Source organism: Malus sylvestris, chromosome 15 (genome assembly GCF_916048215.2).
Source record: "Malus sylvestris chromosome 15, drMalSylv7.2, whole genome shotgun sequence".
NCBI lineage: Eukaryota > Viridiplantae > Streptophyta > Magnoliopsida > Rosales > Rosaceae > Malus > Malus sylvestris.
This window is the reverse complement of record NC_062274.1, coordinates 40,645,989-40,718,077: the sequence shown is the minus strand read 5'-3', so window position 1 is coordinate 40,718,077 and position 72,089 is coordinate 40,645,989. Positions and strand designations below refer to the sequence as shown.

General features: G+C 37.5%; 1 protein-coding gene across 1 annotated transcript; it reads left to right on the top strand.

Moving 5' to 3' along the window:
- Positions 1-46,393: 46,393 nt before the first annotated feature.
- LOC126602971 (uncharacterized) lies at positions 46,394-48,650 on the top strand. Its single transcript, XM_050269762.1, has 3 exons — positions 46,394-48,157; positions 48,240-48,416; positions 48,495-48,650. The coding sequence occupies exons 1-3, from the start codon at positions 46,394-46,396 to the stop codon at positions 48,549-48,551; spliced, it is 1,998 nt and encodes a 665-aa protein (XP_050125719.1). The 3' UTR covers positions 48,552-48,650.
- The last annotated feature ends 23,439 nt before the right edge of the window (positions 48,651-72,089 follow it).

Sequence of the window (72,089 nt, the reverse complement as noted above, 5' to 3'; positions counted from 1 at the left end):
ACATGACATGTATGTTCGAACTCTCTTTTGATCGTAGTTCAGTGTACTCGATTACTCTTTCGAGCACCTATGTGTTTGTCTTAGTGTCCAACACCAAATGACTTGAGACTAGTCATACTCACGCTTGAGTCAACACAACACATACTAACCTTAGCGGATTGTCAATGCCCAATTGGCAATCCTATGGCTAGGAACGTTTTAGGAATGAACATAAGAGAAAGGTCTCGATAATCTAACTCACTTAGATCACTTATCTCTTAGAACAAATACATTCCTTGGATTCTCTTATTGCTTAAACACATGATACAATAAATAGTGATTAACAATAAGATTTGCCCTTCATTAAACATATAAAAGTTTAATACATTAAGTATTCCAAAAAGCTATTACATCAAATGAGTGGCTTTGTGGGCATACTTCCAACAATCTCCCACTTGCACTCAAAGCCATCCTCCCATGTATCTAATACCCATCTTATCCATATGACGGTCAAGCTGGATTTGAGACATTGGCTTTGTCAGTGGATCTGCTACGTTATCGGCTGAAGCAACTTTGAGAATGTTGACTTTCCCCTCGGCAGCATATCTTCTAATGATATTAAAGCGTCTGTCAAAATGCTTGTTCTTTTGATGTGCCCTGGGTTCCTTGGCTTGAGCTATCGCCCCACTATTATCACAGTACAAAGTTACTGGTGATGTAATGGTTGGAACCACCCCAAGTTCAGTGATGAACTTCTTCATCCAGAACGCTTCTTTGCCGGCTTCAGCTGCAGCGACATATTCAGCCTCTGTTGTGGAATCAGCAATTACACTTTGTTTCTTGCTCTTCCAACTGATAGCCCCACCATTCAGAGTGAATACATATCCGGAGTTGGAACTTCTATCATCGACGTCAGATTGGAAATCTGCGTCCGTATAGCCTTCCACTCGCAACTCTGCCGCTCCTCCATATACGAGGAACATGTCCTTAGTTCTTCTTAAGTACTTAAGGACCGTCTTGACAGCTGCCCAGTGTTCTGATGCTGGGTTAGATTGATATCGACTAGTAATGCTCACATCATATGCGATATCTGGCCTTATGCATATCATGGCATACATGAGACTTCCTATGGCAGAAGCATAAGGAATACAACTCATTTGCCGTATCTCTTCAGGAGTCTTAGGTTCCATGGCCTTAGAAAGGTGAATTCCATGTCTCACAGGAAGAAAACCTTTCTTAGAATGTTCCATTTCGAACCTACTTAGCACCTTATCAATGTACATAGATTGGGATAATCCAATTAATCTTCTGGATCTATCACGATAGAGCTTTATCCCAAGTACATAAGATGCATCTCCTAAATCTTTCATGTGGAAGGTTTTGGACAACCACACTTTTACAGAAGAAAGTATTGCAGTGTCATTCCCGAATAGTAATATGTCATCTACATATAACACTAGGAATACTACTGCTTCCCCAACGACCTTTTGATAAACACAATTGTCATCTTCGTTTTGAGTAAAACCAAACGTTTTGATTTCAGTGTCGAAACGAATGTTCCAGCTCCTTGAGGCTTACTTAAGTCCATAAATGGACCTTTGAAGCTTGCATACCTTAGTCTTTTCAGACTTGGACATGAAACCTTCGGGTTGAGTCATATAGAGCTCTTCCTCTAGGTAGCCGTTCAGAAAGGCCGTCTTCACGTCCATTTGCCATATCTCATAATCATGGTATGCAGCTATAGCAAGCAAAATCCGAATGGACTTAATCATGGCTACAGGAGAGAAAGTTTCTTCATAGTCAATCCCTTCTCTTTGCCTGTAACCCTTGGCTACTAGTCTAGCCTTATAAGTCTCCACGTTCCCATCAACGCCTATCTTCCTCTTGAAGACCCATTTGTTTCCAACAGGTACAATACCTTCTAGAGGGTCTACAAGAGTCCAGACCTGATTTTGATACATGGAATCCATCTCGGATTTCATGGCCTCTTGCCATCTCTTTGAATCAATGTCGAACATTGCTTCAGTGTAGTCTCTAGGGTCCTCATTTGTTTCATTGTCACCTAGAAGGTACAATTCATCAAAGTCATTGTCTAAGCCATACCTCTTAGGTGGCTTACTAACCCGTTCAGATCTACGTGGAGCTAGGGGTTCAGGAACAGGGTTGTCATCTTGTTGAGTGCTGGTTTGTGGTTCATCATTAATCTCATTAATTTCTTTCAATTCTATCGTTTTCTCACTACTTCCATTGAGAACGAATTCATCTTCAAGGAATATAGCAGTTCTGGCGACAAAGACTTTCTTGTCGTCAGGGTTATAGAATTCGTATCCCAAAGTCTGTTTGGAATACCCCACAAAATAGCACTTAACAGATCTTGCTTCAAGCTTGTCAGCTTCAAGCCTTTTAACGTAAGCCGGACAACCCCAAATCCTAATATGATTAAGATTTGTGCTTTTGCCATGCCATATCTCATATGGCGTTTGTGAAACTGACTTGGAAGGTACTCTATTAAGCAAGTAAGCTGCTGTATATAGAGCGTATCCCCAGAATGATACTGGTAGATTAGCAGAACTCATCATAGAACGAACCATGTTCATCAAGGTTCGATTTCTCCGTTCAGAAACTCCGTTATGCTGAGGAGTTCCTGGTGGAGTCCACTGTGATACTATTCCACACTCTTTGAGATAATCTAGGAACTCGTTACTCAGATATTCACCCCCTCGATCTGATCTTAGGGTCTTTATCTGTTTCCCAGTTTGCTTCTCAACTTCATTCTTGAATTCTTTGAACCTTTCAAAGGATTCTGACTTGTACTTCATAAGATACACATAGCCAAACCGAGAGTGATCGTCGGTGAATGTGATATAGTAGGAGAAGCCTCCTCTCGACGTAGTAGACATAGGTCCACAAACGTCAGTGTGGATTAACCCTAGAATTTCTGTGGCACGCTCTCCTTTTCCAGTAAATGGAGATTTGGTCATCTTCCCTTTTAAGCAACATTCACAAGTACCCATCCGGTCATTACCTAATGGGCGGATATATCCGTCTTTCGACATCTTGCGAATCTTATCAAGGTTCACATGTCCAAGTTTAAGATGCCACATCTTTTCTTGGTTAACTTCTTCTCTAGCCCTTTTGGGTTTTGAGGTATTCCCGCTTTCAATATAGTGCGTCCCACTATTCGTCTCTAGGTGAAAAAGTCCCTCTATCATATTACCATGAGAGATAATACGACCGTTCAAGTATAAAGTGCAACTCATTTTGTCAAACAATACTGAGTGCCCATCTCGTAAAAGCTTAGAGATAGAAATCAAATTCTTTATACATGAAGGAAAATATAAACAATTTTTAAGTTCCAGGACTTCCCCAGAGGGTAGGTTAAGCATGTAGGTGCCTATTGCTTTTGCAGAGATTTTAGTGCCGTTCCCAACTCGCACAACCATCTCCGCATTGCGCAGTGACCTGCTCCCAGCTAGTCCCTGCAACGTATTGCAAATATGTTGACTAGCGCCTGAATCAAATATCCAGGAATTGGAGCTCACTGTAAAAGCACTCTCTATGACAGAAATAGTCTCTTCAAAAGTTCGTGTCATAAGGCTCGCAATGCGCACCCTGTATTTCTTCTTCCAACGTTCATCCTTTCCACAATGAAAGCATGTTCCTTTGGATTTCTTTGCCTTCTTCTTATGCAACCTTTTCCTTATGTTTGCAATCTCACTCCCACTGTCCATTTTGAAACCTTTTTCAAATCTACAGCACATGTCAATCATCTCTTTCAAAGAATGATCGAATCTATTCACTTTATAGTTTACAATAAACTTAGTGAAATCATCCGAGAGAGATGCAAGGAAAAAGTCTTGGGCCATTTTCCCATCGATGGAAGTTCCTAAACTTTTAAGATCTTTAAATATCTTTTCCATCTTTTGTCCATGTTTATGGACCGATGTCCCCATTGCCATTTTGGCATTCATTAGACTACAAACATTTGAGAATCGTACATTACTAGTCTCAATGTCATGCATCTTATGCAAACTTTCAACCATGGCACAAGAAGTGTCCATGTGCTTATGTAGCTTCATAAGCTCCTCACTAAGTGAAGTAAGGATCAAGCATTTGGCTTGTAAGTCATCCTCATAGTGTCAAACATAGTTTTGACACTCCTCCTTTGAAGCTAATTTCGTAGGAGGTACATGAGGAGGGGATTGCTTAAGCACATACAATATGTCTTTCACCTTTGAGACATTCTCAATGTGGCGATACCAAGCAAGGAAACGTTGGCCCTTAAGGCCCCTTTTGTCAAGTATAATGGTGGGTATAATTTTAGGCATGTCGTTCACTACATAACATAACAGAAATCGTATTAGATTGTTTGTTTAAAACTATTTGATTGGGTCTTTGAATCAAATAGTACCACCCACTATTTTTGGCAAATTCCACATCCCTCAATAGAATTCGAGAGTTATATTGAACTCTTAGCGGGTTATGGGAGACTCACCATTACCAAGCCCACCTCAGAAGAACTCCATATTGGCTAGCAACAATAATGATGAGAGAGTACGCTTACTCATTTGCAACAACCTCTTGCAATTACCCATCTAGTTTGGCCTCTAGAGAATGATGCCTCAGAAGAACTCCATATTGGCACCATTGCACTTAGTTAAGTCATTCCCACCATGCTAGTTCAAGTAGGGGTTCAAGAATGGCCTCAGAAGAACTCCATATTGGCCACACTCGTTGCCTACTTTCACTTCATCATATGTTTATGGGCTTCTCCTGAATGTAAGCACATACTTTGCATACCCCAGAACTGGACGAATACGGTGTATGAGTCACAAACGATTGAAGCCCACCACGGTGGAAGGCCTACGAAGAGATGTTCAAAGCATATCTCGCTTATCAACTTAATATTCGGTTTTGAGGGAGTAGTTTTGGGCTACATCAAAACATTTTAATCATATTAAAAGAACTTGGGCCTATCACAACTATTGGTCCAAGTCAATATGAATTAGTAGCATATAATACTCCCACTGTTTCGTTGAAACAAGCGAGACTATATGGAACTACTAACGAATGCATTGCATCCTCATATGGACTATGTAGTCATATTAGGTCTTAGGATGATTATGAACCGATTGATTTGATCCAACACGAGCCTTGTGTTGGACCTTGGGTTTAAGGTAGATAGTTGTTGATTTTAGTTACGCGTTTAATCTAATTAAACCGTTATTTCCTATTGGGCGTTGGACCCAACTATTCCATTTTGCATACATATAAACAAAAAGGAATACATGAAATAATAATAAGGGCTTATGCCCTTTTACAACATAAATCAAATGATGGACTTATGTCCATTTACAACAAATTGAATTAATCAAATTACATTCAAATCTACACTACCAAACCCAAACATTCATAATGTAAAGCGGCCAATCACATAGCTCAATTATCGTGGCCTTTGGTTCATAATCACCCTTTTCTTAATCAATCACATTAACTAAGAAAGCATCTTTAAACAATTGGTTTTTGGATCCATAGAATTGATTTAAATGGAACTAAATAGAATGAAAATCCAATTCTCATTAAAGAGACAAAACAATTTTGTTCTCATTTTATTTGGGCCAAAAGGAAACTATGACCACAACAATTGGGCCATAATGCAAATACAAAAACTTTTGGGGTCACTTTGTATAAACACAATAGTCCACAACTTCATGTAAATACAACTAGATCCCAAACTTTTAATAATGTAAAAACATCATTAAAGGATCAAAACAATTTGTCCTTTAGAGTTTTTTAAGCCTAAACGTAAAAACGTAAACTTTTGGGCCAAAATGCAAAAACACAAAAGTATCAAAACTTTATGTTAATTGCACAAAAGGCCCCAAAAGGACCCCCACTAGGGGTGGCCGGCCATTTAATGAAAAATTGAAAAAATTTCTAAAAAGTTTGTGCAAGTTGATTTTATTAGGTGAGGTTAAAGGTGAAGGTGATGGTTTGTAAGAAAGACTTAAAGTTTATGACAAAACATTAAAACATTTCATCACATCTCACCAATAACATCACTCATCAAATAATAAATCAATTATATACCAAAACTTTATGATAAACATAAAACTTTTGAATCAAAACTTCAAAACTTTATATTCTTGGCAAGAACACCAAGAACAATGAAGAACACCATGAAAACTCATAATAGTTCCATGGATGTTTTCATTCACCAAAACTCAATTTTTTACCTCTCAAAAGAGGGCTAATATCCTAGGGTACTTAGGGGTTCCAAAAGTCACCTTAAAACCATTTTAACAAGACAAACATGAACCCAAAAAATCACCCTAAGGATTTGGCCGAATTTCCCAAAACTCATGGCACCAAATTTTAGTTCCAATGTTCATGCTTAAATGAAATGCATCTACAACATTTGAGATGCTAAATTTTCTAGCAAAATTTATATATTCAAAAGCAAGAACAAAGCTTGTAACATTTACAACAATTAAATCACAAAATATGAACATCACAAAACCCAAAAGGATTCACCATAAACTAGGCCTAGGCTCTGATACCACTTGAAGGAAAAATTTTGTCCTAGCTAAGAACAAGTATGAACATTTGAATACACATGCAAGCTATTAACACTTTAAAGTAGGCATGCATCCAAAAACAATTCATAAAACCCATGACTTTCAAAGCCAAGTATATGGTGAACCAAAGTTAACTCATTAACAACATTAAAGAGAAGTAAAGATTTAGTGATTCTTTACCCTTGAAGCTCATCCTTGTTTACACAAGGGATTCACCCAAGTGGAGGGCCTTCAAGTCACCTCCAAGCTCCTTGAATCCTCCTTGTGTTTTCTTCCCCTTAGTGCTCCTTTGATGATTTGAGGAAAAAGGATTTGTTCTCCAAAAACATCAAAAGCTTGATGTCTCTAAGTCTCTTCACCAAGGTTGTATCTTGTGAAGATGAAATGGATGACTAAAGGAAGAAGAGATTGCTAGATGTCCCCTCCTTTAGTGGCCGGCCTCCTTAGAAGAAAATGGAGAAAATGTTTCACCCAATTTCAACAAGAAAAACCCTAATTTGAAAATAGCTATAAAGTTGCTTTTATAACCTTTTCTTTGGTGAGTGGCAAACTTGCAATTAAGCAAACTTTGCCCATTCACCTTAATGGCCGGCCCTCCTTGGTGTTATTGGGCTATTTGCCCATTTTTTTTTAGTTGTCATACAACTTGAACATAATGGGCCTTTTGGACCAAAACGCTTTTGGGCCCCGAAACCCAAAACCAACAAATATGCCCAATACGAACCTTTCGTAAAATTAATTAACTAATTAACTAATCTTGACCATTCTTCAATTAAACCATTTAATTGCTTATCCATTTCATATAATTTCTTCACATACATCCTTACTCGGTGTACGATCCATTAGGTTCCAATTAGCGAGGCAGTGGGCGATGTTACTCTTAACTATCGATTTGTGAATTGAAACTTCATTTCAATTCTCCCTTTAATGATTAGTGTTACCTAATCATTTGGGCTTCCACAAACCATGAGTGACACCTAGCAGTATGTCATGGTTACCCAAGCTAAGTAGAATTGGTTGGAGAACCTATCCAGTTACAACTACAATGCAATACGGTCATTCTCTAATACAATACTCTTAATCACATTGTTTAAGTGATAGTTTGTTTCATGTCTTCTATCCAATGTGATACTTTCCTATATGATTCCCTTGAATATGATTTGGAACAAACTTCCTAAGTCATATTCATTTGCTTTGGCCAAAGACTTTAGAATCATATCTTAGAGTATTCTCCCTCCACCATGGAAGGTTAGAGATCCCTTGTTGTGCATTCATATGCCTACATGACTAGATAGCTTGACCCCAACAATGTCGTGGACACTCCTATGGAATGTCGTTTGACATGATCAAAGATCAAGGACCTAACCATTAGACATCTATGATGCCTCAGGTCAAAGGACTACTTTGCATATTGTAACTTTAGAGTTCATACATGACATGTATGTTCGAACTCTCTTTTGATCGTAGTTCAGTGTACTCGATTACTCTTTCGAGCACCTATGTGTTTGTCTTAGTGTCCAACACCAAATGACTTGAGACTAGTCATACTCACGCTTGAGTCAACACAACACATACTAACCTTAGCGGATTGTCAATGCCCAATTGGCAATCCTATGGCTAGGAACGTTTTAGGAATGAACATAAGAGAAAGGTCTCGATAATCTAACTCACTTAGATCACTTATCTCTTAGAACAAATACATTCCTTGGATTCTCTTATTGCTTAAACACATGATACAATAAATAGTGATTAACAATAAGATTTGCCCTTCATTAAACATATAAAAGTTTAATACATTAAGTATTCCAAAAAGCTATTACATCAAATGAGTGGCTTTGTGGGCATACTTCCAACAGTTTACACATAAGAGATTAATACAACAACATTTAGGGAAAAGGTAGCAGAGCTTTTACATAAACAAAAGATGTCTTTCTAAAGAAGTCTAAGGCTAAATGGGTGCAGAGTCCGGCTTTCTGGGTATTTGCTTGGCTGAGAGATAAGTTGTATGTTTGTTTTTTTGATTGGTTGAGTGTCATTGTCTTTGGGCTCTCTTCCTCCTTTTATAGACGAATTAACCTAGCTATGTCGTTTCTATTCTTGCCCGAAAGCAACTGAAGGGTAGTGAGTTACCAGCCTTTTTATGTGTTTGCCATCTAAAAAATACTTTTGGGCCGAGAGTTGGTGATCTTCCATCGGTTGTCACTTCTTGTAAGCAACTGGCCTTTGCATTAATGGGGAGCTGCCATAATATCTTGAAATGGATGAACTAGGCTTAATTCTAAGCTTCGGTCAAAACCTTCTTTATTGAACTCTCTTGGGCTTTCCTTCCTGAAAACCCAAACAGTGCGCCATTCAATCGTTGTTAAGCCTGCAGATTGATGCGTAAATAATGATTAAATAGTCGTTGCATGCGCACGCCTTCTCTCGGAACTTGTGTTTATTAAAATAGCCGTTTCACTTTAAATTCTTGCGCTAACCCACGAATCCAACCTCCAAGTGACTCTTTACTATAAATTCCCCCTTTGACTACTTAGTTAAACATTCCAATGCCTCCGAGCCTTCAATTTTTTCTGAACTTCTCAGAATTTTTCAGAAAATCCCTCTTGGCTTTGATATCAGCTAGATTTTTGAACTCAGCCTTCTTGTGAGATTAGTGAGGAGATTTCCACCATGCGCCACTTGCTTTATAGCCCTCATCGCCTTCGGGATGGTTCGCGTACTGAGTTTTCCTTTGATGAGGACAAAGTGCTTTTCTTGGGACCTGCACGGATATCTCAGGCTTCAATGGCCGCAAAAAGCAACATGTTGAAGGCAAATCTTAGCCTTTACATTCTTGGTCACTTTATCATCATAGGTGTATGCTTTGGAATCAACATCAAAATTCCATCATCAGCCCGAGCCTTCTTCCTTTCAAGAGTCAAAGTATCCATTAGCTTCTCATTGATTTGAATGAGGGGTTCAACCATGCGATTGGTAATGGATCTTGGCCTCAGTCTCTACTCCAATTTTTCCATTCCACAGAGAGACTTTAGGGCACCCAACTAACTCCATGGCTCCCTCAAGCGTAGATGTAGAGAGATTTTATTGCTTCAGAGGAGTTGAGTAGAATCTTTATGTAACTTTATCATTTAATGAAATGAAAATGTTCTTCTTTACTTTATTTCATTTTGCTCTTTCATTTTACAACTCAACCGTGATGAAGATGCCAATTATCTTTAGATCTCTTAAATCAATTGAACCTCTTCAATGTAACAATCCCTAATATCCCATAGAGTTGGACGGTACTTCTTTAGAAATTTAGCATTAATCAGATGTTTCTGTGGATCTCTCTCTAAATCGGCCAAATAATATCCCCCATATCCAATGCTTGATGAATAATGAAAGGTCCTTCCCAAGTAGGGCTCTATTTCCTAAAACCCCTTACTTGGGCTCCCAAGGGCAAGATTGCCTTCCATACTAAGTCTCCCTGCTCGAAGGTCTTTAATTTTACCCTCTTGTTCTAAGCTCGGGCAACAACTCTCTTTCCTTCTTAAATTGTATTTAGAGCTTCAATACGTGCTACATCAAGGTCTTCCACTTCCTAACACATAGCCTGAATGTATTCTTCACTGTGTAGCCCGAACTGGTTCTGAATTATGACCAAACTCACATTACTTTATATGGGAATTACGACATCTTGCCCGAAGGTTAGAGCATAAGGCGTAGTTCCAGTTGTTGCCCTCTTGGAAGTTTTATAGGCCAACTCCTAACTTTTCGTGCCATTTCTCTAGATCCCTGACTATCATTCTTTTAATAATGTTTACCAGGATCTTGTTGCTGGCCTCCGCCTGACCATTCGACTGGGGGTAGTAAGGACTTGATTGAATCATCTTTATCTTGAACCTGTCATCGAATTCTTCTATTTCCTTTGAAATGAAAGATGGTCTGCGGTCTATGACAATTATCTCGGGCACTCCAAATCTGTGTAAGATCTTGGTTTCGATGAACTTTTTAATAGTAGCTGAAGTTATAGTTTTCACCACTGAAGCTTCTACCTATTTGGTGAAGTACTTCGTTGCCACAATTATGAATGTGTGCCCTTTGCTAGAGGCTGAGTGAATTTTCCTGATGAAGTCCATGGCCCACCCTTTGAAAGGCCAAGGCTTTACCACATAGTTTAAGGGCATAAATGGCACATGTTGGAGGGGTCCATGCCTTTGGCATTCTTTACACCCTCGGGTATAAGTTTTGCAATCTTTCTCCATCTCGGGCCAGAAATAACCATACCTCCTAAGTAGCCACCTCATCTTGGTCCTAGCTTGATGAGCTTCATAGATTCCCTTATGTACTTCAGTCATGACTCTCATTGATTCTTCTTGGCCTAAACACTTCAGCCATGACTCTCACAGATTCCCTCATGTACTTCAGCCATGATTCTAATGTACTTCAACCATGACTCTCATCCGTCCGGGGTTTTCCTTAGCAGATTCTTTTCCCACCATACATATTTAGTTTATTGTTGCCTATTCTTCTTCGTGGGAAAAGAAATGATCTTCCAGGTATTGAATAATGAGGGATTTCCAATCTTCTATATTGGGTTCTTCGGCCATCACATCCAACTTAGATCCTCTATCAAAGATAAAAGGGAGATTCCTCCTTTGTACCTCTACTTCCCCCTCACATCTTCTTTTTCGAATTTGGGCTCCTGAAGCCAATTGGGCCATCTCATTGGCCATTGCATTTGATTCCCTGGGGATATGGCCAATTGATATTTTGGTGCCCAATAACTTAACAGCTGAGTAGCTGCCAGGTAATAACTGGCCATGGTGATGTGTCTGCATTTATATTCCCCACTTAATTGATTAATCACCAATTTTGAGTCGCCAAACAACTCTACTTCGGGTTGGCCCCAATTCCATTAGAATCTCCAAGACAATTATGAGTGCTTCATACTCTACCCGATTGTTGGTAGTCTCTTGATAATCTAAGAAGAATGAATAACAATGATGAGAGCCTTTGGGATCGATGATGACAATCCCAGCTCCCGCAACATTCTAAGTGCAAGATCCATCAAAATATAGTTTCCAATGAGTGATCCAAAGGCTAGTTACTTTCTTTATCTCTTGCTGGATCCACTCTTCTTTACCCATTGAGGCCCTTTCTGGCGAGACCAATATACTAGCTACCTCCAGAGTTCCTGGGATGTTGACAATCTCATTTTAAGAATCTTGATGCTCATCCAAGAAGTCTGCGATTGCTTACCCCTTGATCGCTTTTTGAGGTACATACTGGAAGCTGTATTCTGAAAGTGCTAGGATCCACTTTCTGATCCTCCCAGTTAGCATTGGTTTTGACAGCATATACTTGATTACGTCAGTTTTGGCAATGATGTGGATGTGGCAAGGCAACATGTAATGCCTTAGCTTGCAAGCAGTAAAGTACAAAGCTAAACATAACTTTTCCACCGGAGTATTTCTTGTTTCTACCTCAGTCAAGATTCTACTGAGGTAATACACGGCTTGTTCTTTCCCATCTTCATTATTTTGGGCTAGCAAGCTCCCAATTGATTTCTCTGAGGTAGAAATATAAAGTTTTAATGGCTTTCCTCTTTGAGGTGGCATGAGTACTGGCGGATAAGCTAAGTAAGCTTTTATGCTGTCAAAAGCCTCTTGGTGTGGTATGCCCTATTCAATTTCTTCTTTGTCTTTTAGGCTTAGCAGAGGAGTTAGTTGCTTGCCTACTAAATTAGCAATGAATCTCCTCAAGAAGTTGATTTCCCCAGCAGCCTTTGAAGTTAAAGTTTATTGGTAGGATAAGGTGATTCCATGATTGCCCAAGCTTTGTTCTTATCAACCTTTACACCCCTTTGATGAACAAGGAATCCCAAAAAGTTGCTCGATCTTACCCTAAAAGCACACTTCTTTGGATTCATTTTTAGCTTATGGATCCTCATTCTTGTTAAGGCTCGTCTGAGATCTATTAAATGTTGCTCTTCAGTCTTGGACTTCACCAGGATATCATTGATATATACTTCCATGCTATGGACAATTAAGTCATGAAAAATGGCGTTAATTGCTCTTTGATAAGTTGCACCCGCATTTTTGAGCCCAAATGGCATTACCAAATATTCATATGCACCAACATGACCTAGGCATCTAAAAGTTGTTTTATGTATATCTTCTTTAACCATTTTGATCTGATTGTATCCAGCATTTCCATCCATAAAAGATAGAACTTTGTGCTTGGCAACTGCATTTATGGATAGGTCAACCATAGGCATAGGGTATTCATCTTTAGGTGTGGCTTCATTGATGTTTCTCTAGTCAACACAACATCTGACCGCTTTAGTTATAGCATTTAATGCAGGTACAACGTTAGCCAACCACTCAATATATTTGGTAGGTATAGTAAATACGGCCTTTACCAACCTCTTGATCTCTTCTTTGACCTTTTCCTCGATCTCTTTTGACATCCTTTGTGGTGCTTTCTTGACAGGTTTAAACCCCTCCTTAATAGGTATTTTGTGTTCTACTAAGGTTGGATCTAAACCCGGAATTTTGGTGTAATGCCAGGCAAAACAATCCTTAAACTCATGCAGAAGGTCAACAATCCTTGCCCGATCCTTGGCTTCCAACAAACTGCTAACCTGTATAAGTCTTGGATCCCTCTTAATCCTTAAATCAATGGTCTTCAAGGGGTCTTGTACTTCTAGGGTCGATTTGTCAGGTTCTGCACACAAAAATTCAACTCGTTTTGGATTTTTGGGCAAATCCTCTGGCCCATCCAAGTTATATATACACTCAGCCATTTAGATGGCTGCTTCTACTCCTTCCTAAAAAACTCTTCCTTTTTCCTTTAGCTACCTAAGGCCTCTATACTCCAACCATTTTCTTCTTCGGCCGAACTTCCCCTTTTTTGTTTCTTCTCCCTCCCATACACCATCAACCTTTTTATTAAGGAGCTGATTGCAACCACTTGGTCTTTTCTTTTTTGTTCTGACATTAATGGTGTTGGGGAGTTAGGATGATATGGGGTCTGTCTCATTCTTCCCTTGTAAAAGTTATCCCTTGCTTTAGAAGCTTTTGGGTCGTCACCTTAGTTGGGCGGCCATTTTTATCAGCTCCTGAACATTGAAAAATCCTAACACTGGGATTGTAAAAGTTGGCTTTTGCGACATTGGCTGCAAGGAAGAATGGCTGTGATTCGTCCTCTACCATCTTCCAGAACCCTAGCCTTGTTTCCTCTTCTTCATGGTAGACATCCACTTATTGGTGTAAGGTAGATGGTACAGAGAGACTCTGGTGAATCCAAACCCTACCCAATAAAGCCCCATAAGTGGAAGTACTATCCAGAACAAAAATGGCCAGCATGACTTGTTTCGAACCCAAGTCCACTTCTAATGGCAGTATTCCATGCATTCTGGTGATAGCCCCCAAGAAACTAGACATTGTAAGATCGGTGAGGATAAGATCATTTTCACTCCTGCACATTCTTTTCATCTGTTTGTATGGCAGCACATTGACCGCGGCCCCTTCATCAATCAAGACCCTTTTAAAGGGTACTCCTTCCAGGTGCACAGTTACATATATGGGTTTGAGATAGTTGGCCAGGGTTAAATTCGAGCGAACAAAGACCATTTTGTCTGAGTATACCCTCTCAGGCTTTTTTATTGATTGCTCGATTAATCCTGCATGGCTGGATTCTCTTTGTCCCGTCTCCTCAACACTAACATGCACCATCATTGATTCTTTCGCCAAGTAATCACCTTCCATCATGGAAGGTTGATCATGTTCAACGCGAAACATGGCTGATAAAACATATGTCATGTTTACATGGAAGTTGCTGGGTCCAGGTAAATCTTTCTCCTTGCCTCCTGATGTGGTTCATAAACTCGTCTAACCAAGCATGTGCCTCCTCGGGTAACATTAGCTCAAGCAACCTTTCTTCCTGGGCTAAGCCAAAGTTTAGCAGTTGTTCTAGAATTCTGCAGATAGTATCTATCAATAATGGTGTGGGCAACTCTCTCTCGGGTGAAATGGTTCCAAAGTAGATCGGTTCTGGGCTCCATCTTGGGGTAGGCATCATCATTATATCCTCTTGAGCTCTCCTCAAGATTCTATATTTCCCGGGATGGGGATTTGGTGGTACGTGGTCTTTTTCCCCTTCATTTTTGCTGTTTGCCTTCTTTACCTCCTTCTTACTCCTCCAACGAGGTTGATTTCTTCCTTCATCAAGTGCCTTATCCATCTTTACATTTTCAGAGGTCTCTGAAGTAGTGGGGGCTTTCAATGAGTTCATGCGGGCTTTATGTTGCCTTTGGACTCTCCTAATCATGGAGACTCCCATTTCTTTAACGGGCATTGCATCCCTTCCGACTACTTACCATCTTCCCCCGAGTTGGGCAAGATTCTTTTTAGTGACCGGTTTTACTATTTTTTCCTTCATTCTAACATTTCCACCGTCATAACTTGGTTGGGGTGGCCCTACATCTATCCACCTTGGTACCTTGGCTTCCTTGTCCTCCCCTTCCTCTGAAGCTTCATAGTTTCTGAATACTTCTGACAAGTTTTTAGGCTGAGAGTCTCATCCCAACCTTTGGAAGACGTTTTGAGAGGTCTTCTTCTCAGTTACCTGCATGATGCTTTTGTGGGACTTCTGCTCTTCTCTTTCCCTTCTTTTGATCAACTCCTGATCAAGGATGGCCCATGCCGCTGATACTTCTAGTTCGCACTCACATTAACATTTACTGCACAAAACCACCCCTTTGATTATCACTGCTCTAGGCTTTTCGGACAACTTGATAGCTACTTCAATTGGCCTATCAACCTGTCGCCTTTCAACTTTTACCTCCGAGGTAGCTTTTTCTTTCCCATTCTCTTTCAATGTTAAGTTGATCAAGTTTATTGGGGCTCGTACAAAGGAGTTTGCATTTACTGTTACATTAGTCTGCGATTCTTTCAGTAACCGCTTTATTTCTAACCTGCACTGCCCCTTGTTATTCAATTAAGATAACACGGGGTCGGGCAACTCTGGCTCCTTAATTGTCTTTAATACTGGCCAACTATTTCTGGATTCTTCCTTGTTTTTTCCTTTATCCCTTTTTTCCTCAAGTAAAGGAAACAAAGGAATAATTGGTCCCTCAATCGGGCTGACTTCCCTCATGGTTTCTTTGGCACGATCATTTTTCAGGGTCGGGTACTCCAGATCCAGCCTCCTTTGTAGATATCCTGTTAAGGAACAGAGTATGCTTACTTCTTCTCTTGTTTGTAGAGAGTTCCTCTCCATGCTCCTTATCACATCCATGATACTAGCCTGTAAATCTTCATTTGTGACCTATTTTCCTGATTTCTCATAAGGGGTCGGGCTTTCCGTCAAGATGGATCCTTGCAAGTCTTTGGGGAGATTTGCCATACTAGATCCTGGTGGTTTTTTGTTCTTTTTTCCACCTGAAGGTTTGTTCTTTCCTTCGTATTCTTGGCATACAATATCTTTGAGTCCCACCGGGAGTGCCAAAACTATGTTCGAGCAGGAATTTGACTGGGAAGGGTCCCTAGCTCAAGCACACAGCTCCCCGATGAGTTGGTACTTTGGTTGGTTGTCGGGCTCTTGCTTGCCTATCGGGCTACAAGAAGAGGACAGAGTTAGTTCTGAAAGGTGTCTTTATCGGGCCTCAGGTGTAGGCCGTGAGGCTCGTAATCAAAACTAACTAAGTGCTGCAGCGTGCCACTGCCATATCTATGTGGCAGATGTAGAATGAATGTATTTACGCCGTTTACTTGCGCCCTAAGTTACTCTAACTTCTCATTATCAAAGGATTGTCGTGGATGGGTTAAGTCCACATTAAGTTCTTTTTTATGCCTTAAGATTAAGGACTTTTGTTTATCTTGTATGCTTCAAAGGGTGGAGGTCCTGATCTAATCAAAACATCAGTTTCATTTACTTTCATGATAGTAAAAGTACTAAGTGAACCACATCTGAGAGTTAATGGAACTTCGGATCATTAAGAGACCGAAAATGACTTGCATTATAATACCAGATCTATTAATGGAAAGGCAAAAACAAAAAGAGTCGGGCAAGGTTAAAACGTCTTGTGATCTCTTCCCTTGGCAGTTTACAAAAAGGATTGAGTACTAAAGGGGACGACTGGAAAGGAGTTTACACATGAGAGATCGATACTACCGCATTTAGGGAAAAGGTAGCAGAACTTTTACATAGAAAAAAGATGTCTTTCTAAGAAAGTCTAAGGCTAAAAGGGTGCATAGTCTGGACAAAGCACGGCTTTCTAGATATTTGTTTGGCTGAGAGATAAGTTGTATGTTTGTTTTTTTGATTGGTTGAGTATCCTTGTCTCTGGGCCCTCTTCCTCCTTTTACAGACTAATTATCCCAGCTATGTCGTTTCTATTCTTGCCCAAAAGCAACTGAAGGGTAGTGAGTCACCATCCTTTTTACGTGTTTGCAATCCAAAAAGTACTTTTGGTGATCTTCCATCAGTTATCACTTCTTGTAAGCAACTGGCATTTGCATTAATGGGGAGCTGCTATAATATCTTGAAATGGATGAACTGGGCTTGATTCTAGGCTTCGGGCAAAACCTTCTTTATTGAACTCTCTTGGGCTTTTCTTCCTAAAAGCCCAATGTTTAAATATTAACCCAAACAGTTTGTACTAGGTTTTTTGAAAGAGGAGAGAGTCCCTTCTCAAGGAGATTCGACATTTCAGCCATAGAGGTGCAAGGAATAAGAAGAGTCTTGATTGAGGGAGATGTTGTGGCCTTGATCTAACTAAGGACCAGTTTACTTTCTAGTACATTGGTTCATGGAACCATGGTAGTTTCTTCTCAGGTGGTGTTGTCATTGTAATTGTATCTTCAAGATTGTGCAGTTCAAGGACATCCTCGAATTGTGAGTTCCAAAATTGGATCGGTCCATTATTGTGGTGAAGAGTTGTGAAATATTGAATAAGGTTGGAAGATTTGAGGAGATGATTGCCATGGTTGAAGAGTCCATGCTTGCAGAGGTTGAAGATAGGAAAGACGTAGAGGAAGAGAGAAAAAAGATCGGGTGGTTGACACTGGATCGAGTATGGGGCTTTAGCCTTTCAGACTCGTGATACCATATAAGAAAATAGGAAGCAGAAAGATAGCAAATGTACAAACATAAGATACAAATATGCATAAAAGGTGGAAAACCAATCAGCTCTCCGATGTATTTGGGTGACGAAAGGCATGGAAATTTACGGCCTAATAGTGGGTCGGGTTCTGGAACTCGAGTGGTCTTCTTCTTCAGCGAGCTATAATCCTTCGAACGGGACTTATTCCAGACTTCAGCATGTGGAGATGGTGCTAGCACGTCAAAAGGAAGAAAGTGAGTGCCTACAAGATGAAGCAATGTATTTGACACAAGCTGTTGCGTAAGGCCGAGAATTAGTGCACCTGTACTTTGCTGCTGTATAGCCCAGTCCTTGTCACCTTTTGGCATCAAGATTCCCAAACCCCTAGTCGACTTTTGCAACCATTCCTCCAGCCACCCCAGTAGTATACGTATTTTTGTTAAGTTTTTGTAATATAATTGTATGAACAATTTTATTTTGATTGTAAATATTGTTTTTGAAACATTAGAATTAAATAAATTATACAATATAAATATTTTTGTTAAAATTAAAAAATGTTTGCTCAACGGACCTTTCGTCATGTAAAATTTTCAATATTTTTAAAATTTGGTTTCTTAGAGTTGCCCAACAAGTCAAGTTCATCACATTATTTGATTTTTTGCTAGCCGACGGGATATCCTTGTAGGGCAAGAGGATTTCGTCAAGTCAATTCGGTCAAAGAACATTCGCCCGACAAATATATCCGTCAGGTTAACTGCCATTTGCCCAATGAAATTGTGTTTTCGTCGTTTAAGGTTTCGGGCGACGAGTTTTGCCTGGCTAGTCTTTCCTGACGAACCTCCATTTGCTAAATTATGGGGTGATGAAACCAGCTTTGAGCCGACGAAATATTTCCTTTTGGCCAAGTGGTTTTTTTTTAGTGATTGTCGACAGTATTAGTACTATAAAAGGGGATATCAAATTTGGAATATGTTTTGGTTCCCAAAGCTGTTTTTCCATTTCCAGTACTCGTACTTGGGCTATTTGTTGTTGACTCTAGGTCACCACAATGCATGTTTTGCCTTGAACAATTTCCTACTTTTGTTGGATACGATTAGCATCGTGTGAGTCGAGACATGCCAGTGTTACGTACAATAATCGATCACGATCGAGGACTTGCTGCAAGTTAAATATATACTACTGGGTGTTTATATCATAGGAGTCATGCTTATTCTCAGTTACCCCTATGTGATTGCTTGTTGCCATAGCATCCCCTGTGAAATAGCAATGGAAAGCAAAGCATTTTTCTTGAGTACGGTTGCCTTGTTTGCTCGTATAGTCTCAATATACTTGTAAGCCAGCATAGTATCGATATGCTTGTTTGGAATGATCCAAAGGAGGATTGGTGGATGCCGTTGGACTACGAACGATTATGCATTGGATTGTTTTGGCCTTTTCCTCTCTTATCATACTTAGCCAAAAATGTATATGCTATGCAGTGGGGGTAATGTCGTTGTAAATTCAAAAGTTACTCCACAGCCACCTCACCTTAATGGAGCAGTAGAGCAGTAGAGGGCTTCTTAACGAGCCATTTGGAAGGTTGCATTGAATTATGTTCGGAATATTCATGATCTTTGCTCTATGTCCCTCAATGCTACAAAAGCGATATAGTAGCTTGCCTGAACAATCTCACTGCTATAATGTTCAACCTGGAAGGAATCAGTATTGATGTTGAAGAGAAAAGACTTAAACCAATATCAAACTACAAAAATTGTAATCTGTAATGATCGATCTTTCACTTTTCTTTCAATAAAAAAAAATAAAAATAAATAAAAATAAAAAAAAAGCTCACAAAAAGCAGATCAGATTATATGACCTAGTTGACAATCAGAGTGCGTTGTGAATAAGCGGAATACAATATTACGAATAGTTCTGCTCACCTCAGTTGTAACTTGGTTTTTTTTTTAAGGAAATTTTAACGAAAAGCTTACGTACTGTTTACTTTAATGAAAAATCATATTTTTACACTAAAAAATCAATTCTGGTACTATTCACTTTACTATTTATTTTGTCATTTTCGTTAAAACTCAAAGTTTTCAAAAAAAAATTTCATTAGTTTTCCTTTTTTTTTTAATTGAATGTGATCTATCCACGTCATTTGCCACATAAGTTGGTATAAAATTACGGTATTTAAATAGTAAAAAGGAAAAATTAGTATTCAGTCCCTAGTTTTTAATGTTCATTCATTAAGACCTTATCAGCTTTCAGATTTTGATCAAAGTCCTTAGCATTAGTATATTAATTGTCACAGCCCGTCCTGAATTATTTTATCGTCAATGTGAAATGTCTATTTTGCCCTTGGACGTTGAGGTGTGTTGTGTGTGACATGCTTTTAGAGGTGGACCAATATGTTAAGTTTCTAAGTTTTTGGACCCAATTAGAACTTAAACTTTTGTTTGTTTTGATTGGTGCCCAAACTAGGACCACACACTCACACCCAATCAACCCGTTGACTCTCTCTCTCTCTCCTCCCTCTCTCGGACTTCTTTCCATTTTCGTACAATTGTACGAACAAACTTCAAACCTTCACTTCCAGTCACGGATCAAGGCTGTGAAGGTGGTATTTGTGTTTTTTGTGAGCTCAAGAGCTTATCCATACCCTTAGTTTGACGTGAAACCTTCGAAAACCAGAAAACCAGAGAACCCCAATCGTGAGCACTGTTCATGCAATCGTAAATGTGGACCTTTCAGTGAGTTTTAAAGTCATACGAAGCCTTAAAACATCTTCATAAAGCTCGAGGAGTAACTTTGGAGTAATTTGGACGTCGAGAGGCTCGGGTTTGACGAGTTGTAGAGGTGGCCGGATTATTGTGCCTTTTTCTGGAAATATCCCATGGATTTTAGGGATTAAAATTGGTAAGGTTTTGTTCTACTCGTTGTAAGCTTCATTAGCTTCATGAATTTTGGTTGAGAAATGAAGAAGATATGAAGTTTAAAAATTCTTCCCAGTTTTCGGCGACGGTGACGGAATCCGGTGACTCGCCAGAGAAGAAGATGAATATTCCTTCAACTTTGACGGAATATTCCTAACGGCGATTAACGACGTCAGGTATTATTAATGGTATATGCTTATATTTAATGGAATATTCCCTAACGCCGTTAGGGAATCAGTTTGGTGTGCCAAGACGTGCATGCGCGTGAGCCGCGCGTCTAGCTGTGCCTTGGCAGGCGCGTGAGGGCAATTGGGTGCTCAGAAAAATTTTCTAAAAATATGAGGATGTTCGTGGTGTTGAGTAGATCACGTTGGTATATTCAAACACCCCATTTGAGCATTGTATGAGAAGTTATTTCCTAGTTTTGTATATGTGCTTTACATAACATTTATTCAATTATTTCACATATAGGTGAGACCTATTCTAAGGACGAGCGCCATCAATCGAGGCTCGGGGGCTACGACCCTTCGACATACCAGTGAATGGGCTTTTGGTTTTCCATATATACCTATATACTTGAGATTTTTCCCAAAAAATGAATTTGAATGATTATACGTTTTGAAATACCATGCAAAGTATCTGCCTATTTTATTTATGCATTAGTAGTTACATATAATTATGATTGGTGTTGCGGATGCACAGGTAAGTGCCAAGTAAGTTCATAAATTAAAGATATGAGATTACGTAAGTTATGCGAGATATGATGTGATGTATTGAGAGCTCATAAACCTGCACCCCGGTGTTAGTGCTCCCGCCCAGAGTTAGGGCATAATCCTTCACGTGATGTTCACCTCCCGCACCATATGTTCACCTTGGATCCAAGTTAGGTGCACAGGCTTGTCGTACAGACCACTTTAGGTGGTTTCGACTCGTAGGTGACCCACAATCATTCGCACAACCTTCACGTGATCGTAACACTGGAGCATATTTATTTTACACCTAGTCTTGTCGTATAGACCACTTTAGGTGGTTCCGACTTGTGTGCAGGATTTGATATGATTGAGATTGGTTATGAGCTATATAGTCAGCCACGCAGGTGACGTTAGGCGGATCCAGCTGATATGATGTCTGGCATTGATATATTTTAACTGGATTAATTATGACATTTCATTGAGATATTTTGGCAAGGTATATTTCTATGGGCTTTCATCTTGAGCATGATTTCTGTTATTATATATATTATTTTTTTCCTCGGAAATTATACAGGTTTTACGGCAAAGGGTCAGAACTTTTGAGAAATGAAATGACCTTAAAAAGCTTTGTTTTTGCCCACTCACACTTTCTGTTTTGCGCCCCTCTAGGTTTTAGGTAGAAGTGCTTTGGTGGCTCACTGGGATTTCGACGGTGGTTCTGACAGAACATCATAAATGTAGGATCACTTTTGGGTGTTGTATAATTAGTACTTGTCCTGCCTGACTGCACTTAGGCCATTTATGCTCTAATTGTGTATTTCACACTTAATCTCGCACTTGCACCTTATCTTATCTAATACTCTAGTTGATTTGGTTTTTGTTTATTCGTAATTCCTTATATCTCTACTGCTTCCGCACTATGCATGTGACGACCCGTCCTTACTTTTCATTGAAATTTCTTTTCTTTGGTGTGTTTTGACTGTCATACCCCTTTTTGGACAAAAGTGGAATTTGATGTGGACGTGGTTTTCGGCTTTCAGTTTCATTTTGCTGGGTTCGTACTAAATTAGTACTCGTTGATACGAACGCATGAACGCGTGTTAGACTCAAATCGGATGTATAATGAGAAAGTTACGCTCCGTTAAAGTATGTTAGTTACGAGTATTTTGTACACGTGCGTACAAATTATTCAGTGCTTGGAACACTGTAAAAAGACAGATTTTGTACATTGAAAATTGTACAAAATCTGAAAATCCAATCCCATCCCTTAAAAAAGGGATCCGTGTCTCCCTATACCCAACCAATCACATTTCATCTTTTCCTCAAATCCCTCTCATCCATTCACCACCAATCACAACTTTTCCCTCAACCTTGCACCCAATCAAAAACATTGTCTCTCAGTGTTGTTCTCCAATCAGAACACTCAATCTTTCTCTCTTCTCCCTCTCCCCGAAAGCTCTACCTTATTCTCTACTACATACACACATACACACAGACACGCCGAACCACCATCATCGTGTGGTTCATTCTCCGGTGGCCTCACCACCCTCGAGAGCCCTCATTCTCGAAATCGGACCTGGCAGAGGTCCCTTCTCCTTTCTCCTTCCCTGCACCTTGGAACCACCATGGTTCTTGAGCTATTCCGACGAGTTCCCGCCGTTCACGGCTTAGGTAAGCCCCGGGAAATCTTAAAAACCTTCATTTCATTCCTATGGGTCGGTATTGATCTCGTGTGCATGATTTGAATGATCCTTTTAGTACATAAAGCTCGAGGATAGGACATTTCTTAGTTTTCCAGCCAAGGATCAGTGGCCATTTGGCCACTTTCAGACCAGATTTTCGATCAATACCGTCAACATTTAGACTTCTAGTAGGTATGGATCTATTCACTACATTTCTAGCTTTATATTCGTTTTTGTATCACTGAAAATTATTCATTTTTGTATCACTGAAAATGGTTAAGAATCGAACTAGAAATTAGCCTTCAAAGTTAGGAAGAAAATTCCTAGATTTCTTGAAATTTGGATCAGTGGTCATTTGGCCACTTTCAGGCCAAATTCTTGGTCAACACATACCACATTTGAACTTTTTGTGAATATGGATCGATTCATCACATTCCTAGCTTTAATTTGGCTTTTGTATAAGTGTTTTTGGTTGAGAATCGAGCTCGTTTGGAGCTTTGGAAGTTAGCCCAAAAATCTGCAAAACTGCAGAAAATCGCGAGGAAGGTGAGTACGCCTGTACTCGCAAGCGCGTGGGGGAGCATGACCATTTTGTGCAGCCGCTTTGGGTGGGCGTGGCAGGGCGTCCGGCCTCCGGCCGGCGTGTGGTCGACATGTGTGTGTCAATGTCGTTGAGTAGATCGATTTCATATATTTAAACCCTAGGTTTGAGCAAACTATGGGGGTTTTATTTAAGTTTCTATTATGTGCTTTAATTAGTGTTATTTTAGTTATTTTGCATATAGGGGAAACTTATCTCGAGGATTTATGAGGCCAAGCTAGGCTCGGGGGCTACGACCCAGCAACGTACTGGTGAGTTGGCTGTTTGTTTTTATACTTATACATATTATAGTTTCCATAAATGAGTATTTACTTCATTTTACGCCTATATTGCCTAGTATCATTATTGTGATATGAATTGTGATAAATGTTGCTATATGGTTGGGAAATTACTGTCATGACATTCATACATATCTGTACATGCTCATCTTGTTGCACCGGTGTTAGTACTCGCCCCAGGGCTAGGGCCAATCCTTCATGTGTATGTTCACATCGCACCGTTCGCTCGCCTTGGATCCAAGTTAGGTGCCAATCCTGTCGGGTAGATTGCATTAGGCAATCCGACTTGTATGTGATATGCTTCTGCACCAGTCTTCACGTGATCGTAGTACTAGAGCATATTGATTACACCAGTCCTGTTCGTGTCAGAAATTATCTGTTTGAACTCGCATGTCAGCCTAGATGAATGAGCACTTAGCTATAATTGATTATCACATGATTATATTATTGCAGCATTTGATATATCATGACTTGGCATATTTATGGTTATAATGTTGTTGTATTATTGTTTACATACTTACATAGTATGTTTTAAGGAAACTATGGTTGTTTTACGACGAGGGGTTAGTATATTCGGAAATAAAGGTTTTTACAAAACATTGTTTTACTGACCCACTCAACTTTGTTTTTCACCCCTCCAGGTTTAGTAGCTCTGCTTGCGTGTAAACGAGGACTCTAGCAAGATCTTAGTAGATGGGTACCTTAGTGGTATAACCCTCACCCTAGTTACTATACTATGTGAAACGGGTGCAATCTCGCTCACCCACGCATTCTTTTGTTTTAGACACTTTTAGGTTTAAATTTATTCATTTTTTCACATCACTTACCCTTATGGTTACGTCACCATGCTTCGACCTTCCCAGGTCGAGGCGTGTCAGTGCACATGGCTACGTCACCCTCACATTACGGCCAGCATGCTCCGACCTTCCCAGGTCGAGGTGTGTCAGTGCACATGGCTACGTCACCCTCACGTGACGGCCAACATGCCCTGATTTAGGTTAGGGTGTGTCATTAATGAATTACATGTCATTTACATAATTTTTAAAATAAAAATTAGTAATTGATTTAGAGTTTTAGTACTCACACCCTTATTAAATTCCTGATTAATTTTCAATTCAAACAGTTCCAAAATATAAAAAGTAAAATTAAAATAAGTTTGTACCCATTAAATTTTTATCCTATATGTACCCATTCATATAATTTTTCAATTTTTTCTAATCTTAAATGTACCCATTCTTAAATGTACCAATTTGTTATATGAAAAATATAAAATTCTTTAATCTTTTCTCTAATTCATGTTTTGGTACAATAATATTTTGGTTTGTTTTGATGAACGTACCAATGTATATATATACCCAGTAAATTGGAGAGTATAATTTATCTTTAATATTTTTTTAATCCCATAAATTATGGGTTTTATATAAAATCTCATTAATATAAATAACTACAAATTTTATTTTTAATTTAAAAATATTGTAAATACATTATTACATTAATTAATGTCAGAGACTTTGATAAAAAAATAAAAGCCACAAAGATTTTAGTCAAATGTTATTATTATTTAGAGAGCGCATCCAAAGTATATCCAGTAAAAATAACAATACTCTACATGCATCCTTACCCCACTCGAACTACTATTTCCTAGGTGGTTTTTCTTTATGTTAATAATGCAAAGGAGAACCACAAATTTCCTGAAACAGATCAAAGTAAATATTTATTTTCTTGATTTTTCTGAATCATTGTTTCTTGTGTAATTGTCACAGCCCGTTTCGGAATTTCATATTCATTGATATGAAATGACAGAATTGCCCTTATCGATTTCTAAGGTGTGTGTGTGTGTGACTTATATATTTAATTATTATTGTCCTTCCTAAGTTTTTGGAAAATTTTAATTGGAACTTGGGTTATGTTTTCATTTGTGTGGTTAGGGATTTATGTGGACCACACACATACAAACCTGCATTCTCTCTCTCCACTGTGGATTTCCTCTCCCTTCTCTCTCTCGGTTTTTCTTCCGTTTAGCCTCGAACGTACGGACGTCGTGGTTTTGGATGTTTGAGGCACGGATCGAACTTGTTCTTAATGGATTTGGAACCCTAGTAAGTTCACAAACCCAGTCATGCTTTTGGTTTGGCCTGAAACTCATGAAATCAAGGGTTTTCCAAAAGTTAACAACGAGGTACTGTTCATGATGTTTTAATCTAGAGGTTTTTGGACCAATCTAAGATCATAGGAGTTCTTAAAATGATCTTGTGAAGCTCGGATGACAAATTTGGAGGTTTTTGGACGTCGGGATCACCCCATTCGAAGTTGGCCGATTTTGGAGGATTTTCCTGACGAAATTTTAGAGGTTTTCAAAGGTTTTTGAAGGTATAGATTCCTTCCCCTCTTAATTTAGAGCTCGTAGGTGAAAATTTCATGAACAATGGTGAAGAAACGAGTGAGAACGGATGAGTTGCAGGTTTCCGGTGCCGGCGACGCGAGGAAGAAGAAAACGCGCGTGGGGGCGCGTGCGACACTAAAAAATTATTCTAAAATTATTACGACGCTCGTGAGGTTGTGTCGATCATTGTGGTATATTCATATGCCCAGTTTAAGCAATGTATGAGAAGTTATTACCTAGGTTGGTTATGTGCTTAAATAACGTTATTTCGGTTACTTCTTCTATAGGTGAGGCTTATACGGATGATGAGCACAGTTAAGGGAGACACGGGGGCTACGACCCTTCGACATATTAGTGAGTGGGCAGTTTTGTTTTCAGTATATACCTATATACTATTAATTTTCCCAGAAATTGAATTTATATGAAAGTATGTTTTCAATTGCCATGCATGCATATTATGAATTATATGAATTGATATGAATGCATATATATATGTGAATTGGTGCTGTGGACGCACAAGTGAGTATCAGGTGAGTTTTATGTTACTCATGTGAATCATTTATGATGTGAATTGTGTTGAGAGCTCATAACCTGTACCCCTAGTGTTAGTACTTATATTATTCACCGCACCGCACGCTCACCTTGGATCTAAGTAGGTGCATGTCGTATAGACCATGAGAGGGTTCCGACATGCTTGTCGTACAGACCACTAGAGGTGGTTCCGACTAGTAGGTGACCTTAGATTACGCACGCAAATGATTGATGAGAGAAGCACTAGAGTGTATCATTACACCATTCTTGTCGTACAGACTACTTCAGGTAGTTTCGACTTATGTGCAGAGTAGTGCCGTACAGGTCACCGTGGTGACTCCGGCTGGGTTGGATATTGAACTATGGAATTAACCGTACATGACCAACTGCAGGGTCTCCGGTTGATTCATTACGTCACCTGTTATTTTGATGCATCTATGTTTTGTTATTGACATTTCTGGCATGGCATATTCCTGGATTTGTGATAGATGGGTGACTTGTGACGTATGAGGTTTTATATGCTATTATGTTATTTTCTGGGAAAGTATACAGGTTTTTCAGTGAGGGGTTAGAAATGTTATTAAAGGAAATGTTTTCGAAAAACTTTGTTTTACTGACCCACTCAATTTTGTTTTGCGCCCCTCCAGGTTCAAAATAGCAGAGTTTTGGTGGCCACGAGGAATCCAACGGTGTTCTGACAGAATCGTTAAAAGTAGGACTCACCCTCGGGGGTTACATCTTAGCAATTGTATTTTAAAACCTTCCGAACTGTGTAAATGGTTACGTCACTCTCACGTGACGGCCAGCATGCCCTCCTTCAGGACAGGGTGTGTCAGTTGGTATCAGAGCCTAAGTTGCAATTCTGGACATCTTGAGAATTTCCTAATGTCTTCTATCAGAACTATACCGCCTCATAGCGAGCCACGTAGTTCGGATGCGCCTAGTTTCCCAGATATAGTAGTTTAGGGGGAAACTATTGCTATTGTGATTTAGTTTATTATCTAAAGGAATCCTTTGAGACTGGTTATAAGTGGAATTTGAATAACTTTATGGAATTGAAGAACCTAAGGGAGCAAAGTGATGGCTTAATCATTTGGAAAAGACATTTCGGATTATGCAAAGTCAAGGGAATCTTCCTCCTGACAGGTGGGTCGAGATGACTACCTAGTTTTTTAGTATTGAATTTGCATTCTGGTGGAGATAGGAAAGTTATTCGATGTTATCGGAAGAATAGCTGTTTGGAACTTGTTTAAAGAATTGTTTAAGAAAAAGTTCATTCCTCCAGCATATTGTGATGGTAGTAAGCAAGAATTTGCAAATGTGAGACAAGGAAAATGACGGCGAATGAATATTATAGAAAGTTTACAGACTTGCCTTGTTTCCATTCGGATGTTGTTGCTAATCCGGTCAAGGTGTTATGTTGTTTTAGGCTGGATAATAAGAAGAAGTGGCGTTCTTTGGCGACCACTATCCATTGTACTTTTTTTACCAGGAGTTTACGAGGTGTTGTTGAGCATTGAGGACTCTGAGAACATGATCAGCGAGAGTAAAGAGGAATAAGAAAAGAATGAGAATCAGAAGAAAGACGATAAGGTTAAAATCCGTCATATCCAGGACCTCGAAAAACTCAGAGCTTCAAAAGAAGTGAAACTAGAGCTAATTCTTCAAGTTGAGGTTTTAGTGCCACTGGTCAGAGATGAAGTGATAGATTTACTAGTTATCCCAGATCTCAAAGACAAGGTGACTCTGGTAGAGGAAATGTATCTTCGTACCATAGGTACAATATTAGACTCTTTGGAGAGTGTGGGAAGCAGTGAATGTGTTCATGTGGTTAGATGAGACATAGAGGTATGAATTGTCCCTAGAATCAGTTCTTACCCAGCAGTCTTCCCTAACATATTACTTGGAAAACTGATGAGTAAGTCGTACAGGTCACTATAACTGACTCCGACTTATGTGCTAACATGGATGGACGAGCTATAGACTCAGTCGTACAGGTCATTCTAGCTGACTCCGGCTGATATAATTCTTATTATTGACGATGTTGCCAAAGGAAGTAGTGAATGAGCACGATCAAGGCGTATGTATGTATTTTCCCTGTGAGGAGTTAGATGGTAATATTGGACTCTTAGGAATTGTTGCTTACTTATCGAGACAACGATGATTTATTAATATTGCGGGCTGCAGACTGTAATATTAATAACTTGTTCGTTGGATCCGTTAAGCAAGTAAATAAGTAGGTTACCCTACATTAGTATGGTGTTATTCAGGGTGTTCAGCGTTAGGGGAGGATATAGTTATGCCAGGGAATCGTATTTCGTTGGATAACGTGGATTTGGATGTGATTTTAGGCACATATTAGTTGCAGTATAATCGTACCAGGATAGATTGCTACGGGGAAACCAGTTACTTTCCACCAATTTGGATGACTAGAGGTTACTTTTGTGGGTATGCAAAGTGGATTGAGGTAGACCGTTATTTATGCTGTGAGAGCAAAAAGATATAGTTATCGAAAGGTTGCCAAGGATACTTAGCTCATGTGGTGCTAAATGATGTTGCTTCTAGTAGTTTGGAAAATGTAAAGGTGGTTAGACATTTTCCTAACGTTTTCTCTGAGAATTTACCTGGGTTGCTGCCAGGCAGAGATGGGGAGTTCACCATTAGTTTATTTCCAAGTGCAGATCTTGTATTAAGGAATGACTACTGATGAGTTAAGGGAATTGAAAATTCAGTTGCAAGAATTGGTTGATAAAGGTTTTAATCAACCTAGTACGTCATCTGGAAGAACCCCAATTTTGTTGGTGAGGAGGCAAGACAAGACCCTAAAGGCTAGGCATTGATTATAGGAAATTGAATCGGGCAATTATTGAGAACGATTATCCGTTGCCACACATTAATGATTTTTTGATCAACTTAGAAGTACCTGCGTATTTCCTAAGATTGACTTGAGGTCTGGTTATCACCTAGTGAAGATTGAGTGATGATATTCCTAAGATTAATTTCAGGACTCTTCATGGTCATTATGAATTTTTGGTGATGCCATTTGGATTGACTAATGCACCTGCAGCTTTCATGAGGTTAATGAATGAGGTATTCCAGCAATATCTTGATAGGTTTGTCATTGTTTTTATTGATGATATTCTGGTATACTCTAAGTTGAAAGCAGACCATATTCGACATCTTAACTTGGTATTAAAGAAATTGAGGGAACATCGGTTGTATGCCAAGTTTAGTAATGTCAATTTTGGTTGAATCAAGTGGCATTTTGTAGGAAATGTGCCCTAAAACCAATCATGTGATGATACTTTACGGACATTTCACATGTTAAACTAATCTAGTTTAATATAAAGGGCAAAGATTATTGTTTGAGCCGTCTCATATAAATGTTATATGCTTAAACGATAAAGTCCAAGGAATATGTGATTGGAAGAATGTAATCTAATGAAGTTAGATTCATGAGACCATTCTTTCGTAGACACATCCTAAATGTTCCTGATCATAGGATTGCCAATTGGGCATTGACAGTCCGTCAAGATCGGTACGTGCTATGTCTTCTCTCAGGGAGAGTGACTAGTCTCGAGTCATTGGTGTGTGTGACATCAAGACAAGTACGTAGGTGCTCAGTAGAGAATGAGTTCACTGAACGTGATCAACGAAGAGTTCTCATACTCATGTCACATGAGAACTCATGTTTGGGATAATGCAAATTAGTCCTTTGACCTGAGGCATCACAGTTGTCTTGTGGTTAAGTCCTTGATCTTTGATTATGTCAAAGTCACCCCATCGGGGTGTCCACGGCATCGTTGGGGTTAAGCCACTTAGTCATGGAGGCAAGTGAATGCGCAACAAGGGATCTCTAACCTTCAAATCGTTTGAGGGAGAATACTCTATGATATGATTTAGAATCTCTGGCCAGAGTATGAATGAGATTTAGAAAAGTCGTTCTAAATCACATTCAATGAAATCATATAAGCACACGAATCACATTGGATAGTAGACATGAATAAATAAACTATCAAACCAAACAATGTGGTCAGGAGTATTAGATTAGAGAAAGACCGTATTGCATTTGTAATCCCAAACTGAATAGGTTTTCTCTACCTCTTCTGATTAGCTTGGGTAACCATGATATGCTGCAAGGTGTCACTCATGGTTTGTGGAAGCCCTAAACGTGTGTAATCACTAAAGGGAGAATTGAAAGTAAGTTTCAATTCACAATAGATTTGAAATGGTTTTAATCGCCCACTGCCTCGCTAAAAGGAACCTAATGGATCGCACACCATAAGAGGTGGAGATTGGAGATTAAACGGAGATGAGTAAGAATGATTAAATGGTTTAATCATTTATTTATGGCAAAGATTAATTAATATGTTAATTAATCAAACGAATAAGTTCGTTAAAGACCTCGGGATAGGTTTTGGACCTTAAGGCCCAATGGGCTTCGAACGTCAAGCCCATTGACTTAAGTTGTATGACAACTTAATGAATAATGATTCACTAAGACCCAAAAGCCCAAACAACACCCCATGGCCGGCCATTTAGAGGAAGGGTAGTGAACTTGCTTTAATTACAAGTTTGCCACTCAAATGAATAAAGGTATAAATATGACTTTATAGCCTTTTATTCATTAGGGTTTCTTTTAGAGAAAATTGGTGAGAACTTGTCTCTCCATTTTCTCTCTAGGAGGCCGGCCCCTTGGGGGGTGCATCTTGCAATCCCACTACTCCAAGGTCACTCATTTCTTCTCTAATCTCTCCTTGGTGAAGAGACTTAGAGGTTCCCTACTTTGGGAACTTGGAGAAACCTATTCTTCCATCCAAAAATATAGATTTAAGATGCAAGGAATGAAGGCCCTCTCTTTGGGTGATTAGCCTTTGCTTATGCAAAGAGGAATCTACAAAGGTATAAATCTCAACTCACTTTGTTTTGAGTTGATTAATGGTTCACCAATCTACTAGGCTTTGAATTTCTTGGTTAATGTTTTGTTTTTAAGTGCATGCTAGCATGATTCCGCCTTTAATTGTTAATTGCATGCTATATGATGTTGCTTAAATGAACATGTTTTCACAAAATAATCCCTTCTAGTGGTATCAGAGCCTAGGTCTAGTAGTTGGTGAATCCTTTTGGATTTTGTAGTTCATAGTTTGTGATTTAAAAGTTGTAATTGTTACAAGCTTTATTCTTGCTTCTTTGAATGTAAATTTTGTTAGAAAATTTGCCATCTCAAATGTTGTAGATGTAGTTCATATGAGCATGAATATTGGAGCTAAAATTTGGTGCCATGACTTTGGGGATTTTCGGCCAAATCCAAAGGGTGGATTTTTGGGTTCTTGTTTGACTTGTTAAAAGTGTTTTCAAGTGACTTTTGGAACCCCTATGTACCCTAGTTTGGTTAGATGTTATTTCCCTTAAGTTTGAATGGTTTTGGAATGTTTTTGGGTGAAAAAAAGTTCATGGAAAAATTTTGGGTTTTTCATGAATGTTCTTCATTGTTCTTGACATTTTTGCCAAGAACAAAAAGGTTTGTGTTTTGATTCAAAGTTTTGATTTATTTCATAAAGTTTATGTTTTATGTTTTTCAAATGTTTTAATGCATAAGATATTTATTTGAAGGGTGATGGAAATGGTGATGGGTGTGTAAGGATTAATTTCCTTTCACACACACCACTTGCACCACTTGTTGCTTTATGTCTAAAACTCACAAATCAACACACACATCACTCATATCCTCTTCCAAAACCGGCCACCCCCTAGTGGGGGTACTTTTGGGGCCTTTTATGCAATTACATAAAGTTTTGATACTTTTGTGTATTTGCACTTTGGCCCAAAAGTTTACGTTTTTACGTTTAGGTCCAAAAACGCTAAAGGACAAATTGTTTTGCTCCTTTAATGAAGTTTTTGCATTGATTAAATTTTGGGTTCTATTGTAATTACATGAAGTAGTGGACTTTTGTGTCTTTACAAAGTGACCCCAAAAGTTTTGCAATATAGCCCAATTGTTGAGGTTAATTGCTTTATGACCCAAATAAGTTGTGGTTATTGCATGATGGCCCAAATTAGATTGAGAACAAAATTGTTTTGTCTCTTTAAATGAGAATTGGATTTTCATTTTGTTTAGCTCCATTTAAATCAATTTTATGGATACAAAAACCAAATGAAAATGTTGCATTCAATTTAATTAGTTAAAGTGTTAATTAATTAAAGGGTGATTATGAACCTAAGCCTAATATAATTGAGCTATGTGATAGGCCGTTTCAAATTTGTTTGAACCATGGGAATGTGTAGATTAATTTTGGTTGTAATTTGATTTGATCAAATGTTGTAAAAGGGCTTAAGCTCTTCTTTACTTTAAAGTAATTTATATTATGCAAATGTTGTAATGAGCATAAGCTCACCTTTACTTTGAAGTACTTCTTTCTTGCTTTATATGATATGCATGAAAATGAAGTAGTTGGGTCCAACGCCCCTAAGACAACACGCCTTAATGTGATTAAACGCGTAACTAAAATCAATCACCATCCCTAGACCGAGATTCAACACAAGGCTCGTGTTGAATCTAAACAAAGGTTCATAATCATCCTAAGGCCCTAAGGCAACTATATAGTCCATCAAATGAATGCAAAGGTTATGTTAGTAGTATCATATACTCTTGCTTTAAAAACCGTTTTATAAGCATAGTGGGAGTATTATATACAACTAAAAACAATCATATGGACCAATAGTTGTAATAGGACCAAAATAGTTTTAATAGAGATTAAAATGTATGTTTATATGTGATGAGACCTAAAACCCTCAACCAAACCATTATTAAGTTGATAAGCGTGAGAGTGCTTTGAACACTCTTTCGTGGCCTTCCACCGTGGTAGGCTCCGATCGTTTGTGACTCGTACACCGGCTTCACCCTATAATGGGGGAGTACAAAGTGCGTGCTTACACTCAGGAGGAGTTCTATATACATACATGATGAAGTGAGGTAGGCAACGAGTTTAGCCAACATGATATAATTCTGAGGCTATGCTTGAACCCCTACACGAACTAGGCATGGTGGGAATGACTTAACTAAGTGCAATGACGCCAACATGATATAATTCTGAGGCATCATTTTCTAGAGGCCAAATAAGATGGGTACTTGCAAGAGGTTGTTGCAAATGAGTAAGTGTACTCTCTCATTATTATTAACGCTAGCCAACATGATATAATTCTGAGGTGGGCTTGGTAATAGTGAGCCTCCCATAACCTACTAGGAGTTTCATCCAAAACTCTCAAATTCCAATGAGGGATATGGAATTTGCCAAAAATAGTGGGTGGTGCTATTTTGATTTAAAGACCCGAATCAAATGGCTTAAAATCAATCAATTTATATTCGTTATGTATTTGTTTACCAATATATTTGCGAACGCTTTCCAACACTTGACAAATAAAAGCCGAAAGCTTTAGTTTCCGGACTTGGTACTACAAAACCATAGATTGTCTTTAATGGCTTGTAAATGTACCTAAGTAGTCTCATCCTCACAATCTTCCTATTGATAAAGTATCATTAGAAGAATATGTTAGATAAAGTCTATCATAAAGAGGACAACACTTTTAATGTCATAATTCTTCAATTACAAAATGTTGTATAAAGAAATAAGAGTTGTTTTGAACAACCCTTAGTCAATGCAAACACTAGTGCTTGTTTCTTTGTTAAATGAACAAAGAACTTGAGAAGAAAGCACAAAGGCATGGACACTTTATGTGCCATGTTTCTTCACTTACAAATTGTTGTATGAAGAAATGAGAGTTGCCTTGAACAACTCTTGAAGGTTTGTAATTATGTTTAGAACATAATGGTTGGTTGACAAAAATAGTCCATTAACATGGACTTATAATGATTTTGAATCATTAAGTGTTGAAGTGATAAACCACTTAATGAGACGGAAACTAGGCAAGGACTTCACCTAAGTGGCCCTATCCTAATGGTTCACTAAGTTTATTGTAAACTATGTAGTGAACAATAACCACATGCTCTCCAAAAATGTTTGATGTGTATAACACAATTGAAATAAGTTTCAAGAGAGATAGTGGGAGTTTAGGGACCATGACTATTGTAGTCAAAGGAGAAGTCAAATGAAGAAGATAAAATTAACTCCAAGGGAACAAACTTTCTTTATGAAAGGATGGACATTGGAAGGGGTATTTGCAAGAAATGTCTTGCAAGTGTCAAGAACACACCTTTCGAAGGTGTTGTAAAATGTTCTTGAATAGTTCAAAACAGTTGATTCTTCTACTTGAATGTTTGATTCCGTATTAGTAACTATGTTTTACAATCGTTGTAAAAGTGTGGCTAATAAGAAGTAGAAGATTAATGAGAGAAGAGAAAGTACTTCACATTCGGAAAGTGAATAAAATATAGATTTCTGCGAAAGCAGATGGTACTTACTTCCTCATATGAACTACCAAAGAAATTGGAAAAACCAAAGACTGTCTTTACATTCCAATTTTAAGGAATTTAATTCCGTCACTATAGTAGAGATGGATGAATGTTTTGTTTGACAAAACATTGTTCTTTATTAATCAATGATTGGATTATAGTAATCTAATTGATTGTCTCTATAGTAGAGATGATATGGTAGTGTTAACTGTTTAGAATACAACGATGCTTAAAACCCAAAAGGTTGCAAGGTAGTGACTAATCCCAACTAAAGTTGTGATACCTCTAAAACATAAATTACGAGTTGGTCATAGATGGACGCTTTGGATCGTTAGATCCGGATCCAATACCTTCTTGTTAAAATTATATAGAGGCGAAATGTTCGAATCTTTATTCTTTTGGAAAGAAGAAAGAATCACAAAGTTGTTGAGGTTAATTCACTTAGATGTTAGTGGCACTTGTCCACAAACATAATACTACTCATGTTGGATAACATTCACCGAAGATCACTCTCGGTTGGACTATAGTTTATTTTGAATAAACACAAGTCCGAATACTTTGCAAAATGTTTCAAAGAATTCAAGAAATGTAAGTTGATGAGTAAGACATCTAAAGTATTTACCTCCTTAGATTTGATCCAAGGAAAGGTAACACTTTAGATGAGTTTCCTTGAAAGATATCAAGGAAAATAGCATCATAAGATAATGTATTTCTCCATTAGGAGAAGAACGAACTCGAATAAGATTTAGTTCGTTAGATGTTATCTATTACCCATATATAGGATATATACTTCTAAAATAATATGATTGTCAATGAGAAGATCTTCCAATATTTTCATGACTTCATAAGATGTAGTTGGAAAGAAAGACAAATCTTAAAACATGTTAAGATTTGGGGTTGTGTGCTAATAAGCAATATTTGTTTGATAACAATCTTGTAGGATATCCTTAAATTAACTTTTGGATATCGCTTCTATAAACCAACTAACAAATGTTGTTTTGTTGGGTAGTTCATTGTAATCATACAATGTGATTTGCCTAAAAGCAAATAAACGAGAGATAGAACTCAAAGAATGGGTTCTTTGAGAGACAAGAAAGTAATCAACAAATATAAACAACCTAGTTCCTATACCACAAGCTCCAAGGTAGTCGAGAAGGATTTATAAACCGTCTCAGTTGAATGGTTTGAACTTTATGACTATGTCATAGAGTTGCACCTCTTAATTCGAAAGAAATAAGAATGAAAATCCTTATGACTACATTGAGTGCATATACGATATATACTCATGGGAATGGTAAAGTACCATTTGACCCGAAATAATGAAACCTTCATAAGCTAATTGGTAGCTTAAGGTGACTACAATCAAATAGAATGGTTGACTTTGAAGGAACCATTTTTGACGTAGTCTTAGTTTCAATTAATTCGAAGATTGCTAGCTACAACTAAATGGTGATTCAATGTTTGGACATAATATGGGTTTCCGAAACCATTATTAAGATAGTCTTGATAATATATGTCTAAAACTATGAATCACAAGACATATAAGTTGTAGAGATCCATCCATCATGGATCTTAGCAAGCTAGTGGGAGCTATAAGCGTCTTATGAGAGAAAGGTCAAATCGTTTGATTTCTCATAAAGATGTAAATGAATCTTTTGTTTACTAGTTTTACAAAAGATTAGTGGGAGTTAATCATATTCCTAAATTTGTATATATATATATATATATATAAATATATATGTGATATATATGAATATATGTATGATATATTAATTTTGGAAATGAAAAGAATATTTCTTCGTTAAAGTTATGACTTTAAACATTATATGAAGATAGAATGTATATGGGAGACATAGTCTGTATACATGGGATTGAAATCTATATTGATAGATTTTAGGATATAATTTGATTATATAAATCCCTAATAATAGACAAAAGATGCTAGGAAGTTTCTCATATGATGATAAACTTTAATCAGAAGAACAACTCTAGTGAGACTAGGAGGTAGCTCTTCTCAAAGGGAACGTACCCTTTGACTCCCAAAGAAATAATGCGTAAATAGAATCCTTTATGCGTAAGCAGAAAGATGATTTATGTATTTCATATTGTATGAAAAACATTGATATGGGTTGTACCTAGAAAGGTACAAGACGATATCAGTGTAAGCCCAGGATCAGAACCATGGCAACTGTCAAGTAAGTCCTTAAGTATTTAAGAAATACTAAAGGATAAATTCCTCAAAGATTGAGGAAGAATTAGAGTAACGTAATGGAAGCGTAAATGTATTAAATTATGAATCTAATACATCATTGGATGTTTCTTCATTATGAATGAAGAGATAAACGGATATCTCTTTATTATGACTAAAGAGATATTTGGATGGAAACATTAAAGTAATGACTTTAGTGTGTTCCATTATGAATGCAAAATATATTGCCATATAGAAGTTTACAACAATGTTGTTTGGATGGGAAAGTTCATTTATGAACTCTCTATTCGGTTCCAACCAGAAAGTGTATGACACTAATGGGGCGATAGCTCAAGCCAGGGAATCAAGGTCTCATCAAGGTCCGAACTCAAATGAGAGACTGAACCACATGATTGAGAATCATGTATAATGGTGACGTCGTTATTCTCAAGGTTGCTTCTATGGATAACATATAGATATCCATTGTCTAGGCCTACTATTCAGCCATTTATGAAATGACTACAGAAGAGGTATCATCACTGATGACCAAGCTGATTGGCTCTAGTACAAGTGGGAGATTGTTGGAAATGTGCCCTAAAACCAATCATGTGATGATACTTTACGGACATTTCACATGTTAAACTAATCTAGTTTAATATAAAGGGCAAAGATTATTGTTTGAGCCGTCTCATATAAATGTTATATGCTTAAACGATAAAGTCCAAGGAATATGTGATTGGAAGAATGTAATCTAATGAAGTTAGATTCATGAGACCATTCTTTCGTAGACACATCCTAAATGTTCCTGATCATAGGATTGCCAATTGGGCATTGACAGTCCGTCAAGATCGGTACGTGCTATGTCTTCTCTCAGGGAGAGTGACTAGTCTCGAGTCATTGGTGTGTGTGACATCAAGACAAGTACGTAGGTGCTCAGTAGAGAATGAGTTCACTGAACGTGATCAACGAAGAGTTCTCATACTCATGTCACATGAGAACTCATGTTTGGGATAATGCAAATTAGTCCTTTGACCTGAGGCATCACAGTTGTCTTGTGGTTAAGTCCTTGATCTTTGATTATGTCAAAGTCACCCCATCGGGGTGTCCACGGCATCGTTGGGGTTAAGCCACTTAGTCATGGAGGCAAGTGAATGCGCAACAAGGGATCTCTAACCTTCAAATCGTTTGAGGGAGAATACTCTATGATATGATTTAGAATCTCTGGCCAGAGTATGAATGAGATTTAGAAAAGTCGTTCTAAATCACATTCAATGAAATCATATAAGCACACGAATCACATTGGATAGTAGACATGAATAAATAAACTATCAAACCAAACAATGTGGTCAGGAGTATTAGATTAGAGAAAGGCCGTATTGCATTTGTAATCCCAAACTGAATAGGTTTTCTCTACCTCTTCTGATTAGCTTGGGTAACCATGATATGCTGCAAGGTGTCACTCATGGTTTGTGGAAGCCCTAAACGTGTGTAATCACTAAAGGGAGAATTGAAAGTAAGTTTCAATTCACAATAGATTTGAAATGGTTTTAATCGCCCACTGCCTCGCTAAAAGGAACCTAATGGATCGCACACCATAAGAGGTGGAGATTGGAGATTAAACGGAGATGAGTAAGAATGATTAAATGGTTTAATCATTTATTTATGGCAAAGATTAATTAATATGTTAATTAATCAAACGAATAAGTTCGTTAAAGACCTCGGGATAGGTTTTGGACCTTAAGGCCCAATGGGCTTCGAACGTCAAGCCCATTGACTTAAGTTGTATGACAACTTAATGAATAATGATTCACTAAGACCCAAAAGCCCAAACAACACCCCATGGCCGGCCATTTAGAGGAAGGGTAGTGAACTTGCTTTAATTACAAGTTTGCCACTCAAATGAATAAAGGTATAAATATGACTTTATAGCCTTTTATTCATTAGGGTTTCTTTTAGAGAAAATTGGTGAGAACTTGTCTCTCCATTTTCTCTCTAGGAGGCCGGCCCCTTGGGGGGTGCATCTTGCAATCCCACTACTCCAAGGTCACTCATTTCTTCTCTAATCTCTCCTTGGTGAAGAGACTTAGAGGTTCCCTACTTTGGGAACTTGGAGAAACCTATTCTTCCATCCAAAAATATAGATTTAAGATGCAAGGAATGAAGGCCCTCTCTTTGGGTGATTAGCCTTTGCTTATGCAAAGAGGAATCTACAAAGGTATAAATCTCAACTCACTTTGTTTTGAGTTGATTAATGGTTCACCAATCTACTAGGCTTTGAATTTCTTGGTTAATGTTTTGTTTTTAAGTGCATGCTAGCATGATTCCGCCTTTAATTGTTAATTGCATGCTATATGATGTTGCTTAAATGAACATGTTTTCACAAAATAATCCCTTCACATTTTTGGGACATGTAGTATTGGCTCAAGGAATTCAAGTGGATCCTCAAACGATAGCAGCAGTGGAGAATTGGGAACGACCACGAACCGTCACTGAGGTACGAAGTTTTCTGGGTTTAGCAGGTTATTATCGACGGTTTGTTCAAGATTTTTCTATGATTGCTTTACCATTAACGAAGTTAACCAGGAAGGATGTTAAGTTCGAGTGGGATGAGAATTGTGAGCAAAGTTTCTAGCGACTGAAACATTGTCTCACTCATGCTCCAGTATTGGTATTTCCTGACGATAATGGTAACTTTGAGATTTACAGTGATGCTTCTTTAAATGGTTTAGGTTGTGTTTTGATGCAGCATGATAGAGTGATCGCCTATGCTTCTCGACAGTTGCAGAATCATGAAAGGAATTATCCTACTTACGATCTTAAGTTGGCAGCCATTGTCTTTGCTTTGAAGATTTGGAGGCACTATCTCTATGGTGAGAAATGTAAGATCTTCACGAATCATAAGAGTCTTCAGTATCTTTTTACTCAGCATGATCTTAATCTTCGTCAACGAAGGTGGATGGAGTTATTAAGTGATTATGACTGCACTATTGAATATCTTCCGGGTCGTGCAAACGTGGTAGCTGATGCACTGAGTAGGAAATCTCAAGGTCGACTTAATGCTTTGTATGCTTGTTGTGTCCCTCTTCTTGCAAAATTGAGAGCTACTGGGGTAAAGTTAGGAATGGAAGATCGAAAAAGAACGTACTTGCTAATTTTCAAGTTAGACCTATTTGGTAGGTCGTACTCGAGACTCAAACGTTTGATGAAGAAATTCAAGAATTTATTTAAAGCAAGGAATAACGGGAAAAAGAAAGACCTCAGAGTTAGAGAATCAGATGCAAGCTTATGCAAGAGAACAAGGTGTTTGTACCTAATGTTATGGAATTAAAGGAAGTAATTTTGGAATTAGCGTACTGTTCAGTTTATACAATGCATCCTAGAGGTACCAAGATATATTATACCATTTGACCATTTTACTATTGGTCAGGTATGAAAAGAGAAAATTTTGTATATATTAATAGGTGTATCATCTATCAGCAGGTTAAAACGGAAAGAAAGAAGTCTTTTGGATTGATGTAGTCACTTCCCGTTCCACAGTGGAAATGAGAAAATATTAATATAGATTATGTGTGCAAGTTCCCCGTTCACGAGACAATTATGATGAAATTTGAGGTGATAATTGATTGGTTTACTAAATCAGCGCAGTGTTCTTCAATGAAAGAGCAGTAACTTTCCAGAAGTGCAACAGTTATTTATCTGTCTTATGGAAAAGAGATTTGGGCTCACGGACCTGTTGAACTTCTTGGGTATGTTGGTCACTTCTAAGTTTTGGATAGCGTCCAGGAATCTGGGTTACCAAGTTACCTTATAGTACAACTTATCGCCCTCAAACAGATGGTTACTCGGAGAGCACTATTTAGACTTTAGAGGATATGCTGAGATCTTCAGTATTGCAGTTTGGCGACGCTTGGATTAAGCGGTTAGATTTAATGAGAATTGCCTACAACTATAGCGTTCGTTCGAGCATGGGTATGATACCGTTTGAGGCACTTTATGGTAAAGCTTGTAGTACACCTTTGTGTTGGACAGAAGTTGTCCAAAGAGTTTTACGGGCCCTGAGATTAGGGATGAGTCTACTCGGAATGTTCAAGTGATTAAGTCTAACTTGAAAGTAGCCCATGATTAACAAAGAGTTTGTTAGACATGCCACTAATCGGGTGTAATGTAGGTGATTGAGTACTTTCGAAATTTTCACCTTGGAAATGTGGGGTTTGATTTGAAAAGAAAGGCAAGTTAAGTCATAGAGACAGCGGACTTTATGTGATCACCGAAAGAGTTGGTGAAGTTGCTTACAAGCTTGAGTTGCTTCCAGAGCTGACGTAAGTGCATGATGTGTTTTATGTTTCGATGCTTCGACATTATGTTTCAGATCCTTCACGTGTGATACCACCTCGACCATTGAAAATTTATCTGGATTTGACTTATGATGACGAATCAATGACGATTTTGGATTGGATGAGAGTGATGTATCCAAGGTTGTTTTGAGTACTAAATGAATTGATTGGTGGTGTGAATTTCGAGGACGAAATTCTATAAGGAGGGGAGATTGTCACAACCTGTTCCGGAATTTCATATTCATTGATATGAAATGACGGAATTGCCCTTATCGATTTCTAAGGTGTGTGTGTGACTTATACATTTAATTATTATTGTCCTTCCTAAGTTTTTGGAAAATTTTAATTGGAACTTGGGTTATGTTTTCATTTGTGTGGTTAGGGATTTATGTGGACCACACACATACAAACCTACCTTCTCTCTCTCCCCTATGGATTTCCTCTCCCTTCTCTCTCTCGGTTTTTCTTCCGTTTAGCCTTGAACGTACGGACGTCGTGGTTTTGGATGTTTGAGGCACGGATCGAACTTGTTCTTAATGGATTTGGAACCCTGGTAAGTTCACAAACCCAGTCATGCTTTTGGTTTGGCCTGAAACTCATGAAATCAAGGGTTTTCCGAAAGTTAACAACGAGGTACTGTTCATGATGTTTTAATCTAGGGGTTTTTGGACCAATCTAAGATCATAGGAGTTCTTAAAATGATCTTGTGAAGCTCGGATGACCAAGTTGGAGGTTTTTGGACGTTAGGATCACGCCATTCGAAGTTGGCCGATTTTGGAGGATTTTCTTGACGAAATTTCAGAGGTTTTCAAAGGTTTTTGAACGTATAGATTCATTCCCCTCTTAATTTAGAGCTCGTAGGTGAAAATTTCATGAAAAATGGTGAAGAAACGAGTGAGAAAGGACGAGTTGCAGGTTTTCGGTGCCGGCGACGCGAGGAAAAAGAAGACGCGCGTGGGGGCGCATAGGTCCGTGCCACCCACGGCGCGTGGGGGCGCGTGCGACACTAAAAAATTATTCTAAAATTATTATGACGCTCGTGAGGTTGTGTAGATGACTGTGGTATATTCATATGCCCAGTTTAAGCAATGTATGAGAAGTTATTACCTAGGTTGGTTATGTGCTTAAATAACGTTATTTCGGTTACTTCTTCTATAGGTGAGGCTTATACGGATGATGAGCACAGTTAAGGGAGACACGGGGGCTACGACCCTTCGACATATCAGTGAGTGGGCGGTTTTGTTTTCAGTATATACCTATATACTATTAATTTTCCCAAAAATTGAATTTATATGAAAGTATGTTTTCAATTGCCATGCATGCATATTATGAATTATATGAATTGATATGAATGCATATATATATGTGAATTGGTGCTGGGGACGCACAGGTGAGTATCAGGTGAGTTTTATGTTACTCATGTGAATCATTGATGATGTGAATTGTGTTGAGAGCTCATAACCTGCACCCTTGGTGTTAGTACTTATATTATTCACCGCACCGCAAGCTCACCTTGGATCCAAGTAGGTGCATGTCGTACATACCATGAGAGGGTTCCGACCTGCTAGCCATACAGACCACTAGAGGTGGTTCCGACTAGTAGGTGACCTTAGATTACGCGCGCAAATGATTGATGAGAGAAGCACTAGAGCGTATCATTACACCATTCTTGTCGTACAGACTACTTCAGGTAGTTCCGACTTATGTGTAGAGTAGTGCCGTACAGGTCACCGTGGTGACTCTAGCTGGGTTGGATATTGAGCTATGGAATTAACCGTACAAGACCAACTGCAGGGTCTTCGGTTGATTCATTACGTCACCTGTTATTTTGATGCATCTATGTTTTGTTAGTGACATTTATGGCATGGCATATTCCTAGATTTGTGATAGATGGGTGACTTGTGACTAATGAGGTTTTATATGCTATTATGTTATTTTCTGGGAAAGTATACAAATTTTTCAGTAAGGGGTTAGAAATGTTATTAAAGCAAATGTTTTCGAAAAACTTTGTTTTACTGACCCACTCAATTTTGTTTTGCGCCCCTCCGAGCTCAAGATAGCAGAGTTTTGGTGGCCACGAGGAATCCAACGGTGTTCTGACAGAATCGTTAAAAGTAGGACTCACCCTCAGGGGTTACATCTTAGCAATTGTATTTTAAAAGCTTCCAAACTGTGTAAATGGTTACGTCACTCTCACGTGACGGCCAGCATGCCCTCCTTCGGGACAGGGTGTGTCAGTAATGATGGCATGCCTCTGTTGCATTTAGGCTTTACGGTTTGTACGATTCTCCGTCAGAGATGTGCTAACCTGACGTGACTGCATACAAAACATTTTGCCCATGTTTTTAAAATGACCTAGGCTAGGTCCACTTGCACTGGGAATTATTGATTAGTTCAAAAACTACCGATCCAGTTTGGACCAAAAATAGTTTCCGGGAAATTTTCTATTTCCTCTAGAAAACGTTTTCTCTGAATGTGATGTAGTTTTAGTGCGCTGGATTTGGTTTGATGCGTGAAACAAGAGATAGCATTGCTTACATACACACATACCCAACAGCATAATAGAATCCTTGAAAATGAAACCTCAACTTCGGTGATAAATGGGGTAGTAAAGATCAGTGCGGATCCATCTTTGGGTAATGTGGGCTCAATCGACATCCCCAAGCTTAGAAAATTTTCATGGAAAATTTAGGTGTTGCCATTTAAAAATTTGAGATCGCCCTTAAAAGTTATCCTCCAACTGCTCGACAAATGCCTCTATGGGCACTAGGCAGGGTAACTGTTAGCCTAATGCCCTTGTATGCATTGCTATGGGCATCTATCGTCGGGTCAGTAACAAACTATTGACACCATTCTACATACTTACTTTGAAAGTTGGCATCAATTGACAAGTGTGTAATATGACTTGGCAAATGGCCTTAGGCCTAGCAAGGCTCTATAAAATACCAATTTGCATGATGTTCTGTCCAAAAGAATTTGCACGCCGAACATGCCATTCTTACAAACCCCTAATAATATTTCCTAGATTCACCACTGGTGACGATGGAAAATGATGTTGTGAAAAGGACAGAAACTTATGAAATGGGAGAGAAATTCGTGCATCGGCTGTTATCCTAAAATCAATCATGTTATATTGATGAAAAAAGTTAAAGTATAAAAAAATGTTATTTAGCAGTAAAAACATTGATTTGAAATGCTATCAAATGACAGATTTCCAAGTAAAATTGAAGAGGAAATTGTAGAAATAGTCCCTCAACTTTAATCCAATTGGAGCAATGGTCCCTCAACTTTATTTCCATGACCATTGGTCCTTCAACTCGTAAAAATGTGTAGCTATGGTCCTTTTCCTTAACACCGTCAATAATTCCGTTAAATTCAGTCATGTGCGTGGCACATGACACTGACTGTAAGGATAATTTAGGAAACAAATTTTTTTCCCAGATAAAAGCATCCTCATCCCCAGGTTGCAGTCGATGCCCATCCCCAGGTTGAATTCAATACCCATCCCCAGGTTGAAGTTGATACCCATAGCTAATTTCAAGGATAGTTTAGCCGATGACGATGGAGTTGTCGGATGTCATGAGGTGGACCGGAGATCCTCCGAAATATTGTAAGGTTTTCCGGAAAACTTGAACTTTTTATACTTTGTTATTCGATATGGGTGTTTTCAAGGAGAAGATGTACCTTTTATTAGCTGATTTATGCATCTTTGTCATGCTTTCTTTTGAGATTCTTATGTCTGCAACTTTTGTTGATATTAGTGTTTGTGGTCCTACATTGGGGTCCCAATGTTGTCGGTTTGTCATCACTTGCTTTCTCATTTGTTTGGAACTTGTATTGTCTATGTTGCCATTGAGGCAGATGCTCACAATTACTAAGCCTATTTAGGCAGGTGTGCACATTTACTCTACCTGTTGCTTCTTGCCTTTAATCACTCAATCTTGTTTTTTATTTTTTATATTTTTTTTTGTGCAGCTAACCCTGAAAAGTGTACTCTTGCACTGAATCATGGTGGTTACTTGATGGATGGTGCTTATATTGGTGGCCAAGTGTGCTATTTGGACCATGTGACAGCTGATTATCTGTCATTGTTAGAGTTTAGAAAAATTGGGAAGTATGTAGGCTATGATGAGAATGATCTTTTCTCAGGGAAAGTTCAAATACACTACAGGGTGCCAGGGACATTTGAAGAGATTGTGGCTGACAGTACAATTGTCACCCTTATTGGTAAAATACCACCAAATAGGTTTGTTGAGATCTTCTATGTGGGTCCTGATGCAAGCAAGGAGTTTGGTAGTCAATTTTTTTTGGAGTGGCCTACCTTGGATGATGATGAGTTTAACTTGGATGGTTTTGGCGAGATTGGTATTAATCAAGAAACTGAGACTGACAAAGGTGAGCAAAATGAAGAAAATGATGACGACTTTGTTGATAGTGAGTACGAGTACAGTGAAGATGATGATAAATTGTATGAGATAAATGTTGAAGAAGGGCTAGAGAATTTTAAGGCAGAGTCGCTTTTTGAACATACTGGAAATATATCATCGGATGAAGCAAACTCTGAGGATTTTGACAGCCTTGATGAAGGTGAAGATAATATTGAAGAAATTTAGTTAAATAAGAAGAGGAAGAAACGAAAACCGAAGTTTAAAACATGGAAAAGGCAAGTGGACCTTAAAAATCCTCAATTTAGAATTGGCATGATGTTTGCCAACAAAAAAGAAGCTAAGGAGGCTATGGAGCATCATTCTATGAGGACTGGTAGAGCTATTAGATTAAAAAAAAATGACAAGACGAGGCTGAGGGCTATATGTGAAGGGTCAGAAACTTGCCCATTTGTGATTTTAGCCGCGAGGAAGAATCCAAGGTCTGATACCTTTGTTATAAAAACCCTGCAGTTAGAGCACCAATGTGGGAGGGTAGACAAAGTTTTATATGCAGATTCAAGGTGGCTTTCAGAGCACTATATAGACAGACTTAGAACAAACCCAAATTGGGATGTCGATGACATCATGGCTGAGGTTAGAAGAGAGTTCAACTTGGTGGTTACTAGAAACCAAGTTTTCAGAGCTAAAAGGCTTGCTAGAGAAGTGATTGAAGGTAGTTATGTGGAGCAATATGCACGATTATGGGACTATGTGGAAGAGCTTAAGAAGGCCAACGAAGGTAGCACAATCAAGGTGAAGACTCAAATGGACGGTGATGATATTCTTTTTCAAAGGATTTATGTGTGTTTGGCAGGGTGCAAACAAGGCTTTTTGGAAGGTTGTAGGCCTGTCATAGGAGTTGACGGTTGTCTTATTAAAGGCCCTCATTTTGGACAGATTTTAACGGCTGTTGGGATTGACGGCAACAATGGTCTATTCCCAATAGCTTATGCAATTGTTGAGATAGAAAACAAAAGCACTTGGGTTTGGTTTTTGGAGCTTTTGATTGCTGATTTGAAAATTGAGAATGGCCTAGCATGGGCTTTTGTAAGTGACAAGCAAAAGGGTTTGGAATCAGCAATAAAAAAATTGCTCCCAACTGCTGAGCACAGGATGTGTGTTAGGCACTTACATCAAAACTTCAAAGCTTCTGGTTTTCAAGGGTTGGAAATGAAAAATATTTTATGGGCAGCAGCAAGGGCAACAACAATACCGTGGTGGAAGGAAGAGATGGAAAAGATGAAAAATCTACATGAAAAAGCATGGGAATGGCTTAATGATAGGCCTGCTAATAATTGGAGTAGATCTCGCTTTAATACTCACTATAAGTGTGATGTTCTACTTAACAACTTATGTGAGAGTTTTAATTCTGCTATTGTTGTGGCAAGGAATAAGCCTATCTTGGGACTTCTAGATAACATCAACATGTATATCATGCTTAGGATGGCCAATAGGAGAGCTGCTGGGAGGAATTGGAAGCATCCAGTTGGTCCAAGGATTTTCAAGATAATTGAGAAAAGCAAAGTGGAAAGTACTTATTGTATTCCTAAGATGGCTGGTGAGAAGGAGTACCTAGTACAACACTTAAGTGGTAGACAGTTTGTAGTGAAGTTGAATGAGTCTACTTGCTCATGTAGGAGATGGGATTTATGTGGGATCCCATGCTCACATGCAATTGCTTGTATATTCGCTAGAGATGAGAGTGTTTACACCTATGTCCATGACTGTTACAAGAAGGAAGCTTACTTGAACTCCTATGATCCTATGATCCACCCCGTTCCTGGAATGGACTTGTGGGATAGGACAGATTTAACTCCATTGAAACCTCCAACATGCAAGAAGCAACCTGGCAGGCCAAAAAGAAAGAGAATTGTGTCTGTAGGTGAAGTTGAGCCACAAGCACACTATCCTCCACCACCAACTAATTTATTGGGTGAGCACAATGACACACCGCAACCTCAGAGACTTAGAAAATGGTTTGTAGAGATAGCTTGCGGTAAATGCGGAAAGTTGGGGCACAATAAAGTAGGATGTGGAAAATCACAACACACGAATGCAACAAATAAGAATCAGGTACATATTTATGCTTTAGTAAATCCTAAAAAACCAAACTAGCAAGTGAATTGCAGTTTAATTCATTCTTGGGTTAATGCAGGAGACTCAACAAGTAAACACTCAAGCAACAACTCAAAATGCCCAAGCAAACTCTCAAACTTCAGGGACACAAATGTCTCAAGGGAACACCGAAACACGAGCTCCAATTAACTCTCAAGGAAAGAAAAAGCAACATGTCAGTTCTCAAGCAGGGCAACAAGGAAAGGGAAAACAACCTGTAAGTTTATCTTTGATTATTTTCTCATACATTATATGCCAATTGGATTTGATTTACTGAATCAATTCTTTGATTTAGGTGAGAAGGGGTGAATACAAAGGGATGGGGAACCAAGCAAGACCATGCAGGCTTTGAAATAGATAATATTGCTGCTTGTTTTTTGATGTTTATGGACCAAGGAGGCCTCGATTAGTTGATGTTACCACTTGTTTTCTGATGGAGGATGTGAAGACCATGGTGGTTTTGAAATAGATGATGTTGATGCTTGTTTTTTTGATGTGGATAGACCATGGAGGCCTGGAATAGATGATGTAATATGTATATTGGCTATAAATATATGCAACCCAAGTCTTTCTGGGTATGCAAAGTTGACGTGAAACAACCTTCTTGTCGAATATGCAGAACCTGCAGTTCTTAAGTTTGTATACGGTACACACAGCTTTTTGAGTCGAACGACAACGATCCTTTTTTTACCAATTGTCCACTACCTTCTACCATGTTGTCATAAGTTAACATCAATTATCATGATTAAGACTGGGTAATATTGCAGACAGCTATGGGTATCAACTTCAACCTAGGGATGAATATTGAATTCAACCTGGGGATGGGCATCGAATGCAACCTGGGCATGAGGATGCTTTTATCTGGGAAATAATTTGTTTCCTAAATTACCCTTATAGTCAGTGTCATGTGCCACGCACATGACTGAATTTAACTGAGTTATTGATGGTGTTAAGAAAAAGGACCATAGCTACATATTTTCACGAGTTGAGGGACCAATAGTCATGGAAATAAAGTTGAGGGACCATTGCTCCAATTGAGTTAAAGTTGAGGGACTATTTCTACAATTTCCTCAAAATTGAATTTCTTTCATGGGGTGCGTGATAGCAAAGATCCCTGAACTTTACACATGTTAGTTTTTGTCCCTAAACACTCATATTAATTTCTCATGTCCTCCATCTTAACTTTGGATTGCATGAGTGGTCTTTCTGTCAAATATGTCTTCTTTTCAGTCAAATTGAAGGGTATAGTGATCTTTTTATACAAAAAAATAATTAGTTGAAAATGAGAGAGCTTGGCCCCTTAAGGTTAAGGAGTTCCTTCTTAAAATACTTTTTGGTCTATTCATAGAATTTCGTGCTTGTATTTAGTCAATCTTTGGATCATAAGACAAAGTTATGTGAATAGATCATGAGGTGTTTAATGAGGATTTCCTCCTAAGTCCTTGCGAAGACAAGTCTTTTTCTTTTTTTGTCATCAACTTGACGAAAAAGTTGACGAAGTTAATGAAAATGATTATTAATGCAAAGAATAACATAATTCATGTACAGAAGAAACTATTAGTATAGTTTAGGGATGAAAATTAAGCTCGCGGTATTGATCAAGGACTTTTACTTTAATTTTAGTCTTTTCATGTGATAAAGAGAAATAAGAAAAAGAAAAAAACAAACGTGTTGTAGACTAGCAAATTTTAATTTGCACGTAGAGATGACAAGAGAGATAATATAGACGAAATTTTTGGACTTCGTTTTAATTTCTAAAGATTTCCATTTGGAATGCTTCTTTTTATAAAGTAATTTTGCTCATGAACGTAAAAGTTTTGAACTACCGCTTCTTGAAACAAGAACACATGAACTTTTAATTATTCTAGGGTTAAATCGCCAAAATGGTTTCTAAGATTTGCTTAACTCATCACTTTGGTCCCTGAGATTCCAAATCGACAAAAATGGTCCCTGAGATTGTCCACCATCCATCGTTTTGGTCCTTCCGTTAAGTGTCCCGGAGCTCTTGGCCTGAAGTTTGGGCAATTTTCAAAGCTTCGTAACTCAATCGTTTCTTAACCAAATTCGACCCACAATATATCAAAATGAAGATAGGAAAGTGTAGAATAAGATTATACCTATTTCGAAGCCCAATGGTTGCCGGAGGTTGCCGGAAAATAGCCTCAAAGTTAACTGGTCGGAGTGAAAACTTGAAAACTCGCCGAAAACTGGGTAAACTTTAAACGTTCATAACTTCTTCAATACTCTATGAAATCACGTGATTCAAAAATGAAAATCATACTACTCAACGAGATGAAGAGAATGGTACCCTTTTTTTTTATGGGTAAATCACCGTGGTTTGGCCGAAAAATGGCTCGAAAGTGGCTAACTCGAGACCAAGATAGCCACTTTCGAGCCATTTTACGGCCAAACCACAACGAGTTAGCCGTCGAAAATGTATCATTCTCTTCTCCGCGTCAAGAACTATGATTTTCGTTGTTTGAATTACTTGATTTCGTTGAGTATTGAAGAAGTTATGAACGTTTAAAGCTTACCTAGTTTCCAGCGAGTTTTCAAGTTTTCACTCGGACTAGTTGAGGCTATTTTCCTACAATATCTGGCAACCATTGGGCTTCAAAATAGGTATAATCTTATTCTACACTTTCATATCTTCATTTTGATATATTATGGATTGACATTGGTTAAGAAACGATTGAGTTACGAAGTTTTGAAAATTGCCCAAACTTCCGGCCAAGAGCTCCGGGATACTTAACAGAGTTTTTAACGGAATGACCAAAATGATGGATGGTGGACAATCTCAGGGACCACTTTTATCGATTTGGAATCTCAGGGACCAAAATGATAAATTATGCAAATCTCAAGGACCATTTTAGCGATTTACCCATTATTCTATGTGCTTTTCTAACCCATAAACATGAAAACTGTTTTGTGAAACATTTTCGACGTACTATTGGCTGTATGAAAAGCTCTTTTTCTAACCGAATTTCATGTGCTTTACCCAAAAAAAAATAGACTTTCAACTTTGTCTCTCAAACGTTTTTAGAAATATTTTTTGTGGTCCGGAGATAAACTTTACATTGCAATAAGTTATAATTTTTTGAGTCTCGGCTTAATAAATTAACTTGCATAGTAATAATTGTTAATAAGTTCAAAAATATACACTGTCACAATAATAATTTAAGATGAAATAATATATATTCCTCTAAAGTTATTTGAGACAAAGATTTGTTATTATAGAGTTAATGATACATCTTTGATCCTGCGGGTACGCAATAGCCAACATGGACACTTTGTTTTTCTAATAGTGTTTCAAATTTCTCAAGCATGGTTATAGATTTTTAGCAAAAAATTTGATATTTCCGTACTGACATTCTTATGATTATCTCCTTTCCTTCCTTGCCTAATTGCATCAATGATTCCTTCTTCAGTTAAGGTGTAAACGACATTGTTGCTCATTTGGATGATTGAAGAATACATTTCATTGGCATATATTAATGTTAATGTAATACTTTGTACCAATACAATTTTTGTTAAGGATAATTAAATTAAAAATAATAATAGTTTTTAACTACCCCTTATGTTAAGTAATAAAATTGGTTTGTTGTCGAACATTGTAATTTTATAACCATAAAAAGATTTTACAGTAATAGGGTGCACTTGGACTAGTAGTCTGGTACAGGGAACCCTTTCCCAATCCAAAATCAATGGCCCTGAGAGGTTTATCGCTTTGAAGAAAGTTGTGAAGGAGAGGGCACACGAAATAAAAACAAATTGCAACTTGGAAAAGTCCTTGTTGTGGTATCCGACTTAAGTCTTGTTATCAAACACCAAATTCTCGTACTGTTGGTTGATGCGATTCTTCGTGGTGTTTTCATTTGATTTCTTTGACGTGTGCCATCAAATATGCTGTTAGATATGTGAAGTCCTATCAAGTAACTGTCACTACTGGTTTCTTTTTTTCATCAACTCTTTAGCCACCACCACTTTCTATCATCCAATAATTGAAGAGAGCAACAGCCGCCTTCGTTATCGATGTGTTGATTACAATATTGGTATGCAATATATGCTTTTCTTTTCTCCTTATTCATATTTCAGTAGTGTAACGTATAAAAAGTATACGTATATGTTCCCTTCGTAAAAAAAAAAATAGAAAACTTCATTTTAATCCTTGGCAAATATGACTTTTAGATTAAAACCATGAGTAAGATCAAAATCTAATTTTAGTCCCTTGATACATTAATAACCTCATTTATTAATTATATTTTGATTTTTTTATTATTTATCTTTTTCTTTCTAATTTTTAATGTATTAAGTTTATTTCATTATAATTTTTATTTTCATTTCATTTATCGTAATATATTTTGTTGTGAACATTTAGATAAACTAATTTTTGTTATACAATATATTTCGATGTACTTTATCTTCTTCATTTAGGTATATTAAATTCATTATAATACATTTCGGTGCATACATTTAGGTACACACATTTCGGTACATACATTTCGATACAAATATTTAGGTACATTAATTCAATATAACACATTTTTGGTACTAACATTTTGATGCATACATTTCGGTACACACATTTAGGTATATTAATTTAATATTAATACATTTCGGTGCATATATTTAGGTACATGCATTTCGTTACTAACATTTAAATATATTAGTTCAATATAATATATTTCGGTACTAACATTTAGGTACATTAATTGAGTCTTCCAAATTTGAAGAATGTTAAATAAAATTAATAAATTAAAAAACTCTTTTTTGGTCAAAAAATAAATTAAAATTTGTGTATTAATAAATTTAAATATTTAATGGGAGACATTAAATAAAATGTACATTAATTATTTTGAATTAAGGACACATTTAAGACTAAAATCAATATTCAATCTAACACCATGTTTTTTTAAAATTTTAATCTTCTTCAAGGATTAAAGTTCAAGAACCCAAGAAAAAATAAAAAGTGTATGTTTGATGTGCGAAAGCCATCATATTCTTTCCTGGCACTAAAGAATTCATGCGTTTGGCTCCACGTCCCTACGTTTCCAACGCAGTTTAAAAATTAAGCAACCTTCCCGAATATAAGAATTATAAATTAGTGATGGAGTATTCTATATACGAAAGCCAGATAACAACTCTTTCTTCCCATATTATATATTTGAATGACTAACTAATTCAATGATCAATACAACGATAGCCCTTAAAATTAAAGGGTAGGTTTTGAAAACAATATGTAAAATGAGTTGAGCAGTCAACATGAGCACAACACGCTTAAAAGTAAGGGTTTGCACTTTTTTCAATTTTTTTTTTATTACTGCTCCTAGCCATACTGAAAAAGAGAAATATTTGAACTCCGGACATATAATACTAAAAAAAAAATCTATTCATCATGTATCATGATTTTTTGGGACCATGACACTTGAAACCTTGGGTGGCAAGAATGACTAGAATGCCTGTTGCCATGGAGTGTAGTCTGACAGACTACGCTTAAGCCCATTGAAGATATTAACTTGTCTCTCATGTAAGAAAACTCTAATTCAAGTAAAATTTGGATATCTTGGAGATTAAGCAACGTAATCATAATCCTAGGAGAATAAATATCTTATCTTAGATTCTCCCTAGATAGTCTCCCGATTTAATTACAATATCTTTCCCTACAAGGACTCTCAAGATCTGTATAAATAATGTAGCACAAGTATTTATTGGGGGATGATTCTTCATCTTCTTTACAAGACTACTACACATATATTCTCTTTGTGCCTAACAAAGGCTTATCTTGCATACACACCATCGTCTGTATACGCATAGGCTATTTGTGAAGGATGGTTCATCATGTTCCACACATCAAACCATTCTTTCTTAGAACTACACTCATGGTTTCATTCTCCTTCTAGGAGATATGTAGGCAGTCATTCTCAGACTCAACCACACCCCCAATCAATACCATTTTCTAATAACTAGAAATCATGGGCATTTCCGACTGTATTTCACCTCTGCTCGCGGATGTACACAAATTTGGTTCCAATAATTGGTGCTTTCATTAAGAGGTGAACTTATATTCCCCCAGCTAGTAACATCTACCATGAGTGATGATCAAAACTAGAAAATCCTGAAGGCAGAGTTTTGGTTGATGCTTCAAAGAACAAATCTCTCTCAAATCGTAACAACCACCAATTCCGATGACTCACACAAAGAATACTTTTTTTTAATAGATTTGTTGCTACTATTATCCATGATCAAGGACTGGTTTGCAAAAGGGATATGCGTTAATTGCATCCCCTCTTCTTTTCATATCCTACAATGTTGGACTAACTTATTCCAATACCATTCTGGTGGAGCCACTAACTCTAGTAACAACACAACTGCTTTGACAAGTGCAGTAAAGTCCCAACATAGAAAGAAATCACTATGGGCAAGTCACCCCTATAAAAAGAATAAAGTTCAATTCCAAAATTCTGCCTCGAGTTCCATCGGAGCTTCGAACTAAACAACGGATTGTGACGATTCTCAACACAGCTCCACAATTCTGCGTCCAACACAAAGCACAAGAAACTGAGGGCATCTCATTTGAAGCACAAGACAACTTCGCCTAGCAGGCTCGAAGCTTGTATATACAAAAGAATTCCTCAGTCCGATCAAAACAAGGTGTTATTCGCGACGTGAGCTTTGACTAAGTGCTTGGTTCGGAAAGATTTGCTTAGCACACAAGGAACCAAGTAATGCAATTGGACTTGGTTTATTCCAAAAACAGAAAAACTGGACTTGGTTTTCGAAAAGCTTCTGACCTAGGAAGTGAAAGCAGATTTGGCTCCGTGCAAACCAACACCTCATCGCAAGTATGACGTGTAGACCTCTCGTATGAAGTTTGTAATCAGCTTTACCTAAATCCTTCAAACAATACGATTGGATCAAGTGCTCATAAAGCTTTAGGGCAATCTAATGTGCCTGAAACCCATTTTGTGCACTTGAATAATTATGAACAGAAAGTTGACACAAGGCCAGTTGGAGATGAAAACTAAGATGATAACGATCATTTTGTCAAATTTTCCAAAAGTTTTTACACAGCCAACCCTTCCATTTTTTCAAACAAAGACAACAGAAGTTGCATTCCCGTTAGAACTACACAACAATGGCTAAATGAAGATTTCGACGTCTTCATAGTTTTTCACAGTTACTTGCCATATACGCTTGGAAAGATAAGAAGTGGAGCTATAATGCAATTATTGTTCTAGAATTTTTCAAAAGACAGAACGATCTCAAATTTGGCGCGCAAAATAGTTGAACAACAAGCCAACCCAACTAGAACATCACAGCAGCACTGCTAATTTGACAAGTTAAATTGTTTTTACTCAAAATGAACTCAGTTACACTATCATAAAGATATGGATGTCATCTTTGTTTAGAATTTTATTAAATGAAATTTTGAGCTATGTGGAAAATGTTATCGTCATTTTACCATTCATAGCATAGGCTAAAATTTTCTACGGAACTCCTCAAGTTCTTCCTATGAACTCATATCAAATGACGTACAATGTGTTGCAACATTCTATGAGTTCACGATGCACCCAGACATGATCAAGTTAATAGTTAACCTAAGGGTTCCAACCAATGCAAGTCCGCTCCAATGAGCTAAAAGCAAAAGTCACCCCATAATGCACTGCGTGATGACTCCACCATTGTCCTCCTCCACTGCTAGCTTGTAATGAAGAAGAAAAGGGGACATACCATATGGAAAAAAAAAAGACAAAATTTTATGACTTCGAATCTCATACAGCACGTGGCGTCTATGAGTTTAGATTCCGACACATGAATAAGTCTGAATGCGATATTACTCCAAGTTACTCTGAAACTATTCGTAGTAAGGTGGATCAAAGTAAGTGCGCCTTCGTAGTCCAATCATGGACAAACAACTTCCACCTCGAAGTTGCACAAATGAAGCAATGATGTTAACATCATGTTGTTCTGGAGCCTCACTGAGATTGACTATGCTTATTGCGCAAGAAAGGGAAACTTGGTTTGGTATGAAATCAACTAGGTTTCCTATATTCTTGGAGTTCCTACAATTTAGAGTTGATATGTGCCGCAAGTAGTCACACTCCTAAGAGGATGCAATATGTATTCCTAAATATCTTTTGGGATTCTCAAAGGCATCTTCAAAGATAAACAAGGAAAACAACTCGAAGGCCTATTCGACAAGTGAACAACCTTGGTCCAAACCATGGTAACTCTCTAAGAGACAAGTAATTTTGATATTTAATATATACATGAGTAAATACATATCCAAGACAGAAGACCCAAAGATGGGAATGATGTTTTCAGATCCTCGCGCGAATTTCTTTGTTCTTTCTTACACTATTCATTGTAATGCATGAAACGCCTAATTTAAAAATAACACACAACATTAAAATTTCACATAATTGCAAGTCTAAAACTTCAAAGTGGTTGTGTCAGAGAAGTCACTTTTAGCCCACTTCGTAGTGTTCGGTTAGTAACTTAGGAGGCTCGAGCAGTATTAAGCGCAATTACGATAAATGGGCTACAGACATTAGGACATAGCTCTTTGACTTGGAAGTCTAATGCATCATCTAGCCTCCGGGAAGTTTATACAACCTAAGGGTTTTGGGATATTACATTCAAACTTGAGATCTACGCTATTCGATGGAATAATTGAAAGGGTGATTTGGAAAACCATCAGAGGGTGGCTCTAAACATCGACCCTGAGTATGATTACTTTCATTTCAGACTAATGTACTAAGTCTAGAATATTTTGTGACACCACGTGTCTAAAAAGCTCCAGATGAGGCATCCATACTAGAAAATTCTCAAGAGGAATTTCATTCCAGTGGTGCTTTAATACGTGAAAGTGCCTTAGCTAAGTAGCTAAGTGTAGTTTGATCAGAAACCCTCATGTCTAATGCATAGGGTCTAACAAAAGGATTTTAAAGGTGTTTTCTGACCCGCATGCAAGCGACCAAGGCCCTAACAAACTTTCGTTTAAGATTCATGAGGGACGGACTAGCAATTTGGAATGAGAAGGAAGCCCCGTCTTTTCGACACATTGCAACCATCAAAATCCTCAAACTTAGAAGAAAAAAAACGGAATCCGAGTCATGCTCAACTTTTCATAACAACACTCAGAATAATCTTCTGAAAGTGTTTTCAACAAACAACATAACTCAAACATGTTAGACTGACATTAAGATCTAGTGGCCATTCTAGGTACGATTCGACACTTTTTCATCCTTATTCTGATCAATGCATTAAAGCAAGTCGAGGGCAAAAGATTTCTCATAGGCATAATATTTGGTGTCAGGGTAAGGTGGTACTCTGATTATCGCAATGAAAATCTTTATAAATACTAAGTTTGGGAGGTGATGTTTTTCCAAATCAATGTTACCTAGGGGTTTTAAGCTCAATCCCAGGCCTACAACTTTATCCATGTTTTACCTCAGTACTCATTACTATGAAGTTAGTTTACTTTGGAAAGATTGATGGATCAAACTATATTCCACAATAAGGAAGCAAAGGATGAACAATTCTAAGTGTTTTACTCTAACAGGGTTAATGACTTGAGTAAAATAAACTTAGCAAAATATTTCCTAAGTCATCTAAGTCTTGCTATGAATATATAGGTGCAGTCCACCCTGCATCCTGCTTCTTAGCTATGCATCGGGACTTTTGACAAGAGGTTTATAATAGGTTCGGAACTCCAAAACATCAAATTTTTGAGAGACAAGCAAGCAGGACTAACCGGACTTGGTTAGCTCTAATCAAGCAAGCAGTTCAAAGGTCTTTTTGTTACACATTCTTTTAGTAGAGCGCACTCTCAAGAGCATAGTTAGGTGCAATTGTGGGACCATGATTTTCTTGGACCATGACACATGGCACCTCAAGTGGCAAGAATGACCAGAACGCTCATAGCTCATAGAGCGTAGTCTAACAACCTTAATCCGACAGGCTAGGCTTAAGCCCATTAAAGATATTACTTGTTTTCCGAGTAAGGAAACTAATTCAAGTCAAATTAAGATGTCTTGAGGATTAGGCAACGTAATCATAATTCTAGAAGAATTGGATATCTTATTGTTGATTTTCTTAGAGATAGTTTCCCAATTTAATTAGGTTTACTTTCCCTACAATGACTCCTCAAGATCTCTATACACTCTCAAGATCTCTATACATACTCTGGCTTGGACATTTATTAGGGCACGATACTTCAACTTTTTTGGTTCAAAAACTAAATTTAACCGAATCGAATGAATGTAAATATTTTTTTCTTTTAGTTATTTTTGTTGGGCGTTCCTTTTCCAAGCCCGAGTCCAAGTGAACTAGTAGCCTAATATCAACCCAAAGATTGGTAAGCCTAACTTTATGCCCAAATATGTTGATAGCTTTATTCATAAATTTTTCTTCATTTTTCCTCCAATTTTATATGTTAAAAACAAAAAAAAAAGGAAAAAAAAAAAACAAAACCAAACCAAAGTACAAATTGCAAAAACCAAACAAAAAAGAATAGTAATTTCGATTTAATTTTTGGTTTTGGCAAAAATTTGAACCGAATAAAACTGAACCCACTGCTACCCATTCTTTGTTGTAACAACCCGTCCCTAACTTTACGATTTTATTAATTTTAAATGAGTGAATTGACGAAAATGCCACTGAAGGCAAGGATTTTGACTTCCATTGACCATCGTTTAGAGAGACGTATGACTTGTTCTTTTAGTGTATTTGTGTAGTACTCGACGGTACGAACGCGTGGGCTAAGCAAAATTGAATTTGGAGCTACGATGGAGATTTTATGAACTTACGAAGTCCAAGGGCATTTTGATAAATACAATATTCGAGATAAACAACCCTTTTATTATTTTAATATTTTTCATTGTATGATTTTTATGCATGGTGAGACCCATCCAAGTGAGTCTCATATCCTCATTGTCCCCGTGTTCTCTCATCCTCACTCTCTGGGACCTATCCCTTGCTACCACCTCACCTTGTCTCTCTCGGTCCTCTCTTCCCTGAAGCTCTCTCATTCTTTCATCTTTTTTGGTTATCTCTCTCTAATTCTCCCTCTCTTTGTGAAAGTCGCCGGACCACCACCACCATTCTCTCCGATAAGAATCATCACCACGAACTCGAAGCCTGACCTCGTCTCTTGGCCGTGAAACTAAATGCTTAGACATCGAACTGCAAATGCAAACCCAGGCCACACCGCTTTTTAGATGATTTATTGTCAAGTTTTGGAAAGCTGAATATTGGAACACCCTTGATTTTTCCCATCTCGCTATCCTAAGCCTGATTCTTAGGTTAGATTTGTGTGTCGGTGATGATTTGTCTGCAGAAAAAACCCCTAGAAATTAAGCCAGTTTTCCAGCAAGAGAATTCGGTGGCTTTCAAGCCCTTTTCCGGCGAAATCCGGCCATGGTCGAGCAAAGCAATGGTATAATTCGAATCGTTGTTCCTTGATATTCGATTTGGTATATTACATGGCTAGGTTTGGTGAAGTTTTTAGTTAATTGGAGCCGGGATTTATTCCGGCCAACCCATTCCCAGATTCCAGCGGTTGCAATGGCAACCAACCAGGATCCACTCAGAGATTGAAAGGAATATTCCTTTAGAATATTTTATTAAAGTTAACAGAATATTCCTTTTGAGGATGGAATATTCTGTTAAAGTTAACTGTTAACCATTAGTTGACTTTTGTTGACTTTTTGAAATTTTCTCGAAAACCCTCTTAGGCTAATTTCAACGTCCCGAGTTCGTTTTTGACATCTGTTTATTGAAATTTCAAATTTTTAACGTAGTTAACCGCTGGTGCATTTCAGTTGATTTTTTAGGGTTGACCATTGACTTTTCGTTGACTTTTTACGAAAGTTGCCCAGGACATTTCTTAGTGTATTTCAATTCATTGATTCCGAATCTGTCGTATGTTTCTCCAAATTCAAATGTTTTAATTGAGTTTTACTAATGGGTCTCAATATTATGCTTAGGTACAATTACTATCGGAGATTTCAGCTTCCTAGCTCAAACGGATGTGACATCGCAAGTAACTATGAGTGGGTATTTTTTTTTATATATAAATATATTTATTTAGTTTCCATATATACATCTAGTAATGAATTTTCTATGTGACTGCCGTAATTAACTTAACATTGTAGGAAATGACGTAACGATGAGAATTAGGAAATCATTATAAATCCTATGGGATGCCTCAATTAGAATTACGGCTATGGATAATATTATGTTGGCTAGAATTTGTCGAATCACTATGGCATGACTATATTTATGTTATCTGCTCATCATTTGCTGCATCGGTGTTAGTACTCGCCAAGGCCAGGGCTAGTCTTTCATGTGTATGTGCATATCGCATCGTACACTCACATTGGATCCATTGCAGGTGCCAGTCCTGTCCTAGATTGCTATAGGCAATTAGGACTCGTATGCGCTACGCATAGCCCCAGTCTTCACGTGATTGTAGTACTAGAGCGTATATCATTGTTACACCCAGTCCTGTTCATGTCAGAATATCTTTGCATGAACTCGTGTGTCATCATCTGTCGATGAGCACTCGATATGATATGCTTATTTATGCGAGAATATGAGATTATGAACGTCATGTATTTATTTTATGAAAGTTTGTGAAGTATTGCATTCTTGAAAAGGTTTTTACAAAACTTTATTTTTAGGCTCACTCAACCTTGTTTTTCACCCCTCCAGGTTTTAGTGGTTGAGCTTTCGTGTCGATGAGGATTTCTAGCAAACTATTGTTGTGGGAATACTATCGATGGTATAATTCCTCTTTTACCTTTATTGTACTTTACGTATGTTTTGACATCACGTGTGAAATGGGTTCATTCTTGCTCACATGCGCACTCTTGTATTAAGGAACTTTTAGGTTTAAATTTATTCACATTTTTTCACATCACTACACTTTATGGCTTTGTCACCCTCCTGATATCGGAAAACACAACTCGATTCGAAGTCCAGGTGGATATTTCGGGTCGGAGTGTGTCATTTGTGATACTCGATCGGGTAGCTCATAGACTCTTTAGTAATGGGCGGCTACACATATAAATTTTTCCAAATAGATTCATGTTTGTTATGTTCATCATAAATTGACAAAACCAACAGTAATGAAAGAAATTTTGCGGAGCCCTACCAAAAAAAAAAGGTGAGAAATCATATCACAACAATATCATGAGGAAATTTTTTAAGGAAATTGTTATTGGCATTTCAAAAATATCATTTTGCACTTTAAAGTTTCTATAATTATAAAGAAAAATACACTTGTGAAGAGTGTAGAATGAGATTTTTAGAGTGCTAATAATAGATCCCATTTTTAAACTCCCACACTGCATGAGATGAGATGTAAATTTTAATTTAGTCAACTAACAATATTCAAAATTTATAAAATACAGGAGTTTGAGTCAATGTGTTGTTTATGATTTTATATTAGATTAATGCTAGGAAGACCAAATTTTTAAATCAAATCTTGTAAACAAAATGATGTGGTTATTGATGATTGGATTATTATTTAAGCATTGATTAATGTACTTATTTTCTATTGGTGACACATCATTTAGTTTGCAAATTTGCTTTAAAAATTTGATCATTCTAACATTATCCTTTAATTAAAACCTAAAATTGCATGTATCAAAGCTTAATTTCCCATACTCTTCCATTCGATATTGAAAGAACGGTTCGAAGTGAAAATGAAATGAAAAGGGCAAAAAGCTAACTTGCAAATTTGATTTCCTTGTAGTTTCTTTGATGATGAAACGCCAACTTGCATAACACATATGAAGTAAAACAAGACAAATTTGTTTTTGTTTTGGATCCTATTTTTGTTCTATATTTGGGTAGGGTTTGATGTCACATTTACAAAGCACGTAAATCAGATTGCTATAAATGTTAGCATTCAAACAACCATAGCGAGCCTGACTCTTAATGTTAGTGACTCAGTAAAGGATTGGAATTATCCCTTGAAACAATGTTCAACTATTTAAGAGTATCCCTAATGAGGGGCTTTATATGAGGTCGGAAACGTGGTGAATATAGCACATTTTAGAGCTCCGATGAATCTTTGGAGCTTTGTAAAAGAATCTCTCCTAATGAGGAGTTATTTGTTTGGGGCTCTATATAGAGCTATATATATTTATTTATGTAATAATTTGATTATACGATAATTTTTTTTTAAGTGCTACTAGACCCACCCCAGTGTCTTCTTTTCCTACCCACATGATAATCCCACCCACCAAAGAAAATTAAAAAAGTAAAATGTTATTTTCTCACCCACCATTATTCCCCAAATAACCATAATATATATTTTTTTAAATAACTCTAATATATCTTTAAATAATATTATAAATAAATAAATAAAAATAGAAAAAAAAAAAAAGAAAATGCATGACCTAAGACCTAGACATTTTTCATCTCCTTCACACCTAACGCCGCCTTGCAGAGACCCCGGATCCCCAAACCACTCATCTTCCTCCTTTTTTGTCAAAATCACATATCTCGCACCCAATTCTCTTTTTTCTCCATTGAAGTTTCTCCCCTTCATCTAGCACATGCTCATTTCTTCCTCCAACCTTTCCGTCGATTCTAACCCAAATCTTTCCCAACCTCTTTCCACCAAATATATCACACCCCACCCACCATTATTTATTTATTATTTTAAATTATATTTTGTTTTTTTTTCAAAATTTTAATACTGAATTAAATAGGGGTTTATGAGTCTTTTTATAAAATGATAAATATGTTATTAACATTTTCATTAAAAGGTGGGTGGGGAAATAAGACACCGGGGTAGGAATATCACCACTCTTTTTTTTTGTGTAAACTTTTCTTAAGTTGATTTTTGGACGTGTTATCTTAATTTTTTTTTATGAACCTCTCTACCTAAAAAAGTTCAAACTCTGACGAAGTTAGATTTCATCTAAAAACCGTTCGTTGGATTAGATTCTCTTATCTCAATCTCATCCGTTGAATGATTCAAACACCCATTTGCCCTCTAAAATAATTTGATTTTCACGAACAACACAACAATTTACCTAGCATCAATTAGTAAATTAGTATCATACAATTTTGCAAAAGTTTATTTGAAAATTTCACCCACCAATGCCCATGAACATTAAATCAATTTGGAATTTTAATTTTAATGGAATATAAAACAATCATTAATTAGCCAAATTGTAATAAATTACAAACAAACAGAACCAAATGTTTCATCACATAATAAGGGGCACTTTAGGACCATAAACTTTTGTAATCTGAGTCATAAAGCAAATTTATTGACATTTTTTTTTGTTAAAACCCAATAAACGGGTTTAAGTTAGGAAAAAATATATATGATCTGTTAAAGTTTTAAGAGGCAAATCTAAATTTTTTAATTTAATAAAAGTGAGCCTTTTTAGTAGAATAGCTTATATCATTTTATGCCTTAAGCATTAAACATACAAACAAAATGTTGGACGATCTTTGGAACAACGATATGTAAGAAAACGAAATAAAAAAAAGGATAAAAAGAGAGTATAAGAATATTCACAAGTGAAGAGACAGTGATAGAATTTGACTCACATAGGTTGCTATTTTTCTCGTGGGACCCATTGTCTTTTGCGGTTAGATGTAGCCCACTTTTATGCTACCCAAGAAAGGAAGCTGCTAGTCGAAGTAGTGGATCTAACCCCATTTTTTGGCTCACTGGGGATGAAATTTCTTACTAAGGCTTAAAATGTAGAAGCCTCAATAAGGAGTAAGCCCCGATTGGGAATGCTCTAAGGATGAGTAGATATCTCTACTTAAAATTATTTGTGTGCAATCACAAAATTTCATGCTTACATGCATGAAAAAAAATATTCATTATAGAATATTTATAATATGACACTAGTACAAAAAAAAACATTTTGCGCGACGCAGATCCTTCGTCGCTCAAAGTCAAAAAACGTCACGCAAAACTTAGCGCAACGAACCTTCGTCGCACACTAACCATCGTGCCAAGGCAATGACAGAAGGATTTGCGCGACAAAGAAGAAACATGCGTTGCGCAAACTCATGTTTTTTTTTTTGCAAAAATATTTTTTATTTAATTTTTTTATAAATATTGAAATTAAATTATAAACAATAATTAATAAACCAAGAAAAAGTATTTAATTATAAAATATATGAAAATGTACATACAAGATGTCGGAACAAAAAAAGAAAAAACTACAACAAATAGTTTCCAAAGAAGAATGGTGTAAAGTTGGTGAACAAAGGCTCCTTGGTTTCAGGATTCATCTTCTCACGTTGTTGATCCTCGACCCCATGGGACTGAAAAAAAGTTGCATATGCACTTACCTGCAAAGGAAAAAAAATAACTTTTCAGCACTTGAAAATGATCACAAAAACCAAAAGCTCTCCAGATTTCAAATCCTTGCAAGAAGTAAGCAACTAAGTAGCAATGCAAAATGTTCAAGAGGAGTTAAGAATTTAAAAAAAAAAAGGTGCAGAGAATCAATCAGTAGGGATACATTGGCCTTACCAGATTCAATGAATGAGAAAGCTTGATTGTCTGTAATATGCCCAATTTATCAGTTTCCTTGCTGGGAAGAATCTCAACTCTGCCTTTGCTTATGAACGTATAAGGATCACTACAATGTTGGATGCGAATATCAGTCTAACATTCATTTCTCATCCCAAATAGAAATCAATATTCGCCAAAGTTAAGAAGAAAAATATATTGGAAAGAGGAGGATTGGTTGCTAGGAATAATACCAAAAATCAATACATAAACATTAATATTTCTAGTTAGGTATATTAGTTGAAGAGAAACATGGATCAATAAAGGAGTATACAAAATCGTGAATGGAAAATTAGGGAGTCTATCAATTCTTTCACCATAGTGTCAGAAGCCAGTCAGTAATAGCAGAAAGCTAATCTCTGAGGCACAGAGTTCAAATCAGCAAGGGAATCTTCAAATTGGAAATTTTCTCAAGTGCATGGATGAGGGTTTGTCACGCCCCGGACCCGAGGTCGGTAATAAAAACTTGAACCCGAATTCGAAACGTGAGTTAAAAGCTAAATAAATAAAATAAAACTGAAATAACGAAGTGAAAAATAAATTTCCTCTTATAAAAAGAAATCCATAATTCTTTACAAGGCTAAATAAATAAATACAAATTCTAGCCTCACGTCTATTTCGTCTCATCCCCTCTACCCTTTTGACAGTTTAGTTAGTAAACCTGCATAACAATAGAGGAGTGAGCTTCAACAGCTTAGTAGGGACATAACCTTATCACAGTAAATTGACAATATTAAATTAAGTGTAATAAAATCATGTAATCAAGTACCAAATCATTATCATCAACAATGCATGAGTGCAATACAATACTCTTCATCTCTACCCGTTAATTCATATAATAAAACACGCGGACCTGCACGTCCCATATCGTGCATTTTACCTCTGCAGTGGTGGTTCGAATGTTTTAATATACAAATTAAGCCCATGTAACTCAATCATCCCAATTTCCCCTTTTGTTAGTCATCTTGCCAAAATCCTTCGTCGCCAATCCCGAATTACCCTCAAAGAAACTGTGCACTGTGGGCTCGCCTGAGACTTGGTACCTACTAAGAGTTTGGCTCAACTACACAAAAGATCATTTCCATTACCCTCTTTCCAAATTCCTTTCTCACCAACAAAGTTCCAACCACTTCTAACACATGAGTGATGCACAAGTAACGTTATTACATCTTTCACATACAACAATATATCTCCATGTCACAATATATCTCAATGAAACATTCCAGTAGTACTAACAAGTAAACAACCAACTGAAGCAATAATCCAAACAATGTCCAACCACATTAATCAACCAACACAAATATAGTACTTCACGAAATTTAATAGAATCAATATCTGTAAAGGTCTGCCGTATTTCCCCTACCTGGATTCCAAAGCAAGCAATCACGAAGCAATCACATTGATCACACCTTGTGAAATCCGATGTTCTCCTTTTATTTTCCACATTCATTTCTGCATTTAGTAACCCAAGAACAAAACCATAACCCTTAATTAACAAGGGTAAGATCACTTTGTGCCAAACAAATCTCAATAGCCTATAATTCTCATATTAAAGTCCCTACTCTCCTTATTTTCCCTTTCTCTCTTCCTAATTCCTTAATCTACACGTGTAGCCATATATACATTTATGCATTCCCTTTTATTTTACAGTTCAACCTATATGAAAACTCTTCATTCTCTTCCTTCATAATCGCACAACCCTTTGCATATATGCATATATATTAGCTTGTATAAATACTTAAACCCTAGATTTCTATAAGAGTATTAAACTAGCTTGAATAACACCACCCATGGACCATGACAGATGAGTTAACTTCACGAAATTAATAAGAGCTGACTGCTTCTGTATAGATCAATCCCTTATATTCCTCATTTTAGTTGTAAAGAAAGAATAAAGAATAAGAAATCCTTACCTATAATTTGGGTGCCATAGCGTTAACAGGGGTGTAGTGGATTAGTGTCGTCTTAATCACTTCCTCCTTTTTTCCGGCCGTCTCTCTGTCCCCCCTCTCTCTCTCTCATTCTCTGCAATTCCCTTTTTTTTTTTCTTGTAAGAAACTGATCTCTGCACCCCTGGCTCAACCCCTATTTATAGGAAGCTAAAAGGCAGCAATAGCTCTACTCTGATTGGATGGTCTAGCGGCAAGAGATAAAATATTAACCTATTACGGATATGTACGTACACGTAGAGGAGGTGCTGTCAACAATATAAGGATGCTCCCATCCTACTTATTACTTTTCCTAATCACTTCATTAATCACAACCCGTGTTTACCCAATTCCAAATTAGAACCTCAAACTCACAAGCCTATCCAACTCAAACTTAGAAAGACCTTCGCGTGGCTTCCATCCACTTCCTATGTATATTTAATAGTGCCTAAATATCTAACCTTATGGAAGACCGAATTAAACAAAATGAAGCACATGAGTATATAAAAATCAAAATCTTTTCCCTTATCACAAATATAATATAATTTAAAATATGGGACTTTACAGGGTTACAACCTTGTATCAACAAAGAAGCAAATTAAGTCAATTCTGCTCCTTAAACACAAAACTAACAGAAGGAAGAGTTGCATTTTACACACAGCACCTGCAACAATTTTATGTCTAGATTTTTTACATTTGCATGTAAATGGGTATTTGACTGTGGCACCCGAGAATTTAGGATATAAGGCGGTAGAATTTGAAATAGACACAGTACCACACAAATTGTAGGTCCCTCATTTTCCGCCATTTCTAATATAACAATAAGTGCAACATTGTCTTGAAAAATTGCGTACAAGAAGTTGATATAACAAATAGATGGGAAGCAGAAACAAGAGCCCCACTAGAATAGAATGCACATTAAAAACCATACAAGAAGCTGAAATAACAAATAGATTGGAAGTGTTTCTAACCCTCCAAACTACTTCTCTCACTCTTTTAAAATGTTATATTGCATACAAGAAGCTGAAATAACAAACAGATTGGAAGTGTTTATAACCCTCCAAACTACTTCTCTCACTCTTTTAACATGTTCTATTGCATCTAATATAACCAGGAAGATCGCCATTGATTTAAAATCATAGTGTTCTTTTTAATATAATTGGATGCTCCCTAGCCCTATTAGATTTTACTTGAAAATATATCAGCACAAGTAAACATACATACCAGTCTACAATTAAATGTCAAAACATACACCACTTTGAACCCATTTTCATGCTTTTCAACAAACTCCTGGAGTAACCTATACAAAACTTTTAATCACTTGTAAACAAGAAATGCAACCCACAAGTTTTGAGACAGTTCTTATACCTCTTTGCAACATTCAAAGACACCAAGTAATTTCAACTCAGCCACTTGTAGGAAACCTATAACATAATTCAGCACCAAAAGTAACTAAATTTAGACAATCTTATATAAATTTAAACACATCTTAACTCAAATTCCAATCAAGAATTTTTTTTTTAGTAGGTATACATGAAATTGAATGTATAATCAATCCTAAATGCCCCACCAAAGGAATAAAACCTCCATCCCCTGCACTCAGTCACCAAACTGCTGCTCCACTTCAATGATTCAATCTGCGCCTTCCCCCAATTAAGGTAAACAAAATTTATTTTCCTTTTTTTGGGACAAAAGGGAGAGTATTACACAAAGATGGCATCATACAGATCCCTAAACACCAAAGTACAAGCACAAAAACTAAAACAAGTTTTGAATAAAATGGAGGATTAGAGTAGGAAGGATTGGGGGCACCATGAATTATACACATGGAGAATTGGAGAATAATGCACATGCTTTTGTAATTGGTCGGTTTCAGAACCCAAATTAAGGTATTCAATTTAATTTATCTTCTGAGTATAACATAAAAAAGTTGTGTGTATGTGAATGTGATATGGGTTCTTCCCAATTTCGTCCCGGCAACATAAAAAAATATTTTTATTACAGTCATTCATCAAACAAGGTTGGTTTAATCTCTTCTAATGTGCATGCAGCATTCTATGACCTCTTGCCGCATTCTAGAACCCATATTAAGGTACAAATGCTTGATTAAAGTGCACTACAAACAGATCTTTTCTCAGAATTTGCAGAGAGCTAGAGATTAAAATTAAATAACTGAAAAAAATATATATGAGAAAGTAACGGGCGGCATTGGCCGTACCAAGTCGATTTCCCACTACATGAACGACCAAGAAGTTTACGGGTGAAGTTTGCTGGCAGGCAGTGCTGGTATCAGCTTGTAGCGTTGGCAGCGGTCGTACTTTTATACTAACTCCTGAGCATCTTGATGCATGGTAGACCAGTAATAGCCTGCATTAAGAGCCTTTTATGCTAAGGATCGAGCTCCAGAGTGATTTCCACAAATGCCTTTGTGGATTGAGCTTAGAACCTTCAGGTCATCAGGAAGCGTTAGGCAGCGGATATGTGGTCCGGTATAGGATCTTCAGATGAGAATGTCATTCCACATGTAGTAGCGTGCTACCTTTATTTGGAGCTTTTTAGACTCCAATCTTTCTATAGGGAGTGTGCCATTGACCAGGTAGTCTATAATAAAACTTTGCCAGTTGCGAGTTACACTAACCTATAACACTTTGGCTGCTGGCTCCGCCTCTATGCTTGGTTTGTCTAAATACTCCACCGAAATAAAGCATTTGAGTTAGTGATCGAAGGCAAAGCCTAGGCCTGCTAGCGCGTTTGCGTGGGCTTTGTCTACCCTCTGAACTTAAGTGAGAGTGTAAGTCTGAAATGCCTCAAGTTGCTTGCATACCTTCTCTAGGTATTGCACCATCCTCAGATGTTTTTCTGTGTACTCCTAGTAGTTTGGTTGGTGATTAGTTGGGAATCGAAATGAATTGCGAGCTCTTTCACCGTCAAGTCTTTTGTCATTCAGAATCCTACTCCTAGTAGAGCCTCGTACTCTGCTTTGTTGCTGGATGTTTTGAAGCCAAAAGTGATCGCCTACTCGATCATTGAACCGTCTGGGGTGACAAGGACCACGTCTACTCCTGAGCCTTTGTAATTGGATGCGCCATCGACATGCAAATGCTAAAAGTCTTCGTTGACGGGAGCAGGTATGGCTAAGGTGTGGTCGACTATTTCTGGGGCGTCGTTGGGCTGTTCTGTTGCGTCACCTAGGCTAGGCGTGAATTTTGCTATGAAGTCCGCCAAAGCTTGAGCCTTTATCGCCGTGCAGGGTCGGAAAACTAAACCGTATTGGCCTTGCCTATTTCATCACTCGTTAAGAAGTGTCCGAACCATATAGGATTGATCATAGAGGATATGGAGTCATGATGATGACTGTATGAGCTTGAAAGTATGGTCTGAGCTTCCACCCGCAACAACTAGCATTAAAATTAATTTTTCTATCTTTAGGTATCTAGTTTCCGCATCAAGAAGAGCTTTAGAAGTGTACAATATCGGCAGTTGGGCCCTTAGCTCTTCTTGTATAAGGGCGGAGCTCACTGCTACTTTTGAAACTTCCAAGTAGATGTATAAGTCCTCTGCTGCTTCCGGCTTGGATAGTAAGGAAAGTGATATGAGATACTTCTTCAGGTCTTGGAAAGCTCTTTCACACTCTTCATTCCATTTGTCTCGTTATGCCCTCTTGATGGCCTTAAAAAAGGGCTTGCATCGATCAGTGGACTATGAAAGAAAGCAATTGAGGGCGGCTACTCATCCAGTCAAGCTTTAGATCTCCTTCAAAATAATGGGACATTTCATCTCTAGGATCGCTCAAATTTGCTTGGGATGTGCTTCAATTCCTCGTTGGGTTACTAGGTGCCCTAACAATCTGCCTGAAGATACTCCAAATGTGCATTTGGTAGGGTAGGCTTCAACTTGTACTTTCTGAGGTTGTTGAAAGTTTCCGCTAGGTTGCCGATGTGGTCTGACCGCTGCTTGCCCTTTATCATGATGTCGTCGACATAGAACTCCATGGTTACCTGTTGAAGTTCCTTTCAAGTGCAAATGTAAGGATAGTATAGTGGCACAAGTAAGGATGTTGAACCACAAGGACTGAGAAACAACTTAGTAAAACCTTTGACTCTTACAAATTAGCATTAGTTAAAGACTCCTATGACTTAAAATGGGGGTTCGAGTAATTTTGGAAAATAAATAAAGACAGAAAGAAAAGGGAAAAATTAGAACAATGTAAAAATAAACCTAAGACATGAAATAGGTTAGAAACATTTTTAGGACATAAATCTGACTTCAAATAAACAAAGGTCTTTCCCTAAACATTTCTAAATCAGTGATATGATCTTTTAACTTGTCCCCTTCAAATGCATAACTAAGATGTTCACATATCTAGCATGGTATATAACTAGATTGTATGAATCCTCACTTAATTTGCATGTTAGATGCATGGCATATACATAAAACTTATATTTGTAAGTGCAACCTAGCATGGCATATACTCAGATTTAGCACCTAGAAACTCATTAAGAACGAAGAGGATTATAAACATCACATGAACCCTAGAACATGGCATTTATCCTAGAACTTCATGGAATCTATTTACATTATTAGTTCTGAACCTAACCACATGTTGTTAATGAATGAAAGAAGATATGGCAATCATCCTTATCATTCTCAACAGAAAGCAAACATAAACAAGGTAGTTAAGCTTGAAAATATGTGCTTGAAATGATTGAAACATAAAACTGATTCTAGCTTACAAATGAAATTGATAAACTAAAACTGCATCATAACATTAATTCAATCATGTCTAGGGATTCAAAGCAGCCCTAAGTATCCATAACCTAAATTAAAAACATAACAAAATACATAAAAAGTTAGGAAAGCTAGAACCTAGAAACGACTCAAGGTTGAAGACTCCTACTCTCTCTCTTTCTCTCTCCAGATTCTCCTCCTTCTGTTTTTTTCTCCTCATCTTTCTCTTATTAAAAGGCTTAAGACTTATGTAACATCTGACACATTTACATCCTTGAATTGACTTTCATTTATAACTCATAACAACCAGCTTTTAGTATTGGGGTAACTGAAAACTAGCTGTTATCAGAATTTGTAACTAAACAACTCATTTTTATTCTGTCATAACTTCTTGTCGAAACCTCCAAATCACAAGCTGCAATGACCATCAGAAAGATGACTTCCAGGGCTTTCCAACATATATAGCCCATTTTCTAATTCGTTCTGAGAACTTCGGGGCAAAGCTCGCAAGTTGGCTATTTTGCAAGGGTGTTTTCTGGCGGATCTTGAGCAACTTGTGGGCTATGGTTTGGTCTTGGGCAAGTTGGGCTTCAAACTATCCATTCTAGGCTCTTAAGATATTCAAAATAAGATGATTTCTTCAAGCCCTTACTTTCATCCTGAAATACAATAC

Bases quoted from the DNA above. Each gene is read 5' to 3' on its own strand.
- LOC126602971 (XM_050269762.1), top strand. From the start codon at position 46,394: ATGGAGCATCATTCTATGAGGACTGGTAGAGCTATTAGATTAAAAAAA. The intron at 48,158-48,239 runs GTACATATTTAT...GGGTTAATGCAG, and splicing joins ATGCAACAAATAAGAATCAG to GAGACTCAACAAGTAAACAC. The intron at 48,417-48,494 runs GTAAGTTTATCT...TCTTTGATTTAG, and splicing joins AAGGAAAGGGAAAACAACCT to GTGAGAAGGGGTGAATACAA.